Here is a 67,061-nt window from a genome sequence, read left to right on the forward strand (position 1 = left end):
GATAAGTGGACTGCTGGGACCTAAGTGATCCCCAGGCCACCAGGAGGTAGGCGTGGGCAAGAAACCCTTGACCTTGTACGGAAATCACTGTGGGACTGCTGAGCCCCATTCCTGGGAATTATACACACACTTTAATAAAATGGAAAGGACTGCCCCCTCTCAAACTTGCCCTCCTGGGCCAGGAGCTGGGGGAGGGGCGTTGCCTGGAGACCCCCTACTCCAGCAAAGCAGTTGGAGGGCACCCAGGGCACTTCTGCACCTGCCTCCCACCAGAGTGAGGCCCCGAAGCGCCATCCCTCCCCGCGAACCAGCACAGGGCCCATGCACCGGGGAAGTTAGCCGTCTGAAAGAAAGCTGTGACAGTTGGCAGAGCTGCGGGCCAAGCCTCCAGAGAGAGGGAAGGGTGGGCTCGCCCTGAGATTGGGGCGGGGGACGGGGGAGGGGACGATCTCGGAGGCCAGACGCCGCGGCTGGGCTCTGCCGTCAGGGCTCCGGACCCCTCCGGGCAGGCAGGCCGGGTGCCGGTTTCTCGCCTCCAGGTCCCAGCCGGTTCTGGCGAGGGCGGGGGTGAGGGGCGGGCATCGGACCCCTCGGACCTGCGCCCTCGGGACCTCCCTCCACCGCCCCCCACCCCCACCCCAGGCCCTCCTTCCTAGGCGCAGGCCTCAGGCCCCTGACGGAGGCGGCCCCAGTTACCGCTTCGGAAAGTGCCAGGCGCGCGGCGCCGGGACAGCTCGCCGCCAACCCCCCCCTCCCCCCCCCCCCCCCCGCCCTCCTCCGCAGCCCCTCAGTCCACGCCCGGCTCCTCCTCCTCCTCCTCCTCCTTCCCCAGGGGTGGGGGGAGCCGGCTCCGGAAGCCCCGGCGCCCCCGCCCCGGCCGCCACTGGAGCTTTGGAGAGGCGGTCCGCGCGGGAGCGCGCCACGCGGGGCCGGAGCTCCCAGCCGCCGGCAGTTCCTTGGAGGCCCCCGACCACCCCGGAGTCCCCCGCGCCCCCGGCCCCCACGCGAGCCCCGGCCATGGCGGCCGTGCGCGGGGCGCCCCTGCTCGGCTGCCTCCTGGCGCTGCTGGCGCTGTGCCCCGGGGGGCGCCCGCAGACGGTGCTGACCGACGACGAGATCGAGGAGTTCCTCGAGGGCTTCCTGTCGGAGCTGGAGGCCGAGACCCGGGAGGACGACATGGAGGCCCCACCGCCCCCGGAGCCCACCCCGCGCGTCCGCAAAGCCCAGTCGGGGGGCAAGCCGGGGGAGCCCCGGGGGGCGGCCAAAGAGGGTAAGACCCCCGGGGGCGCGCCTGGGGGAGGCCCACAGAGTGATGGGGGGCCTTGGGGCGCCCTGCACCTCAGGTGAGAATGGCAGGGCTTTGGCAGCTGTCCAGCCTGCCCGGCGTGAGCAAGGGCTCTGGAAGGCAGGAGAGAGCCCAGATGTCTGGCGGGACCCGGTGCCAGGCAGAGGTCAGTGCTGGCTTGTGGCCCTTTGCTCATGGAGGCACCTCCCGCAGCTCTGCTGCCCAGTGGTTTGGGTCGTCAGGGTCTCACACCGCCAGCCCCCAGAGGGGCGAGGATTGAGCCCCCTGGGGACATTGCTGCCCCCTCCCCAGACCTGTCCTGTGAACTGCCCTAATGCCCTAGGCAGGCCTGTTTGTGGCACACCCTGGCCATGCCCGCGCCTCCACCAGAGTCCCAGCCTCAGACTTTCCTTGGGAGGCCTCCCCTTCCGGGAACACAGAGGCAGGTGAGGGGCTGTGAAGACCCCTCCCCACAAGGCAGCCGGGAGCAGCGGGCAGAGTGGTTTCCGTGGCCGTGTGACTTAGACGAGGTGGTGTATTACCGGGGCGGCCAGCCCAGGGGCCTCTTACATAATCCACTGTCAATAAATCTCAGCTGTTTATGGTGGCTTTCTTGGGGGGGCAAGGGTCCTGTTGATCTCCCTCTCCCAGAAGACTCGAGGGTACCGTCCATCATTCCCGAGGTCAGCTGCCCCTCCCCTGGGTCTCCTTCTAGATCTTTCCTGGCTCCTTCCCCTCCCCTTGGGGGGCGGGTCCTAGGACATGGCCTCCCCCCACCTCTACTTCACATTCCAGACTCGCTGTCCTGGCCTCTGGGATGCCACTGTGGCGGCCCCGTTTCTCCTGACTCTGTGCATTTTGTAAATGTTTCTGTGTTTAGGCCTTGTGGCCACTGTCCCCCATTAAGTCCTGCACAGCATTTACTGGGGGGCTGGGGGATTCCCACAGACAGCCCCCTGCCCTGCTCCCACTTCCTCCACAGACTCTGAGATGGGTGAGCAGCTACAGTGCCTGCCAGTCCGTCCGTCCTCTGTGTGGCCCCAGGACCCCCTACCTACCCCAGACCCCTTACTTCTTGAAGGGACATGAGTGGCCCTTTTCTCTGAAGCTTTTCTTGCCCCTGCAGGGAGCTTCAGGGAGGCTCCAGACCCATGTCTTCCAGTGCATGTGACAGCTGGCGGGGATAAGACCTCCTCCCCCTTTAGGCCGGGCCACCCCCCAGGCCTGGGTGGCTGAGTCATGTCTCTGCCCCTTCCGTGCCCGGCACAGTGTAACGCTCCCTGGCCAGCTGACTGGACATGTGGGGGAGAAGAGGATGATGAGGGTCCTCTGTTGAGTTTGGCAGGTGGGAGGGTGAGGGCCTGTGTCCTGGGCCAAGATACGGTGTTGGCAGCAGAGACTTGCAGACGTTAGGCATGGGTTCCAATCCCAGCTCCTCCATGAGGCCAAGTGACTTAATCTCTCAGTTTCCCAGTCCAAGAACCAGGACCAAAGGAGGCCATGTGCGTAGGTTGTGGGCACCTTGGGGCAGCCATATGGGGCATAGAGTGAGGACTCCGTTGATTTGACCTCAATCTGCATTTACGACAGCACCTCTGGAAAAGGCCAAAGACAAAGGGAAGAAAGGGAAAAAAGCCAAAGGCCCCAAGTCGGCCAAGCAGCCCCTGGAGGGGCCCCTCAGGCCACCCAAGAAGCCCAAGGAGAAGCCACCCAAGGCCACCAAGAAGCCCAAGGAGAAGCCACCCAAGGCCACCAAGAAGCCCAAGGAGAAGCCACCCAAGGCCACCAAAAAGCCCAAGGAGAAGCCACCCAAGGCCACCAAGAAGCCCTTGGCCGGGAAGAGGCCCCCCACCCCGATCCCCTCAGAAGAAACCCCATGGTGGCCATTGCCCCTGCCTCCCAGCTCCAGCCCTGAGATGCTGCCCCAGGAGGGAGGTGTGTGCGGGCCCCTCCTGGGGTTGTGGGGCTTTGACCTCCCAGGCTACTGGAAGTGGGGGGGTTCCCTGGGCTCGGCTTCCTGCAGATCCCAAGGGCCGCTTGGACAGGGTGGGCTCTGGAGCCTCGTCATTGTCATGAACGTAGCAATTGGGTGGGAGCCCCCTCGGTGCAGCGGTCACCCCTCACCCCGGCCCAGTAGGGGGTGCTTGGCAGCCTCATGGCCGGGCTTTGCCATCTACTGTCCTGGTATATGTCCCCTGAGCCCCACCGGAGCCATCCTCCTGCATGTTGTTAGACCAGACAGCAGGGCCTGGGCTTCCTGGAAAGCCCTCCAGCTCTCTGACTGTGGGGGCGCCATCAGGGTGGCCAAATCCAGAGCGGCCCAGGCCTCCTGGGAGCCATGTCAGGCGTCGGGCACTGTCGGCAGGACCCAGGTCTGGCTCCATGCACAGCGAGGGCTCAGGGCAGGCTTCCCATCCACCTGCCTCTGGGGTTTCTGTTGCAGAAGGGGCCCTCCCAAGTCCTTGGCCAGGTCCGGGAGAAACGGATTTGGATCGCCAGTCTGGTGAGTGGGAGATACTCACTTGGCTCTGGGGAACCAATTGCCTTGGCTGGCTGGGTTTCCAGGATGGGCCCGGGCAGGGGCATCTGTGAGTGTCTTCAACAAGGCACCCATGAGCATTTCCCACAGAGCTGGAGGAGGAGACCGAGCCGCCCACATTGGACTACAATGACCAGATAGAGAGGGAGGACTATGAGGATTGTGAGTAGGCCCCCCTCTGCCCCCATCTGGACTGTGACCCCTGGCCTGGGGACCCACCACCGGTGGTCGGTTCACCTGGGGCCCTGCCCTCCCGGCCCCACTGCTGTCTGGGGCGGTGGGGGGGGAGGAGTTGGACTGGCTCAGAGCCCACCCTCCCCCTCAGTTGAGTACATCCGGCGCCAGAAGCAGCCCCGGCCACCCCCAAGCAGGAGGAGGCCCGAGCGGCTCTGGCCTGAGCGCCCTGAGGAGAAGGCTGAGCCAGCTGGGCCGGGGCTCGAGGCCCCCACGGAGAGGATCGGTAGGATGGGGGCAGCTGGGGGGGAGGGAAGGGTGCCAGGCACAGAGGGAGAGGGCTCCGGACCCACCCCTGCCTCCCACCTCCACAGAGCCTCCTCTGAAGCCTCTGCCGCCCCCGCTGCCTCCTGACTATGGGGATGGTTACGTGATCCCCCACTATGACGACAGTGAGTGCCCTGCCTGCCACACCCCTGGTTCCAGTAGCTCAGTGGGAGATGCATCCCCAATGCCCTGCCACCCCTCCCCTCCATGCCCACTTGGGCTCGCAGCCCAGTCTGCTCTCCTCCCTTGGGCTGGTGCCTCCAGGCCCCCCGGGGTTTCCCTCTCTGTCCTGTGCTCCTATCCTGTGGGCTGAGGCCAGCACCTTTCTCTCCCTCCTGCATCCCCTTCTATGGGGGCCTGAGTCTGTCCCCACCCTTGACCTGCCCCCAGGGTCCCCAACAATCTCTTGGCCCCAGCTCAGCTCTCACTCAAGTCTGCCCCCTCCTGGCCACAGGTGTCAGGTGTTACTTGAGGCCCGTCCTGCGTGTGTCCCACCCCCTGCCCAGCCTGGCCTGCCTTTCCCCAGGCCAGGCCCTTCCAGGCCAGGCTGGTGACTTCCCAGGGTCTTGCCCATTCTGTCTGTGACTAGCTGGCCTCCCCTCAGGAGCCCCTCCCTCCTTATCTCTGTCTAAAGGCCCACCCCGATCCCACTTCCTCACCTCGCCCTCCATCCTGTCCAGTCTCTGGCTCACAGTGGGGGCCCTGGGGCAGCATCTGGGCCACCTCAGCAAGGCTCTCCCTCCCCACAGTGGACTATTACTTCGGGCCTCCCAGACCCAGGAAACCCGACACTGAGCTGGACACAGATGAAGAGAAAGAGAAGCTGAGTGAGTGGAAACAAGCTGTTCCCACCGCCAGCCCAACGCCCAGTGCAGGCCTGCCCCCCACGCCTGCCCCCTGCCCCCGGTGCAGGCCTGCCCCCCACCCCAGCCCCCTGCCCCCGGTGCAGGCCTGCCCCCCACCCCAGCTCCCTGCCCCCAGTGCAGGTCTGACCCCAGCCCCCTGCCCTCACCCCCACATCCATGCCCCCTGAAGCCCGGGGCTAAGATGACAGGCTTCTTCCACCTTCCACCATTCAGAGAAACCCAAAAAGGAGGGAGGTGGCCCCAAGGAGGAGGAGACAGATGACAAATGGGCCATGGAGAAGGGCAAGGACCACAAAGGTGTGTGCCCGGGGGGCTGGACCCATACAGCTGGGATCCCTGTGGGAGAGCAAGTGGATTCCTGAGGCTCCAGGATCCTCTGCCCCACTTCCTCCCTTTGTTGCCTCCAGGACCCCGGAAGGGTGAGGAGCTGGAGGAAGAGTGGGCTCCAACAGAAAGAGTCAGTGAGTGAGGGGCCCGGAGGCTGCAGATGGATGTGGGGGGCTGGGGAATGAGTGGGGGTTGGGGGTTGGGGGCTGGGGTGTGGAGGGGGCTGCAGATGGGTGTGTGAACTGGAGGGTATGTGGGGTGGCTGGGGCTGTGTGAGGGTGCTGAGAGGTGGGTATGGGGGCTGGGGTCCCCACAGCGGCAGCAGGGTAAAGGAGGTGGGGGCAAAAGACCCAAAGCCACATGTGGGTCGCAAACCTGGATTTCCTGATGGTGCTTCAGGTCTCCAGAACTCTTTCTTGCTCTTAAATTCTTGGGGCCCAGAAGGGAGGGAGAGGTGCTGGAGTGTCTCTGCCCTGGGATGAAGCCTAGGGGACAGAACTCACACCACAAGGTCCTGATATGGATGATGCCTGTGAGTGGCTGAGCTCTGGGGTGGCTGTTGCCTGTGGTTTCATGTGAGCCCATGGCCCTTTGGAGCTGGCATCATCTGCCCACACTCCAGATGAGGAAGCCGAGTCCCAGCAGGGGAAGCACATGTTGAGGTGGAGCCGCCCTGACTGGCGTCTCCTGATGTAAGGGGGGTGGGCTCTGGGCTCCTTGTTCTGGGTTTGGTGGAGGGAGTGACCAAGCCAGTGGGCCACCATTCTTCGGGTGCTATGTCCCCAGAGTGTCCCCCCATCGGGATGGAGTCCCACCGCATTGAGGACAACCAGATCCGGGCCTCCTCCATGCTGCGCCACGGCCTGGGGGCCCAGCGCGGCCGGCTCAACATTCAGGTGGGTGTTGGGATGGGCCCATCTTGCGGCTGGGCGCAGGGCTCTTGCAACCGCTCATTCTCCCCACTGCCCCCAACAGGCCGGTGCCACCGAGGACGATTACTATGACGGGGCGTGGTGTGCTGAGGATGACGCTCAGACCCAGTGGATCGAGGTGGACACCAGAAGGACCACCAAGTTCACAGGTGTCATCACCCAGGGCCGTGACTCCAGCATCCAGTACGTGAGGGGTGGATGGGACATTCCAGGGGCCATTTAGGGGCCCTGTCCCCAATCACCCCTCCGTGGCACGTAGTGGGCAGGGGAGCCACTCCCAGGGCCAGCTCAAGCACCATACAGTCCTGCTAGCTCTTAAGTTCTCAGGTCCGGAAGAAGGGGCTTCGGCTCCTGAGTGCCCGGGACCTGGGGCAGGGAAGGCAGCCTTGCTCTGACCGCCATCTGCTCCCCAGTGACGACTTTGTGACGTCCTTCTTCGTGGGCTTCAGCAACGACAGCCAGACGTGGACGATGTACACCAACGGCTATGAAGAAATGGTGCGCACCCAAGCTGTCAGCTCTGCGCCCACCATCTGGGCTGAGGGTGGGCTCTTGGCAGGGGTGGGGGGCTACTCTGAGGTCAGCCTCTCCCCAGACCTTCCATGGGAACGTGGACAAGGACACACCTGTGCTGAGCGAGCTCCCAGAGCCAGTGGTGGCCCGCTTCATCCGCGTCTACCCACTCACCTGGAATGGCAGCCTGTGCATGCGCCTGGAGGTGCTGGGGTGTCCTATGTCCCGTGAGTGCAGGGGGCCGGCAGGGCTCAGAGGGGCGGCTGGGGCCACCTGGGGGCTGGCTGGCACAGCTCAGGACCCTGCCTGTCCCCCCCACCTCCCCCACAGCTGTCCACAGCTACTATACACAGAATGAGGTCGTGACCACTGACAACCTGGACTTCCGGCACCACAGCTACAAGGACATGCGGCAGGTGGGGTGCTTGTTCCCTGGCTCAGAGCTTGTGTCCAGTGCTCCCATCCCGGACACGCCCCCCTGAGAGGGCCGCCAGCCGGTGCTCAGCTGGGGGCCCCTCCCTCCGGCACTAGGACCAGAGAGGGGCTGGGGTTGCCTTCAGGGGCCACTCCTACCACAGAGGCTTTCCCCACCGTGCAGACCAGGATGGTGGAGAGGCCTGGCCCTCCCACAGCCTGGACCGCTTCCACGGGAGGTGGGTGGGGGGCTTCGTAACTCCGTGTTCTCTCCCGAGCCCAGCTGATGAAGGTGGTGAACGAGGAGTGCCCCACTATCACCCGCACATACAGCTTGGGGAAGAGCTCACGCGGGCTCAAGATCTATGCCATGGAGATCTCGGACAACCCTGGGGATCACGAGCTGGGTGAGGGCCCTGTGGACCCCTGGAGGCCTGGCCCTCCCTGGCAGGGATTCGAGGCGAGGCTCTGTTACTGCAGCTGGGCCTCTGCCTGTCTTTGGAGCCTCTCTGGGGTCCCAGTGTGCCTTGCCAGGGCCAACAAGCATCATCTGCCCCCATCCTACTGGGAGTGAGCCAGTCTGGGTCCTTCCTCAGATTCCCCGGGGCGTCAGGAGGCCCGGTGGTTGCTGAGGCTCCTGCCCTTGCAGGGGAGCCCGAGTTCCGATACACGGCCGGGATCCATGGCAACGAGGTGCTGGGCCGCGAGCTGCTGCTGCTCCTCATGCAGTACCTCTGCCGCGAGTACCGAGACGGGAATCCCCGCGTGCGCAGTCTGGTGCAGGACACACGCATCCACCTGGTGCCCTCACTGAACCCTGATGGCTACGAGGTGGCAGCACAGATGGTAGGTGGGTGGGGCGGGGCGGTGGGGGCCAGAAGCTGTGTGGGCGGGTGGGGCAGCGGGGCGGGGCGGGGTGGGAGAGCTGGGCGGGGCCGGATGACACCACACCCACCGGTTCCTCCAGGGCTCTGAGTTTGGGAACTGGGCGATGGGGCTGTGGACTGAGGAGGGCTTTGACATCTACGAAGACTTCCCAGATCTCAACTCTGTGCTCTGGGGAGCAGAGGAGAGGAAATGGGTCCCCTACCGGGTCCCCAACAATAACCTGCCCATTCCTGAACGCTACCTCTCCCCAGACGCCACGGTAAGGCCTGGGGGAGCAGCCCGGACCCTGGGGTCCTGAGCTGTGGACTTGAGGCGTGGGCTGGTGGGTGACCGAGCCAGCACAAGCCTGGGGGGACAGAGGGGGCATGAGTACTGGCAGGGAGGGTAATAGAGGCTACAGCTCAGATGCACGCCCTGGCCACCCCCAGGTGTCCACAGAGGTCCGGGCCATCATTGCGTGGATGGAGAAGAACCCCTTCGTGCTGGGGGCGAACTTGAACGGCGGGGAGCGGCTTGTGTCCTACCCCTACGACATGGCCCGAACACCCACTCAAGAGCAGCTGCTGGCCGCGGCCATGGCAGCCGCCCGGGGAGAAGATGAGGATGAGGTGTCTGAGGCCCAGGAGACCCCAGACCACGCCATCTTCCGCTGGCTGGCCATCTCCTATGCCTCTGCCCACCTCACCATGACCGAGCCCTACCGGGGAGGCTGTCAAGCACAGGACTACACCAGTGGCATGGGCATCGTCAACGGGGCCAAGTGGAACCCCCGGTCTGGGAGTAAGTTAGCCTGGGAGGGGCAGAGGCGGGGGACGTGGCAGGGCGCGGGGCTGACTGCGGTTCCATGTCTGCCCCTGGCGCAGCTATCAATGACTTCAGCTACCTGCACACCAACTGCCTGGAGCTCTCCATCTACCTGGGCTGTGACAAGTTCCCTCACGAGAGTGAGCTGCCCCGGGAGTGGGAGAACAACAAAGAGGCCCTGCTCACCTTCATGGAGCAGGTGGGGGCGCGGCAGCATGTGGGCTGGGTGGGGGTCGCGGGGGAGCCCTGTCCAGAGGGGCAGGGACCGGACAGGGGAGCCGCTGGAATGTGTGGGGCCTTGGCATGCATGTCCACGCTTGCCTCTTCCTGCAGGTTCACCGTGGCATTAAGGGGGTTGTGACGGACGAGCAGGGCATCCCCATCGCCAATGCCACCATCTCCGTGAGTGGCATCAACCACGGTGTGAAGACAGGTACCTTGTCTGCATGCGGGTACGGGCAAGCAGATCCATGTGGTAGTGGCGAGGCAACGCCCGGCAGAGCCCTGATCCCCCGCGTCCCCACCGGAGGGTCTACCCTGGGCACAGGGAGGGCCAGGAGTTTGGGGGGGGGGGGGGGGGGGCATCTCAGAGAGGAGGGCTGGAGGCTGGGGGTACGGGAGAGTCCAGGGCAGCAGAACCCGTCCTCCCTGTGCAGCGGGCGGTGGCGATTACTGGCGCATCCTGAATCCGGGTGAGTACCGTGTGACGGCTCACGCGGAGGGCTACACCCCGAGCGCCAAGACCTGCAACGTGGACTATGATATTGGGGCCACCCAGTGCAACTTCATCCTGGCCCGCTCCAACTGGAAGCGCATCCGGGAGATCATGGCCATGAACGGGAACCGGCCCATCCCGCACATTGATCCGTCGCGCCCCATGACACCCCAGCAGCGGCGTCTGCAGCGCCGCCGCTTGCAGTACCGGCTGCGCATGCGCGAACAGATGCGGCTCCGGCGCCTCAACGCCACCGCGGGCCCCACCACACTCGCGGCGCCGACACCAGTCACCACGCTGCCCCCCACCCCCTCCCCCACCTTCAGCCCTTCACCTGCCCCCAGCTCCAGCCCGGGGCCCTGGCACTTTCCACCCGAGACCACCACAGCGGGTTGGGAGGAGTCGGAAACGGAGACGGAGACGGAGACCTACACGGAGGTGGTGACGGAGTTTGGGACAGAGCTGGGGCCCCAGGAGGAGGAGGAGATGGAAGTGGACGAGTTGGAGGAGGAGGAGGAGACAGTCATGGGTCCAGATTTCCCATTCACCACAGCCGAGACCTACACAGTGAACTTTGGGGACTTCTGAGCACAGGTCGGCCCACATTCAAGCCCTCGCCGCCACAGGAGCCCCAGCCATCGGCGTGGGCTTGGCCAGGAGGGGGCCCAGTCGGGCGTGAGATCTCAGAGCCCGGGTCTGGGAGGTGCTCCTGCCCGGCCTGCCAGCCTCAGACACAACAGGCACGGCGGGGCGGGGGGTGGGGCACACTTGTCAGCCACCTGCCCGACCACACCAATAAAGCAAGCTCACAGCACACGTGTTGCTGGGGAGGGGAGGAGGGGGGTATGTTGGCCAGGGGCCAGGTCTGCAGGAGCTCAACGCCAGCACAAGGTCAGGCTTTTATTACAAAGCACCCCCTGCTGTGGTGCCAACACTGTGGGGAAAGGGTGGCCGGGGTCTCTGTGAGTCAGGGGTCCAGACCCAGGCCCCCCAGGTCCTCCTCCTCAGCTCCGAAGCCTGAGAAGCTGATGGGCTGGCAGGCCAGGCTGCGCAGATTCACGAGACAGGCGGTCTGCGTGCTGCTGAAGTCAGGGACAGCCACCAGCAGCACCCTCTGGTCCTCTGGGCCTGCAGAGAAGCCACACAGGCGCCCCCTCAGGTTCTGGGTGGGCCTGGCCTCCAAGGGAAGTCACCAGAAGCAAATAGGAGTTCCCCATCAGCACCATGGGAGTGCTGGCCACAGAAGCTCCTTCTGGCCAAATGCAAGGGCCCAAGACAGCAGGACGGTCAGAGGCTAAAGCCATGCTGACCGGGGTGAGCGTGAACACCACTGCACACGTGTGGGCCGTTTCAGCCCCCACTCAGCCAGCGGGCCACCGGGCAGGCTGCCTAACCCCACGGGGCCTGGGGACTCCAGTGCGGCCTTTTCTGCGAGCCCTGCCCTCTCATGACAGCCCAGGCCTGAGGCCCCCAGAAGAAAGGACTTACCTCGGAAGATTTTAGAGCCAAAGCTGGGGGTGTTCCCACAAAAGTAGACATGAGGACACTCGGGAAAGATGAATGGGTCTGTCTTGTAGAAGGGGTAGCAACCTGGGGAAGGCCCACAGTGGTTGCGGCTTCTGGGCTCGGCACCACACACGGCCAGGGTGGGGTCCTCCTCACCAAGCACCACAGCCCACCCGCTCACACACACTCAGGCTATGCTGGTAGCAGCCCTGCCTGCTAGGGTCCAGACATTGCCACATGAGCCTGGGGACAGGTGAACGTGCCTGCCACCTTTGCCCTCCTGGGCGGCCCTGTGGCAGCGTGTGAGGCTCTGACCAGCCCAAACTCCTGATATGCTCCCAGTGGCCTTCAGCCCTGAGGGAAAGCTCCAGAGTACCTTCCGGAACGAGGGCCAAGCATCTGGACTTTTCCTTAGATAGGTCAAGGCAGGATTGCTGGGTACAAATGATGCCCACCCTCCAAGCACACAGGCCCCCCCATTGGGACCCTCTTGGCCCTTGACCCCATTACCTAGCGTGTCAGGGGCCGTGGGGCTGATGTGACGGATACGCAGCGTCCACTCCAGTATCTCCAGGTGGTCCTCCATGCTGCTGTACCGGAAAATGTCGCTCACATTCTGTCCCGATGTCCCTAGGAATCTGCAAGGCAAGGCTCAGCTGATCCTCACCCTGGGGGCCAGCAGCTGTACCCCCACAGGGCCCAGAGCTCCCCCTGCATTCTCATGGCTGCTGTCCCAGGCCAACTTTGACAAAGACACTAGGTCCCGGCCCACTGCAGCCCTGGACCCAACCCTCCCCTCCCAGTGCCACCGAGGCAAGAGGCCAGTGCTCAGCCGGGGTGTGGCCGCAAGTGGCTACCTGACTCCATCAATGGTGGCCTGGTAGGGGTTGGTGACCAGCTGGAGGGTGGAGTAGGCAGTGGCCAGCGGGAACATGCAGGGGTGCAGGGGCTGCTGGGGGAGTGTGTAGTTGGTTGGGTCAAATTCTCCCGGCATCACATCCACGGGTACCGAGGCCTGAAGGCATAGGGAGGGTCAGGGGAGCTTTGTAAGGCCCGGCGCCCTCCATATGTGGCCCCTCCAGATCTCACCCACCCCTCCCCCGGCCCGCCTTCCGGTGCCCAGCTGCAGCCTCAGAGACCCCAATGTCATCACCCAGCTGGCCCCCAGCTCACTCACACTCAGTTGCAGGAGGATCTCATCCAGCATCTTGACGGCCTCCACGCTGGCTGCCTGGGTTTTCTTGGTTAAGTACTTGGCCTGGGGATACGAGTCAATAGGCTGTGAGGCCCCTGCTGCCGGGTGTGGTTAGGGTCTGCACCACGGGCTCCCATGGCCTCAGAGTGGGGCCTGAGCAGAGGTCCTGGCATCACCGCAGGGCATGTCCCACCAGACATGTGAGGCCCTGGACCCCAACTCTCCCGGGGGAAGGAGGAGCTTGAATGCAGGCAGGCAGGCACTGTACCTTGTTGATGGAGTCTCTGCTCTGGGTGTTGTGGCTCAGGAGGTTCCCAGCCAGGATGACCCGGGACACGTGCGCGGCACTGCACTGCTCCCCCTCGTCCCCCAGCTGCCCGGTCACCACATCCACCAGCAGCTGGGTGCCCAGCAGGCTCTCGCCCCCACCTCCACCCAGGCCCAGGCCAGACACCAGCAGCACAAACCTGCGGGAGAAGTTGGGGTCCTCGTGGGTGCCCAGATGGCAGGTGTCCCCACTCTGCACCCACCCTGGCCGCCATCACTGGTGAGCGGGGGACATGCAGCCCGGCACCTGTGATTTCCCGGGACCACCAGCCGGGCCCCTGTGCACCTGCTCCTCACCTGTCTGTGTCAAGGCAGGGTGCGGGCTCCTGAGGAGCAAGCTCTGCAAAGCAGTGGTCCTCCACCAGAAACTTCCCAGTGTCTCTCACGGAGCCGAGCACGGCCAGGACCGTCCCTGCAGAGCAGTGCTGTCAGCCTCCAGGAGGGAAGCCCAAGAACCGCTTCCTTCCAGTCACTCACAATGCAAAACTGGCCAGTTCTCCTGTGCCGCGCTGGCAAATGATCACCTAGGACTTGGGACCGAGTGTGCTTCCCAGGGTCACAGCCTCTGGGTGGAGGCAGGAACACTGGCGCCCCCCTCAGGCCTCACCCACTGTCTGACCCTGAACCCAGCACTCCAGGGAGGCAGGAACGCGCCAGCACCTGTGTGCACAGGCCACCCCTCCCGCCCCTACCTGTGACCAGCTTGCACACATCAATGGTGCCTTCCAGTTTGATGCGCTGCAGTTCATCTTCCAAGACCAGCTCGTCGTCCGGATGGATGTATTTGCTCCGTGGGGGCTGGGGGAGCAGGCTGTGCTGGAATTCGGAGACGGGAGGTAGTTTTGGGGCTGGAGGCCACCAAGGCTCCTGCGCCCCACAAGTGAGATGGCATGGAGACCCTGACCCCCGATTCCCTGGGACCATGGCAGGAGGTCCCACGGGCGCCCATAGGACGTGTCCCAGGGGAGGCATGCATCAGCCAGCTGGCTCACCTCTTCGCTGATCTCCCGCAGGATGGATGGCTGGAGCGGCATGGCCTTGAACAGGGTCCCCACCACACAGCACTTCTCCCCGGGCTGTAGCTCACACAGCTTCTTTATTTGGACTCCAGCACCTGAGTGTGACGGGCATGAGCTCAGACCACGCAGCCCTCCCAGCCCACCCTGGGGCACTGCAACAGGCCTCACGGAGCCGTGCAGCCCACGGGCCTGGGCTCTGGAGAAGAAAGAGACCTTCGGGGGCAAGGACCCCCAAAACTAGTAGACTCGGTCCCGGGACAGAAGGATCCGGGATATGGTTAGGTCCCTGGATCCCGTGTCCTTATAAGAAAGGCAGACATGCCAAGGAGGCACCATGAAGACGGAGGCAGAGACTGGGAGGCCCAGGCAGCCACGAAGGACTGGAAGAGGCAAGGAAGGGTCCTCCCTAAGAGCCTCTGGAGGGCGTGACCCTGCCAACACCTGATGTCACACTCCTGGCCTCCAGAACTGAGATCACATTTCTGTTGTCCTAAGCTGCTCAGTTTGTGGCTTTGTCATCTGCTGCAGCAAAATGCAATAGGGAACCAACAGTCTTACATCATTTATACCTAACTGTGACACTGGCTCTGAGGAGGAAGCATGCCAACTCTCTGCGCAGCCCTGCCCTAAAAACATCAGAGAGGCACAGTCGGCCAGACTCGCGGGCAGGAGAGAGGGAATGCAAGTCCCAGGAGGCCTGTGGGTTTGTCAGGAGAGACCCTGAGCCTGGGGAAGTGGTGTCCGGACCAGATGGGGTCCTGTGTATGCTGGACCAACCTCTTCCTGAGCCCCTTCTGCCCTGGAGTAACCAAGAACATTCCACAGATCTACATCCCAGGGAGTGGAGGTGGGTAGTTCAAAACAAGAGGAGAGCACCAGCACCAGACAGAAATGGCATGGAAACGTACCCCCAAAGCCTGTCTGAGGGGCCCTCGCTCAGCCCTGGGGGGGGCCGTGCCGAGCAGCGAGTGGAACTTCTCCACGCTGACAACACGCCGGAGTAGATGTTACTGCCCCAACACACAGCTGAGGAAACGGAGGCACAGGGAGATTGAGTGACACGTCCAAGGGTACACAGCTGGGGTCCAACGTGCGCAGCTGAGCACCTGGCAGAGCCACACAGCCCTGTGTCGAGGGCAGGACAGCTGTCCAGCTGGACAGCATGTGGGCATTGGGCCAGGCACCAGCACCAAGAGTGAACACCAAGGCCTGTCCTCACCCTCCGCAAGCTTCCAAACCAGCGGGAGCCAAGGCAAAGGGAACAAGAAAGCCCTGAGGGCTGCTGTGGCCTCTCAAAGCACAGGACAGTAAGCTGAGGTCACGAGGAAAGATGGGGAAAGAGCGTGCCAGGCAGAGGCGATGCCAACACTGAGAAGGGGTTCAGCGTGGTCAGGAAACTCAAGAGAGACAGACAAGTCCCGGGACAGGCTGAAGTCTGGTCGGAAAGCCTGGCGACACGCGGAATCCACGCGCAGGGACGCATTCTGGGAGAAGCCAGCTTCAACCCCAGCCAAGGCCCCATTCACCATGGCCGCTGTCTGAACTACTGACCCATCTGTGGGCAGAGTAGGACAGCTGTTTTCTGTCACTGGGCAGCTTTGTTAGCAGGAATGGTGACTGCAAGACAGGTGTGGTACCAGAATGATAGCAGTGACACAGAAACCGAGGAGAATGGAGGAAGCTGCAAGGGAAGCGAGGAAAAGGCCACTGGGAGCCAGAGGAAGGAGCCCCTCATCATGTGAAGAGAGGAAAGGTGACAGCACTCGTGCCTGCAACAGAGACAACAGAAAACATCCTTGGCAGGTGTGATGGTCTAGTTCTCGTGCCTATAATGAAACCAGAGGCGATGCCGTCGGCTCAGTGGGGTGGGACGGGACAGGTGCCTCTGTCCCCCACAGCCTTCCTGCTGCTTCCAGTGTGCAGCCAGAGCTGGGACCACCGAGTCCAGTGCTGGGGGCAAGGAAAATGAGTAAGACACAGTCCCACCTATGAACATTCCAGTTTAAAAACGTAACAGAGGAGTTGAAAACTATATGGAAAGCCACTCTTATAAACAGAAGAATGGAGTGAGGCAGCAAAAGTCAAAGGTGGGGGTCCTGCAGGAGAGAACACAGAAGAAGTGGGGAAAAAAGAAAAGATGTGCCTTGCCCAGGCCCTTTGATTAGGAAAGACAGGAGAGCCCCAGGGCCAGGAGACTCATGCCCAACCAACACGGAAGGTGCAGAGGAGAAGCAGACAGACAGACATCAGCGAGCACACAGGAAGCCCCCTAGAGAGGCGGTGGGTGTCTTCACGGACACCCTGGCTCCCAGTGCCTGGTGGCTGGCCTGCCACACTGAGCCCCTTGCTAGCCACAGCATGGACACACAATCTGAGCTCAAGAAAAGGAAAAACGTACGCTTACACCAGTGAAATCATCACAGCTACACCAGAGCTCAGCCCCATCTCACCCAGCCTTGGAACTAAACCTCACTCTAAACCTAGCAATTCCTAAGCTAATCCTCATGACTACCTGAAGAAGAAACTGAGGCACAAAGAGGTTTACACTCCCAAGATAACTGAGAAGTGGGATAAACTGAAGAAGGTTCCAGCTCTACCAGGTCCCTCATAAGACATTTCTGAAAACTCCAGGGACCCTCTGGGCTGGTGGGGAGGAAGCACTTCCCCGAATTCATCACTTACCCCAGTGCTGTTTGGCCCGGCTCACCAGGAAGGGCCTCATTTGGATGAGGCGGGTGGCATAAATGTGGGCATACTGCCGGCTGAAGCTGCGCTCCCCCAGCCGGAAGGGCTGCGAGGAGTTGGTGTATGTGGACACAGGCACGCGGGCGAAGGTGGCATTGCTGGCTGACGGCGGGGAGAGCAGAGTATGGGCCCTCTGGGCAGCCTGCTCAGAGAACATGGCTGCGCTGGATGCGTCCAGACCTGGTGCTCACGCCAAGGAGGAGGCAGTCACTGTGAACACACAGACGTGTCCCTGCAACCCCTGCCCACTCCATGGCTTTCCTGGTGTGTCTCCATTGCACCCATGGGCACTAGGAGAGGAGGGGAGAGCTGCGGCTCTCCCCACACATGGTTCAGGATGGCACCTGGAAGTCAGCTGTGCTGGATACCAAAGTGTGCCTTGGAATCCTCATCCAGAAAGGAGAGCTCGGAAATGCTTCTCCCACCCAGAGCTCTCCAAACCTGCCCCAGGTATCCACTGCTGGCCTCGCACCTCCACCTAGACAACTAGCGGCGTCCCAATTCTACCTGCCATCCGCCCCCATCTTGCTCCCCCGCACCTGCCCCATCTCAGGGCATGAGGGCAGTCTCATTATCATATAAGTCTACCATAAAATAATAAGCCTATTTTAAACAAAACAAAATATTAATCGGTCATTCCTTTGCTCAAAAGGCCCTCCGTTTCAGTGACTAAAACCCCAAGTCTCTACTGACATCTGCCCCAGCTCTTCTCCCTCCACTGCCTACAGGTGCAGACTCGCTGGCTCCCCATACCCTGCTCTCCCTGTCTTTGCTAACGCTCACCCTCTCCAACCGCAACCGTCCCTTGGCACTTCTATTTCTCCCATTTTACTGTTTACTGAGCCCCGACCCCGCCTCCCGGCGGCCGCCCAAACCGAACGGAGCCCCGACCCCGCCTCCCGGCAGCAGCCCGGGCTGCACCGAGCCGCGCTCTGAACCACGAGCCCGGTGCAAACCGTCGGACAGTGCACATGGGACGGCCTTCGGTCCCTCCTTTTTCGTGCATGGTTTCAGGGCAGCCGCTAGGTGCCCGTACCCTGCTTGTACCGCACAGCTCTGGGCCGGGGCGGAATCGGACTGACTTCCGGCCCAAACGAGCTGAGCGGGGCCGCAGCCCTGGAAGGAGTCCTGGCCTGCGCTCTAACCTCAGCTTGTCGAATGCAGCAGGGACCCTGAGAGAAGCCGCCCAGCCTCCGCCACGCGCGGACTCGGAACCCCTGCCCCGCCGCCGCCGCCGCCGCCACGCGGGCCGGGGGACGCGCGACCTCACTCACCAAGCCGCGCGCTGCCGGCCACCTCCCGCCAATCCGCGCGCACCACCCCGCCCCTCTCCACGTGCTGCCTCCAGCCAATCACCAAGCTGCCCGCTCCATCTATCATCTCGGGGCCCGCCCACCTCCCTGGGCTCGCGCGCCCCGCCCCTGACGCCTCTACCAATCACCAACCCGCCCGTTCCGTCCATCACCGTGGGGCCCGCCAATCCGCGAGCGCCCCGCCTCTGGTCGCGCCCCGCGTTTCCCGGACTACGCGGGCCATGGGTGCTGCCAGACCCGAGCGTTCGCGTGTCTCGAGGCCTGTGCCTGAGGTCCGCGGGCGGAGAGCAGAGCTGGGGATTGCGGTCCGGAACAGAGGAGGAGCGCTTCGGGCTAGGGTTAGTGTTAGGGAAGCGGACAGGCCGTGGCCCAGCGTACACTGAACTCTCCTTCATCCTGCACCCGCCCTCGGCTGTCCCGGCGCCGCGCACGCTGCGGGGTGCTCTCCCCTACACGGCACCGAGGCCCGGAGCCAGGGCGCCCTGGCCGCGGAGCTCGCTCCCTCCTTCGCACGCGCAGCCACGGGGCCGGTCGCACGCACTGAGCGTCATTCCCTGCGCGCCGCTTCCGGTGCCGGTCCGGTCTCCAGGACAACGGGGGTCGTGAGGGCGGGTGACACCCCAGAGCTCCGGCTGCAGGAGGTCCCTCACGCTTGCTGCTGCATCGCATGCTGTCACAGCCCGGGGAAGGCGGCGGGGGCCCAGGGCCGGTGCCGTCGGTCGTGGGGGGTGGGGCGGGCTCCCGACGGTGGGGACGTGTTTGTGCAGCATCCGTGAAACGTTTAGAGAATTGTGCTCCTTGCTGCCCCGAGCTCGGGCGCAGACCTGCGGCCCACCGATGCCACGTAGCAGCTGGACCACGGCTGGCAATTGCTAAGTTCTTACTTTGCAACAGAAAGCGAACCCCGGTTTGTTCTCTCCACTTAGGGCTCTTTGGACGTGAAACCAAAGATGTTCTTAAATGTGTAGATACATAAAAGGGCTCAGGGAGCGGAAGGCTCGACAGAAGCTGCGCCTTTGGGAGTGGGCCCCTCAGAGCCTGATAGAGTGTCCCCGGAAAGCCGGGGCTGGGTGGTTGCGCCTGCGGTGCAGGGAAGGGGTCTTCTGTGATGTGCACTCGCGTGTTTTTATGTGCAGTTTTTTATTCTGGAAAAATACCGTTTCACCCGCTGTGAAGTGTCTAGTTCAGGGGCATTAAATATATTCACAGTGTTGTGCAGCCATCACCACCACCCATCTCTGGATCCGTTTCATTATCCCAAACTGAATCTCTGTCCCCTTAACACAGTAATCCCCCACTCCCTCCCCCCCCCATCTCCATTAATTCCAATTTGCTGTCTGTCTCTATGAATGAGCCTCTTCTAGGGTACCTCATACAAGTGGAATCATAAGTATTTGTCTCTTTGTATCTGGCTTATCATGTATTTAAGGGGTACATCTTTAAGATACCTCCATATTGTAACGTGTCAGAATTTCTTTCTTTTTTATGGGCCAATAATACTTTGTGGGTACAAACCACCTTTTGTGCATCCATTCAGTTCGTCAATTGACATTTGGCTCGTTTTCATCTTGTGACTACCATGAATAATGCTGCTTATCTACAAGTGCAATTACTGGATCAAATGGTAATTCCATGTTTAATTTTCTTTTTTTTTAAGAGAGAAACAAAGCATCAGTGAGGGAGGGGCAGAGAGAGAGGGAGACAAAGAATCTTAAAGCAGGTTTCAGGCTCCAAGCTGTCAGCACAGAGCCCGACACGGGGCCCAAACTCACAAGCTGTGAGATCATGACCTGAGCTGAAGTCGGTCGCTTAACCAACTGAACCACCCAGGCGCCCCTTCCATGTTTAGTTTTTTGAGGACCTCCCCCTACACACACACACAGTTTTCCACAGCTGTTGCACCACTGTGCATTCCCACCTACAGTACACAAGGTTTTTCAGTTTCTCCACATCCTGGCCAACACTTGTTCTTTTCTGGTTTTTTAACGCGAACTCCTTTTTTTTAAAATTTTTAAATGTTTATCTTTTTTTAGAGACAGAGACAGAGCACGAGCCTTTTTTAGAGGCAGAGAGAGAGGGAGACACAGAATTGGAAGCAGGCTCCAGGCTCTGAGCTGTCAGCACAGAGCCCAATGCGGGGCTTGAAGCCATGAACTGCGAATTCATGACCTGAGCTGAAGTTGGACGCCTAACCAGCTGAGCCACACAGATGCCCCTCTGGTTTTTTGATGGTAGCCATCCTAATCGGTGTGAGGTTGCGTCTCAGTGTAGTTTTTATTTACATTTCCCTAATGATTAGTGACACTGAGTGTATGCACTCTGTTATTTTTTTCATCACCTGTGCCTTTGGTGTCATAGCCAAGAAGTCATTGCCAAATCCAGTGTCATGAAGCTTTCCCCCTATGGTTTCTTCTAAGAGTTTTATAGTTGTAGCTCTTAGGCTTACGTATTTGATCTGTGTAGGATTAATTTTTATATATGATTTTAGGTAAGGGTTCAACTTCACTTTTTGCATGTACATATCCAGTTTCCCCAATGCCATGTGTTGAAAACACTGTCCTTTTCTCATTGAATGGCCTTGGCATCCTTGTCAGAAATCATTTGACCACGCATGCAAAGGTTTATTTCTGGGCTGTTTCACTGGTCTATCCGTCTGTCTTTATGCCAGTACCACACTGTTTTGATTATTGTAGCTTTGTTGTAGGCTTTGAAATCAGAGTGTGAGTCCTCCCACTGTGTTCTTTTTCAGGATTGTTTGGCTATTTGGGGTCCCTTGAGATTCCATATGGATCTCAGAAAGGGTTTTTCCATTTCTGCAAAAAATATCATTGGGGTTTTGATAGAGATTGCATTTAATCTGTAGATCACTTTGAGTAATACACCTTAACAATACGAAATCTTCTAATACATGAACATGGAATGTCTTTCCAGTTATGTCTTTAGTTTGTCTTGTTTTTCTTCAGCTAAGACAGCAGAAGAGATGATTTGTTGTACACATGTTACATTCAGCCACAAGTGGAAACAGAGTTAGTCCTGAAAGTCACAGGTCCAGGGCAAAGGACTAAAAGGGACTGTTTTGGTATGAGCAAGGCTTGTGCTGTGTCATTGCAATCAGATGATGATGGATGTTCTAGAGCCATTGAATCAATTTCTAGAAAGTAGGCATGCAGTCCAACAATTCGTACCAGCATCCCTGGCCTCTGGCTTTCCTTGTTTCTGCTCCTGCGGCTTCTGTGGGTGCACAAACTAGTGGTTTACTTGGACCTCTGCCTCATGTTTCTTTCTTTCTTTCTTTCTTTCTTTCTTTCTTTCTTTCTTTCTTTTTCTTTCTTTCTTTCTTTCTTTCTTTCTTTCTTTCTTTCTTAATGTTTATTTTTGAGATAGAGAGCAAATGGGGGAGGAGCAGAGGGAGACACAGAATCCCAAGCAGGCTCCATGCTGTCAGTGCAGAGCCCGATGTGGGGCTCTAACCCACAAACCGTGAGGTCATGACCTGAGCTGAAGAAATCAAGAGTCAGATACCCAACTGATGGGGCTACCCAGGTGCCCCGCCTCATCTTTTACACTTAAGCCTGCGCATTCGCTTCTTCCTCCACTTGGCTTTCATGACGCAGAGGTTTCCAAGAAGATGGTGCTAAGGCTAAGAGAGTATGTCCTTGGCTGTTTTCAGCAATGTATTTTAGTGTCCAATGTACAAGTGTGTCACATTCTTGGTTATGCTAATTCCTAAGTGTTTTGTTCTTTTGATACTATGTAAATGGTTTTTATCTTTATCTTTTTTATTATTTTTTAAGTTTATTTGAGAGAGAAAGTTTGAGTGGGGGAGGGGCAGAGAGAGAGGGGGAGAGAGAATCCCAAGCAGGCTCTGCACCGGCAGCATGGAGCCCCACGTGGGGCTCAAACCCATGAACTGCGAGATCATGACCTGATCCAAAGTCGGACACTTAACCTACTGAGCCACTCAGGCACCCCTTCTTGATTTTAGAGGAAAAGCTTTAAGTCGTTTATAATTGAGTTTGATTTTAGCTGTGGGTTTTTCGTATCTGTATTTTATTACCTAAGGTACTTTCCTTCTATTCTTAGTTTGTTGAGTGGGGTTTTTTTCTTATCATGAAAGGATGTTAAATTTTGTCAAGTACTTTTTCTGCATCAGTTAAGAAAATCTCTGTTAATGCGGTCTGTTACAGTGATCCGTTGTGGTATGTCTAACCATTCTTACATTTCAGAAATAAATCCCACTTGGTGGATTTATGAACCATTTGATGGAGTTACAAAGCAATATTACCATAACACTAGCTGAGTTGGAAAGACACGCTCCTCTGTGGTTTCTCTTTCAGCACACACTCACAGTACTTCTGACATAAGATGTGTGGGTTTTCCACACGTTAAGCAATTCTCTGTGATGCCAGCTGAGTCTCCTCTAGTTCACTTCAATTCTGACATCTTCTTCCTGGAGTTACTGTCAGATCCCACAAGTAAGGGCTCACACCCACAAGACTGTCCCCACTTCAGATGCCAATCTCAAGTTCAAGGTGTAACTTACACTTCTGACCAGTGGGTTATAAATCAGGCTTCTCACAACCCTGAACTTTGGGTTGAATAATTTGCTATAATGGCTCATAGACCTCAGGGAAACACTTATATTTACCATTTTATTATATAAAAGGATATGGCAAGGGAGACTGATGAAGAGCCAAATGAAGGGATATACAGAGTGATGTCAGAAGGGATCGTGAGCATAAGAGCCCCTGCCTCTGTGAAGCCGGACTGTGTCACCTTCCCGGAACATGGATGTTCCCTGGAGCTCTGGGAACCCTGTACTGTAGGGACTTTATCATGTCGTCAAGATCAGTCATTGGCTCACTGTCCAGCCCCTCTCTGCTTCCCAGAGGATTTGCGGGGCAAGGCTGAGCACTCCAAGCTCTTAGTCGTGGCTTCATGTTTCTGGTGAGCAGCCCTCCTAAAGCCATCCAGGAGCCCACTCAGAATCACCCATTAGAGCAAAAGACATTCCTTTCACCCAGGAAATCCCATGAGATTTAAGAGCTCTGTGTCAGGAACTGGCACCAGAGACTGAATATTAAAAAAAAAGATGTGCCCAGTGCTCTCATTACTTAGGAAATTACAAGAGTTCTAGGAGCTCTGTATCAGCAGACAGAAGCAGAACCTGACATGTACATCTTGTTATTTCACACTAGCTTTTATAATTGTCCATGTATTTATCTTTACCGGAAATTTACTTCTTCATTTGGCTTTGAGTTACTGCCTAGAGTCTTTTCATCTCTGCCTGCAGGACTTCCTTGAGTGTCTCCTGTAGGACAGGTCTCGTGTGATGAACTCTCTCAGCTTTTGCTTATCTGGGAATTTCTTCATTTCCCCCTCATTTGTGAAGGACAGTTTTCCAGATATAGGATTCTCAACTGACAGGTTTTTTTTTTTTCTTTTAGTGTATGAATCTATGAACCTACTGCCTTCTGGCCTCCAAGGTTTCTGATGAGAAATCTGCTGACATTCTTTTTGAGGACACCCTTGCATGTGATGAATCACTTCTGTCTCTCTTGCTGCTTTTAAGATTTTCTCTTTGTCTTTGACTTTCAGCAGCTTGACTGTAATGTGTCTCTGTGTGGCTCTCTGAATGTTTCCTACTTGGAGTTTGTTGAGCTTCTTGGATGTTTGTATTCATGTCTTTAGTCAAATGTGGGGAGTTTGGGGGCATTATTTCTTCAAATAGTCTCTCTGCCCCTCTCTGTCTTTCTTCTGGATCTCTCACAATGTGTGCGTTGGTCAACTTGACCATTTCCCACAGGCCATCAGGCTCTGTTCACACTTCTTCATTGTTCATTCTTTGTTTCTCAGTCTTGATGATTTCAACCATCCTGTCTTCAGGTTTGCTGAAGCCTACTTTTGAACGCTTCTAGTGAATTTTTCACTTCAGTTATTGTACATTTTAAACACAGACTTTATTTTTAGGGCAGCTTTAGATTCCCAGCAAAGTTAAGTGAAAGGTACAGGGATTTCCCAAGTGCCCCCTGTCCCCACCCATGATTATCCTCTCCCATTGTCAACATCCCCACCAGATGGAACATTGGCTACAACTGATGAACCTGCACTGACACATCATCGTCACCCAGAGTCCAGAGTGGACATCCAGGCTCACTCTGAGTGTCGTATATTCCATGGGTTTGGACAAATGTATCATGACATGTACCTACCACTATAGATTTGTACAGACACTTCCCTAAAAATCCTCTGTGTCCTGCCAGTCATCCATTCCCTTCACCCTAACCAATCGCTGGTTTGTTTTTTGTTTTTTGTTTTTACTGTCTCCATAGTTGTGTGCTTTCCAGAACATCACAGGTTGGAATCAAAGTATGCAGCATCTTCAGACTGGCTTTTTTCACTTAGTGATGCATATTTCAATTTCCTCCAGGTCTTCATGGTTTGACAGTTCATTTCTTTTTAGCACTGAATGATATTCCACTGTCTGGATGGACCACAGTTCATTTATTCATCTACCTACTGGAGTACATCTTGGTGGCCTCTCCATTTGGGGAATTATGAGTAAAGCAGCTATAAACATCTGTATACAGGTTTCTGTGTGTATGTGAGTTTTCAACTTCTTTGGGTGAATACCCAGGAGCATAATTGCTGGAATGTATGATAAGAGTATTTAACGTGGTAGTAAATTGCCAAACTACATTCCACAATGGCAGCTTCATTTTGCATTCCCACCAGCAATGTTGCTCCACATCCTCACCAGCACTGGGTGTTGTCAGTGTTCCAGATTTTAGCCATTTGAATAGGGGTGTAGTGGTGTCATTGTTGTTATAATTTGCATTTCCCTGATGAAACGTTGTGGAACATCTCACATGCTTATTTGCCATCAGTATATCTTTTCTGGCGAGGTGTCAAAATCTCTGGCCCATTTTTTTTTTTAAGTGCCCATGCTAGGGGTTTAATGCTTTGTGGCCCCTTTTGTAACTCTTAATAGTTTTATTTTTTATTATTTTTATTTATTATTTTTTTCAATATATGAAGTGTATTGTCAAATTGGTTTCCATACAACACCCAGTGCTCATCCCAAAAGGTGCCCTCCTCAATACCCATCACCCACCCTCCCTTCCCTCCCACCCCCCATCAACCCGCAGTTTGTTCTCAGTTTTTAAGAGTCTCTTAGGCTTTGGCTCTCTTCCACTCTAACCTCTTGGTTTTTTTTTTTCCTTCCCCTCCCCCATGGGTTTCTGTTAAGTTTCTCAGGATCCACATAAGAGTGAAACCATATGGTATCTGTCTTTCTCTGTATGGCTTATTTCACTTAGCATAACACTCTCCAGTTCCATCCACGTTGCTACAAAGGGCCATATTTCATTCTTTCTCATTGCCACGTAGTACTCCATTGTGTATATAAACCAGAATTTCTTTATCCATTCATCAGTTGATGGACATTTAGGCTCTTTCCATAATTTGGCTATTGTTGAGAGTGCTACTATAAACATTGGGTTACAAGTGCCCCTATGCATCAGTACTCCTGTATCCCTTGGGTAAATTCCTAGCAGTGCTATTGCTGGGTCATAGGGTAGGTCTATTTTTAATTTTTTGAGGAATCTCCACACTGTTTTCCAGAGTGGCTGCACGAATTTGCTTTCCCACCAACAGTGTAAGAGGGTTCCCGTTTCTCCACATCCTCCCCAGCATCTATAGTCTCCTGATTTGTTCATTTTGGCCACTCTGACTGGCATGAGGTGATATCTGAGTGTGGTTTTGATTTGTATATCCCTGATGAGGAGCGACGTTGAGCATCTTTTCATGTGCCTGTTGGCCATCCGGATGTCTTCTTTAGAGAAGTATCTATTCATGTTTTCTGCCCATTTCTTCACTGGGCTATTTGTTTTTCGGGTATGGAGTTTGGTGAGCTCTTTATAGATTTTGGATACTAGCCCTTTGTCCGATATGTCATTTGCAAATATCTTTTCCCATTCCATTGGTTTCCTTTTAGTTTTGTTGGTTGTTTCCTTTGCTGTGCAGAAGCTTTTTATCTTCATAAGGTCCCAGTAGTTCATTTTTGCTTTTAATTCCCTTGCCTTTGGGGATGTGTCAAGTAAGAAATTGCTACGCCTCTGGTCCATTTTTAAATTGGATTGTTTTTCTTATTTTTAGTTTTAAAAATTCTTTGTATATTTTGGATAACAGCCTTTTATCAGATACCTTTTGCAAGTATTTTCTCCCATTATTGTGGCTTGTCTTTTCATTCTCTTGACAGTATCTGTCACAGAGCAGACTTTTTTTATTTTAATGGTCCCACTCAGACATGATGTATAATTCTTTTTATATGTTGCTGGATTCTGTTTGCTAGTGTTTCCTTGAAGAGTTTTGCATTCCTCTTTATAAGAGATATTTGTTGTTTTATTTTCTTGTGATGTCTTTGTATAGTTTTGGTATCAGGGTAATACTGGCCTCAAATGAGATGTGAAGTGTTCTCTTCCCTTTTATTTTTGGAAAAGTCTTTGAAGGATCAGTATTAAATTTCTTTGGATGTTTGGTAAAATTCAGTGGTGAAGCATTTGGCTTTTTGTGGATTGTTTTTTGATTACTGATTCAGTCTCTACACTAGCTAATACGTCAGTTCAGACAATCCATTTCTTAAGTCAGTTTTGGTAATTCATATCTTTCTAGAGATTTGTCCATTTCACCTAAATGACTAAAATTTTGGTGTACACTTTTTCATACTATTACTTTAAAATCCTTTTTATTTCTGTACAGTTGGTAGTAGCGTCCTTACTTTCATTTCTGATTCTAGTAATTTAAGCCTCTTCCCTTTTGTTTTAGTTTAGCTAAAAGTTTATCACTTTTGTTGATCTTTTGAAACAAACAGCATTGGTTTCATTAATTTTTCTCTATTTTTTTCTATTATTATTTCATTAATTTCTGTTCTGATCTTCATTATTGTCATTCTTCTCCTTGCTTCAGGTTTATTTTGCTCTTCTTTTTCCATTATCTTAAATTGGAAGGTTAGCTTGTTGATTTGAGATTTTCTTTTTAATGTTGACATTTACAGCAGTAAATTTCTCTCTAAGGACTGCTTTGGCTGCATTGTGTATGTTTTGATATATTGTGAATTCCTTTTCTTTTAGCTTAAAATATTTTCTGATTTACTTCTTGCTTGCTTCTTTGACCCACTGGCTACACAGAAGAGTGTTGTTTAATTTCTGTGTATTTATGAGCTTCTAAAATCTCCCCATTATTCACTTCTAATTTCATTTCATTGTGATTAGAGTACATACTTTGTATTATTTTATCCCTTTAAATCAATTGATATTTCTTTTGTGATGTAGTATGTAGTATGCCCTATTCTGAAAAACATTCCCTGTGTATCCTGCAAGAATGCATATTTTGTTGTTTGTTGGCGTGTTCTGTAGGTGTCTATTTGGTCTGGTTGGTTTATAATGTTGATTGATTCTATTCCCTTATTGATCTTCTGCTTAGTTTTTCTATCCATTCTTGAAAGTGGGTACTGAAGTCTCCAACTGTTATCATTGATTTGTCTATTTCTCTCTTTCTGTCAGTTTTTGCTTCATGCATTTTGGTGCTCTTTTATTAGATGCATGTATGTTTCCATTTGTTGTATCTTCCTGATTACCCTTTACCTCTAGTAACATTTTCTCTTTAAGGTCTGTTTTGTCTGCCCTGCATATAGTCACTGCAGGGTATTTTTTTCATCCTAATACTTTCAGTCTATTTGTGTCTTTGAACCTAAAGTATCTCCTATACAGAACATACAGTTGAATCATTTTTTTTTTTTCAAATCCAGTCCGATAATCTGTTTTAAAAAGCAGATTGGGTGACTTATTCCATTCATATTCAATGTTATTGATATAGTTGGATTTACTTCTGCCATTTTACTTTTTACTATTGTCTGCATCGTGTCTTTTTACTCTCTTCCTCCTTTACTGCTTTCTTTTGCACAGAGTGATGATTTTCTGAGATAGCACTGTAATTTCATTCATTTTTTCTAAACTGTGTTTTTGATTGTGTTTTTTTAGTGGTTGCTCTAGGGTTTACCCTATCCATCTTAACTATCAGAATCACATTCAGAGTTATACTAGCTTAATTCCAATAATATGTAGAAACATTACTGGGGCACCTGGCTGAGTGACTTTTGATCTTGGGGTTTTGAGTTAGAGCCTCACATTGGGTGTGGAGATTACTTAAAAAATAAAATCTTGGGACACCTGGGTGGCTCAGTTGGTTAAGCCTCCGACTGGATTTCAGCTTAGGTCATGATCTCATGATTCAAGATCTCATGGTTCATGAGATCAAGCCCCACATTGGGTTCTGCACTGACAGTGCAGAGCCTGCTTGGGATTCTCTCTTTCCTCTATGCTCCAGACCCTACTTGTGCTCTGTCGCGCTCTCAAAATAAATAAACTTTAAAAAGGGGGGGGGGGGGGGCACCTGGGTGGCTAGGTCTGTTGAGCAACCAGCTTCGGCTCAGGTCATGATCTTGCAGTTCGTTAGTTCCGCCCCGTGACAGCACTCTGCTGTCAGCGTGGCTCTCGCTTCGGATCTTCTGTCCCCTCTCTCTGTCTCTCTAAAATAAACCTTAACCTTTTTTTAAATGGAAATTTAAAAATGAAATTGTCAGTTATTTTACCAGAAAACGGGGGGGGGGGGCGGGGTTGGGGGGGGGGGGGAGGAATAACATTATTGGAATCCAGGACAAGCAAGCTACAGCAAAACCGTAGGCAACTCCAGAGAACAAAGCAGAGGTTCTTCCACAGAGAAAAGGGGCTGTTGTAAATTGAAAGTCCATTGGAGTAAACTGGGAGCTGGAAGTGTAGTGGCTTCCCATTGGCTGAGCGGTGGCTGTCTCTTATTGGCTGAGCTGTTGCTGGTGCAGGAGGAGCCCTTTCTTCCTCCTGCAGGGGTAGTAAAGTAGGAGCCACCACACCAGGGAGCGTGTTCCTGTTGAATCAGCACCGACAACGACAGCGAGTGGTGGTGTGAGAGCTTTCCTTCCTCGTATTCATCTCCACATTTCCCACTTTGGTCAAGATCTTTCTTTGAAAATATCCCTAATGGAGGGTCAGGGTTTCCTCAGTTCCGGGAAGAAGCTTCCCTAGTTGTCCTGGGCTGTATGGGAGGGACAGGGCGGAGACGGCTGACCACTTAGGCCCCACGTGAGCAACAAGAAAGGGTCAGGAGGGAGACCTCGCAGGTGCTTCCCATCCCAAGTCTACATTTTCTCTAGGTCTTGAGTGTTGGAGATCATCCTGAGGCACAAAGCCAACATCACTACTGGACACAGCATTTTTTAAAAAACAAAATATGAAACTTATTTATACAAAACAGAAGACGTAAGGCTACAACTCCAAAGTGTTTGATGGTTGTAAACCAGGACTCTATATCTGAAAGTAGCCAACTGAAATATTTACTGGCATTTATTCTGACTCAGGGAGGAGGGTTGTCTCCACAAAGGGAAACCGGGGGGTCACGCATGCCTCCTGTTAAGTGACCAGGGAAGCAGAATAGTGGATACCATAAGAACACAATGAGAGAAAACCCAGGTGCCTTTGGGAAGATACGGGGCAGGAATAAACGTGAAGCAACAGCTGATAAACTTTTTGGAAAACAGCAAAACTTCAAAGATATTTTAAAACAGTATTGGTATCGCAAAAGAACTGTTTAGAAACATACATTTTATCAATAATAGTCCATAAAGTTGTAAATTCAGAGACATGAATTTGGATAAGAATCCAGAGTCAGTTAACAGTTCAGATGAAAGAAAGACTTTTGTGAACTCTGAACCTTCTAATCCTTCAGAAAAAGCAAGAGAGAGATTAATTTTTCCAGGGTGATGATGAGGCTGTTTCCAAAAGACCATAATCATGGAAGAGGTATCCTCCTTTTGTTATAGTTTGGGAGTGCAGACAAGGGCATTTTCTTTCCATCAGAGAGAGAGAAGACGCAGAAGTGAGGAAAGGTACACAGGCCAGTCCAGGCATCTTGGGACAGAGTCTCGTCAGATGTCATCCGTGTGGATTCCAGACAATCTGCACTTTCAGGCCACCACACGTAGCGCAGGGCCAGTCCCGAGAATCCAAGAGTCTATTCCCGGGAGTGTGTCTACACAAAGTTGCTCAACAGATCCCGATAAGGGTCTTTCCAGGAGGGTTGAAGAGTCTGTCTGGAGGTGTCTCTTCCAACAGATGAAATCTCCAGGCTGCAAGGTGTGAGGCTTCCGGCATCGTCTCCCAGGAGCGCACCATGAGGGGGGCTCCATAAAAAGCAAGACTATTTTAATTGAAGCAGCTAGGCCTTTGCGATATGAAAGTATATCACCTTTTACGTCAACTGTGTGTCAGAGGAGGCAGAGGCCAAGTGTACTGGATGTCCTGTGACAACCTCAGAGTGTGAGAATCTGTGAGCTCCGAGGGGGTAGATCCCAGATGTAGAGGACCAACAGCAATGCTTTAGGCCACGGTATTTGGAAGGTCTTTACAAATTTTGCCAATTGAGTCTTAACAGTGCTGTTAGTGCATTTTATTAGCCCTGAGGATTGAGGATGTATGCACAACAGAAGTATTGTAAAACCAGTCAGACTGCAATGAACTCATCAAGGCGTCTGGTAAAATGGGTTTCCTGCTAACCATAAAGGGGGTTCCCTAGGTAGGGGGTTATCTTTGCTAATAAAACTTTGGCCACAGAACAGATGTTGGGCTGTCTACAAGGGAAAACTTCGGTCCAGTGAGAAGGCAAAGTAAAAATGACTAAAACATATTTATATCCATGAGAAGGGAAAGCTGTATGAAATCCATTTGTAAGAACTGGTTTCTCTGGATTTATACTTTGGGCAGGTGGGACAAATGAGGTAGACACTTGTCATGGCCTTATTCAGACATGCCCATTAGCATTGGTTCATGAGTGCTGTCATTTTGTCACTAGAACAATAATAGTTCAATGCATGTACAGTGGTAAGTAGGATTTTTAGCATTTCTGGGAGGGCTGGATTGTTATTTGGTCTAAACCAGAGTTCCCTCTCTCTCTCTTTTTAATTTTAGAAAGAGAGTGTGTGTGCACTATTGGGGGAGGGAAGGAGAGAGAGAGAGAGAGAGAGAGAGAGAGTCTTAAACAGGCTCCACGCCCAGCATGGAGCCCAACGTGGGGCTCAATCCCACAACCCTGACACCATGACCTGAGCCGAAATCAAGAGTCAGACTCTCAACTGACTGAGCCACCCAGGCGCTCCCAGAGTTCTCTTTTTATGGATCCAAAAATTATTAGATTCCCAGTATTGTTTTTCCTTTTCTGGGGCCTGTTTTTGGGCATCTCTTGTCACTTTTTCCAAGTGTAAGAGAATATCTCTCTGCACTGTGACAGAGGCTTGGCCTGAGAGCAGTGTTTTTGGCAGAAATATCAGTGGGGTGGTTCACTTTAGCCTCCGGGGAGTTGAGCCAGAATGCCCAGGAACTTTAATGACAGAGCCAGCACAGCATGGAGTCTACTAAGTTTTGCATATTGGAGCCATTCATAATTTGATCCCATTGGAGGTAAGGACACCTTGCTATTTCCATAATATTTCATATTTAATATTTAAATCATTAAAAATCTTCATTGGTTGGAGGAGTTTTCTATACATTGTCATGGGGATTCAGAAGGCAACCTGTCAGCACCAAGCAGTTGTGAAGGGCTTCATCCAGATCCAGATGTAGCCCTCACAAGATCAGATGCTGCAAGTATCAAAACTGAGTTTGAGCAAACTTACAGTTTCCTTGGGAATTTTATGCCCTTTAAGGCCAAAAATTTTTCTTTTTTAACTTTTTAAAATGTTTATTTATTTTTGAGAGAGAGAGAGCAGGATCAGGGGAGGGGCAGAGAGAGAGAGGGACACACAGAATCCCAAGCAGGCTCCAGGCTCTGAGTTGTCAGCACAGAGCCCCACACGGGGCTCAAACTCATGAACTTGAGGTCATGACCTGAGCTGAAATCAAAAGTCGGACGTGACTGAGTCCCCCAGGTCCCCACAAGACTTAACTTTAGAGGGGCAGGGAGGGACTAGGGAGGGATTCAGAGGAAAAGGGAGTCTTGGCAGAAAGAACAGAGCACAGTGGCCCCGGAGGCGGGGCTCTGGCAAAAGGTGGCCACCACTAGCCTGCAGACAGAGAAGACAGGAGGGCAAAAAAGCTCTCAGAAGCCTTTCTGACTTCTTTCCATTGCTTGCCTCAGTTACTTTATAAATAGTATTTTGCAAAGAGGCAAACATAGAATCCTGAAAATATTTAGAAGCCTCAAGGTGTCATCAATTAAAATAGGCATCCCACCAGGCTCCTGGACAGCTCCATCGGTCAAGCTCAGATCATGATCTCACAGTTTGTGGGTTCGAGCCCCACATCGGGCTCTGTGCTGACAGCTTGGAGCCTGCTTCTGATTCTGTGTCTCCATCTCTATCTGCCCCCCCCCCCACACACACAAAATAAACATTAAGAAAAATAGGCATCTCATTCAGCCTTTTTTTTTTTTTTCGTTTAGAAGCTGTGGCTTTCTAATTTAACTTGGAGGAAAACAAGTTTAGAGAGATTGCAGGTTCCCCATAACTGAAATTCTAAATACTGAGCCCTGTCCATGGCAAGGCCTCTCCTTGCTGAGGCCCATGTAGGGAGGGTCCCAGGGGCCGGGCAAGGCCAGCAGCAGGAGCCCGGGCTGTGGAGGCCTCTGTGCAGGAGGCACAGAGGAGAGGAAGGTGAGGCTTGAAGGCCCAGACCCAGGGTACACAGCAGGTATGCCCCGGGCCAGGCAGCCAAGAACATCCATTCCCCAGAGCAGGGCCTGAGGCAGGGAACTGGGTCCCAATCACAAGTCACAGGAACCAGCTAGAGGCACCCAAGCACAGTGTGGGTGTCATCACATAGGCACAGGTCTGCGGATGAAGGGCAGGCAGGACACCCCCTTCCATCTGTCACCTGGCCTGCACTCCCCCCCCCAACCCCTACCTCTCTGTCCCCCACAGACCTGCTGCCTCTGCTCTGTGTCCCTCTGGAGCAGCGGCCACCCCAGTTCAGTCGCCAGTGGCCCATGGCAGGGTCTCATCTCCCGAGAGGACCATAGCAAGGAGGGCCAGGATGGAACCTGGCGGGAACTGGAGGTGGTCCAGCCCAGTCAGCCATGGGAGGGGGCCACAGGGGCCTGCCCGAAGCCGGGGAGAGGGGTGCAGAGTAGGGGAGGAGGAAGAGGAAGCGGAGAGTCAGAAGGGGCCCTGCGAGAGGGGCAGTGGAGGTGATGCTGACGCAAAGCAGGGCAGGCTGGAGCGACAGAGTTCTATTTCGGTGCTGTGTGTGTCTGCGTGTCAGCAGCACATCCCTGTGGGGATGGACCCCAGATGGTGAGAGGTCCGGCTGCAGGCAGGAGATCAGGGGGGTTCTGGACCCCTGGGGTGGGGGAGATGGTTACCGAAGGGCTGCTGTTTGTCCTCATCAGGACGGAGCATAAGACCTTGTGTCACTCTGCTGCCATATCACAAGCCGTCCCGAGTCTTGCTGACTTAAAGCCACAATTTCTCATTTCTCATGGTGCCAGGCAGCCCGCTATCTCTTCCCGCCTGAGCTTGGACATGGCCACTGGACTGGGGCTGGGGCCCAAGAGTTCAGCCTGAGGTGGGAGGGTCCACACTTCTCCTTCCTTGAGATTTTATCTTGGGCTTTGTCTCGGCCTGGTGGCCTCTGGCTTCCCTGAAGCCACCAGGCTGCTAGAAGCCAACAAGCTGCCAGCCTGGACTCCCTTTGGAGAAACAGGCCGGGCCTTCTGATAGGAGCAGCCCCAAAGACAACTGGGCACACTGTATACCTTAACCACCATGCAGCCTCCCTGCTGCCTTGAGGCCACCAAGTTCCGTGGTCTTGCCACTGCCTCCTTTTGTGCTAGGAAATTGTCAGGTCGCCCAAATAGACAGCACAAGAGGCTGACTGGGCACCAACCAGCCCATACCCCAGGCCATCCGCACGTCCCAGTCTGCACATTTAGTCAGGAAAATGAAATCAAGTGCTAGGTGGCGCCCGGCCCTGTGGATATGTCCAGTGGTCCCCAACTGAAACTAGTGTTGCAGGGACTTAGTCTGGGACTTAGATCAGTCCTCAGAAGAGGAGGCTGGGAGGGCATGGTGGGCGCTGTCAGATGTCCTCATTTTCAACCCCCGGGTGTGTGTGGAGCCTGGAGACATCGGGGCTCACAGACCCAGCATGTGGGCAGGCTGTGCGGGGCCTCCCGTGACCCGTTTCGCTCCTGGCGAGGGAGCCCCAGACCCACAGCCTCAATGGCCATTGCTCTGCTCTGGGCTCCGTCTGCACAAAGATCAAAGCAGGTCAAACCTGGCTCAGCCGCCTCCTGGCTCTGTGTGGTCTAGATGGGTGGCTCAGCCATGCGCTGCCTCAGTTTATCTGGGAGTGGGGATAGCGGTCAGACGGTACTGGTCGGGACCAGGTTCTGCTGTAAGGGTGAGAAAGTCCAAATATCAGGGCTGTAGTCACACCGGAGCTCACTCCTCTTTGTGTTGGATATGAAGGGGGGATCTGGGTTGTGTGGTGCCTCCAGGCGTTTGGGACCCGGCTGGGTCCAGTGCAGGAGCCCTACAGCCCCAGGGGCCACATCCAGCTGTGTTCCAGGGACGGAGGTGGAGGAGGGCACACATCTGTCTCTTGAGGACAAAACTGCTCCACGATACAGGTCTGACACCCGCTGGGTCACACCTCCCAGCAAGTGGTGAGCCTGAGAAGTGTGCTCCTTGCTCTGGGGCCAGAAGCTCACCAAGGCACGTGGCACACGCCAGCAGCCTCTCCCGCACAGATGAGGAAAGCGCACCGCTGAGGAGGAGTGGGGCTGGTTCAAGGTTGCTCACATTCACAGGGAGGGAGGCTGCAGGCTGACCCCCGGGGGGCCTTCTCCAGTGCAGGGCCCCTGTGCCTCCATACCCCAGCCTTTCAGGCCTTGAGAGTCTAGAAGGCTCACGGCAGAGAAGAGGCCAGTGTACTTAGACCTATTATTTACTCGTCTCCCCACCTTACTAGACACGCCTGCTTTCAGAGCAAAGCACCAGCTCTGCAACACCCCCCAGACCCTCCCGCCCAAACTGGAGAATGGAGAGGGTCCAGGCTTGAGGAGGGGTGAGGGGGGCTGGGGCGACCGCCCAGAAACCTAAGCACCGCCCACGCCCCCGAAGCAGCTGCACACCCCGTCTTTATGGTGGTGGAAAGAACTTGTGAGCCGCCACCAGCCAGCCAGAGCGGGCCCGGGTGGGAGGACACGGGGCAGGGGACGTGGCCCAGGCTGGGGTGGGGGGTGCTGGAGGGACCCCAGGATAAAATGGGAAGCAAACAGGCCAGGCCCACACAGACGGAGCTGCGCTGGGTGGACACGGATGGAGCTGCAGGTCCCCTGGGAAGGCAGGGAACCAGCCACAGGAGTCCCGAAAGAAGGACCGGGTCTCTTACTGACTCAGCACTCACCCAGAGCTCATCACAGCAGTCCCCTAAGAGATCCCCCAAGCAGGTCTTCTCCGTTCTCCACGGAAGCGGCTGAGCTCAGGGACCTGGCTTTGCCGATCACCTTCAACTACACTCCCGTCTTCCTTCCGAAGTGGGCTTGCTGCAGTCCCCAGCACTGATGCTCCTGCCCTCCCAGGAAACTGGAGAGGGGGCTTCCTGTGTTGTGAAACTGGCAAGAGGCTTCTTAGCTTTCAAATAGATGGACGCAAAAAGAGGTCGAGGAAGAAGGTTCAAGTTTTCTTGCCTTCACAGGGTCCCTGCCTGCCACTACTCCGGCCCAGCAGGCCACACTGGCTCCAGGGCCCTCCTGAACAAGTGTTTGCCGGGGTCTCTTGAGATTCTGCGTTTCCAACCACCAACCCCCTCCCGTGAGGCCTGGGCTGCTGCAAGGATGCCAGGCTTCACATCTAGGGTCTGCAGGGTGTTGGGGGAGACGGCGCAGTATTTCTCTGTGAACCCCTGGAGAAGGAGGAGGAAGGGGCCGGAGCTGAAGGAAGTTCCCCCAGAGTGGACATAGTCCCCATGAGAACAAGAGGCTGGAAGCCTCCTTCATGGGCTCCAGCTGAGTGGGCTGTGGGTGAGGTGTGGGGGAGGGGACCGCCAGGACCAGGGAGTCCAGGACATCTGCAGATGGGGCCCTGCCCCGGGAGGGCGGGTTAGGAAAGAACTGGGGCAGGTGGCTCCCGACCCTGAGTCCCTGGGGTGTGCATGTCCCATGTCCGTGTCTGGCGAGGTGGACTGCCTGGCAGAGGCAGGCAGGACTCACAGGCCCGGCCCACCCCCGATGCACCTGTTTTGCTCCACCAGACTCGGAACACCTTAGTGTGGGCTCTGCTCTCTGCAAACAAAACCCTCTCTCCTTTCTGCCACAACACAAAGATTCAGCTCTACCCAAATGAAACGGGCTTCGTTTGGGCTCGGTTCGCAGAGAGCTCTGGCGTGACCCCTGTGTGCTAGGTCAGAACCCCAGCTCCTGAGAGACCACAGGCACATCACACAGCTGGCTCAGCAGTGTCCAGTGGAAAGGGGATGTTAGCCAAAGATGGCTAAAATCTCCTCGTTGGGGCGTCTGGGTGGCTCAGTTGGTTAAGCGTCCGACTTCAGCTCAGGTCACGAGCTCACGGTTTGTGGGTTTGAGCCCCGCGTCAGGCTCTGCGCTGACAGCTCAGAGCCTGGAGCCTGCTTCAGGTTCTGTCTTTCTCTCTCTCTGCCCCTCCCCCACTTGTGCTCTGTCTCTCTCAAAAATAAACAAATAAAACATTTTAAAAATTTATAAAATCTCCTTGTAGCCACATTAAGGAAGTAAAAAGCAAAAGGTGAGATTGATTTTAGTAACATTTGTCTCCAACCCAATATATCAAAAATATTATCATTTCAATACATAATCTATGTGCAAATCATTAATGAGATATTTTATGTTCTTTCTTGTACTCACTCTTCAGAACATGATCACATCTCAAGTCACACCATGTTTTAAGTGCCCAACAGGCACAGGTGGCCGGGGCTACCATTTCGGACAGTACCGTGTCTCTCGTGCGCCAGGTCTGTTCTCTGTCTCTGCTTCTGTGCCTTCCGCGTCTCACACACACACACTCTGCTGTCAGGTTACCCCAAGCTAGTTCGTGCAGGCCGTTTTGGTGCAGAAAGGACGAACCTTACCAGACAACGACACCGGGGGTGGGAGCAGAACCGCGGCTCGCACACAGAGATAAAACAAGCCTTGGTCAAAGGTTTTCTGTGCCCGTTCTTCCACGAGGAAGCCACAGCCAGTTCAGAGGAAGAGCCAAGGAGCGGATGCTCGTACACCTGACCCTTGAACAGCGCAGGGCTGAGGGTGTGCCCCGCAGCCGGAAATCCATGTATGACTTGTGACCCCCCCCAAAACTTAACCACTGACAGCCTACTGTTGACTGGAAGCCTGGCTGATAACGTGAATAGTCGTGTAACACGTCTTTTGTGTGTCGCATGTATTATATGCTGTGTTCTTGCAGTCAAGTAAGCCTGAGAACGTAAAATGTTCAGAAAATCATGAACAAGTGGGTATGTGGGGCGGTCCTGTATTTGTTGGGGAAACTCCATGTGTAGGTGGACCTACACAGTTCGAACCCGTGTTGTCCAGGGTTGAGGGTGCAGTTCACAGATGCTGGCAGGAACTTGCTATTTTATTTTATTTTTTATTAAATTTTTGAAAAAAGATGTTTATCTATGTATTTTAGGAGGGGAGGGTGGGACAGAGAGAGGAGAATCCCAAGCAGCCTCCACACAGACAGCACAGAGCCTGACCTGGAGCTCAAAACCATGAAACCATGAGATCAGGACCTGAACCGCTATCAAGAGTCAGATGCTTAACCAACTGAGCCACCCAGGCGCTCCCAGAACTTGCTGTTTTAATAGGTGCAACGATGGCTTCTTCCTCAGAGGAGGAGGGGGGCCCTTTGTTCTTCCCCTGGGTCACGTGTTTCTCTGTGTCTAGGGATGGGAACCTTTGGCCTTGCTGTAGGTCATCTACACCTTACAGAAGACAACAAGGTCACAGGGGCCCTGCTGACCAGCACCTTTTTGAAGGCACTGTTTTTGGTCCCTTGCGTCTTTTACAACTTTTCTCTGCAGAAGCTTGACTTCTGAAATTACCCCTTATCTTTTGATATCAGTCTGCTGAACAAGCAGGACTCGTGCGAGAATTATAACACCTGCTGGGCTGTGTCTCCCGCCATCCCTGCAGGCCTGCTCTCCTCATGAAGACGGCAGTTCCACGACTCCTGCCATCACTAATCAGCCATAGAAAGTGCTCTGCTGACTTTAAATCTCAGGTCTCAATGTCGTAATTACAAGTGCAAGTCCCAAATAAAAATAAAAACTGAACACTTCTCCAGGGGGAAATGGCTTTCCTCTTGCTTGCTGCCTGCAGGGAGGGAGTGTGATCAGCTCCTCCCTCTTCCAGCACCCCAGCTGAGGGCTGCAGCCAGGCTTGCTGGAGGGGGCGGTTCAGTGCAAGCCCTTGCTTGGCCCTTCCGGTCCCCCTGCTGCCCTCCAGTTCCCAGATGGAGGCATGACCCCCGTGCCCCCAGCCCATTTTCTGCACATGAGGTGGGGACCAGACACTAACAATCCCTTCCAGAGAAAAACTCTCCCTCTCTCCAGCCGCCTGACCCTTCCCCGCCCATCCCCTCCCCCCTCCCTGCCCTGCCAGGAGACATGAAGCCCGTTCTGGCCCCTGCTTCCTGTTATGGAACCTCTGCATTTCCAAAGTGAAGTAAGTCTATTTCCAGATGGGTTCTCAGTGCCTTCCACACAGAGCCCAGCACACCCAGCACACATGCACACACACACACACACACACATCCAGTACACTCACGCACACATGTGCACACACATACCCAGAGCACATGCATGCACGCACACACACAGCACACACATGCACACACACATGCACACACACGCCCAGCATACACGCAGCACACACAGAGCACACACATGCACAGGGAGGCCCACTTGAGCCAGCACACAGAGACAGGGTCTGCCCCACCAGCAGGACCCTCCCAGAACATGGCTGAGCAGCCTCAGGATGCTGAGTGCAGGGCCCGCCGTGTGGCTGGTTCGGGACTGGGAGGCTGTGCCAAGCCCACAGGTTCCTCTCCTAGAGGTGTGGCCTATGTGTCCCCATCTGTGAACCGGGCAGATGATGGCTCATAGTCACAGAACTGCATGGGGTACCTGGAGGTGAGCTGGCAAAGTGCCTGCCTCATCTCACAGACCCCTCCTGCCTGCCCCCACCCCATCTGTCACAGAGAGGCCACCACAGCAGGTCTGATTGAAAACAGCATTTATTGTGGTGACCCTGGGGGCTGCTCTGCTCACTCCTCTTTCTCATCCCCATGGGTGATGATGTAGCACAGAGACTTGTAGTCGACGTCCCCCGCCAGGTCCATGGGCGTCAGGGCGAACATCTGCTCCACCTGGGGTGGCAGGGACTGGTGAGAGGCAGTCCATCCAGCGAAGCCTGGTGGGGGCCGACCCTTCACCCCCCTCCCCACTCCCAGGGCTGCACTTTGGCCCTACGTCTCTTCAGCTGGGAGCCCCAAACTCTGAGTTAATGTTTTCTGCTACCTGACCGTGGGCAGACTAGAGACACAGGGGTGGAGGGTGGGGGCCCGAGGGGGCCATGGGGATGCCTCCCCTCCCTTCCCCGTGCTGCTTGACACTGCACGGACAGAGGCTCTTCCAGATGCCAGTGCTGCTCTCTCGTGCCCGGGCCTTTGCATGCACAGCTTCTCCAGCCCAGGACACTCCCATCTAACTCCATGCCTGTCACCCTTGGTAGAGACAGTCCCTCCTGCACGGAGCCCTGCTCTAGGCCCATGAGGGTGGGGGGTCCGCAAGGCCTCCCCCGTGCCCTGCGGGGCGAGGACCCTGTGAAAGGGTCGGCAAGGGAGGGGTGTCCGAGGAACCAGGAATCCTCACCTCAGCCGGAGAGAACTTGTCTGCCTGGGTCAGGAGAAGCTGTTTGAACCTGGTGGGGGAGAGCCGACAGGTGGCCTGATGAGGGGGACGAGGTTCCTGTGGCCCAGGTGGCCACCCCCAAGGCAGAGAGAGCCCCACAGTACAGGCGGGGGGTCACCCTCACCTGGGCCTCACCCCCTGTCATCCCATTGCTCACACTTACTCATCCTTGTTCACCACGCCCTTGCCACTGGGGTCAAACATGCGGAAGGCGTTCAGGATGGCTTCCTCAGGGTCTGTCCCTGGGAGCCGGAGGGAACAGGTGAGCACCCACACCCCCAGCCTCTCTGGCCCCACCAAGGAGGAACCAGGGAGGGGGGCGTCATGTCCCAGAAGAGGTAGGAGCATCCTCCCTGATACACAACATCCCTTGGGGCTCAGGGATGCTGGGCGGGCCTTGCGGGCAGGCCTGGCCGGGAGACTAGGATCTGGGACTTAGGAGTGGAGGCTGAAGGCACATTTCCCAATTCCAAGTCGGGAGCTGGGGTGAGCAGTGCCCATGGGTCTGGGGTGCAAAGGAGGACTCCATATCTTCTGGGTGGGCAAGGGCCAGCGGGGGGGTGGTCCAGCTGAGGTCTGGGTGGGGTTCAGGCAGACTCCAGGCCTGGCTCACCGTTGAGCTTCTCCCCGAAGAGCGTGAGGAAGACCGTGAAGTTGATGGGACCCTTCCCTTCCTGCAGCATGGCATCCAGTTCCTCTTCCGGGATGCTCACCTTCCCTGGGGGGGTGATAGCCACAGGGGTGGAGAGGGCCAGGGAGGGAGGTGCCCTGGAAGGAAGCTGGGCCCAGTGGGGGTGGGGCAGGGGAGGAGACAGAGGGGAGCAGAGGCGAGAGCAGTGGAGAGTGAGGGGCCTGTCCTTTCTCAGTGGGCAGGGGGCTCCCGCTGACCCAGCAGCCCTGGTGAGAGCAGGCCCAGGGTGGGGAGAAGGGGGAGGTGCTCACCGAGCTGGGAGTAGGTCTCCCGAAGGTCTGACTTGCAGATGATGCCATCACGGTTCTGGTCAATGCAGCTGAAGGCCTGAGAGGTGCGGGGCAGAGTGTCTAGGCGGGAACAGCCCCCACCCAGGGAGGGCCGGAGGCAGGAGGGTCCTGGATGGCGGGCATAGTAAGGACAGGGGCCAGGACAGGTTCCAGGCCACTGGGGGTACAGCACTTACCTCCTTGAATTCCTGGATCTGGGCTTGTTCAAACATGGAAAAGACATTGGAAGAGCCTCGCTGGGCCTGCTTGGCAGCTGCGGCCTTGCCCCGGGTCCCCGCCTTCCTGCTGGCCTGCAACACGTGTGTGGGGAGAGGCCCCCGTTTCCAGGTGCACCCCCAGAGCTCCCAGGAGAGCCCAGGCCAGGGCCCTCTTCCTGTCCCCAGACACCACCTCTCCAGGCCCAATGTGGGCTCCGTGACACCACCACCCCCAAACCCCTCCTGTAGCCCAAGGACAGCACCTGGGAGTCTGCTGGCCTCTGGCGACCCTACCTGACACTCACCATCCTCTCTCTGTGGCCGCCTGGTTGCTGCAAGGGGCCCACAGCCCGTTTTATGCCTCAGCCTTATCACCTGGAGCACCAAATAAGGACAGGAGGAGAGGACAGGCCCAAATTTGGTAGCCCTGCCTGGGCTGGGGGAGGACAGGGCCCCAGGCAGATTCCAGCCACGTTCCTGGTGACCTTCAGGCCCCCTGATGTGTAACATCCGGGCATGTACCCATCAGCAGCAACGTCTCCCAAGGGCAGAGCTCACAGGCTCCTGGCTGTCACCACTCTGGATGCTGAATGAGGTGTCCCTGCTGAAGGAGAAGTCTCCCCTGTTACCCTACTGCAGGTCCAGCCCAGAACCTGCCCAGGCCAGGAAGACAGGAGCGCTGGCCTGGGGCCTCTATTGGCTTGGGAAGAACAGTGTGTGGCTCTGAGGATGGTCTCTGGCCTGAGCCCAGGGACTCCCAGAGGTCTGGGTGAGGATGGCTGGTCCTGGCCTCTGGCTCGCTGACAAAGGGGCAGAAGGCAGCCCTGAGCTGGCTGTGGCCCCAAACAGCACTTGCATGTGATGCTCTTGGAGCATGGTGCCCTACCCGGACCCCAAGTACCCCCTTGGACCCCCATGACAGCGGTCACGAACCCTTCATGTGAGGCTCCACTGTGGAGCCGGAGGCCTGTCACCCTCTTCTCTGCCAGAGTTGCAGCCTCACCGGCTGCTTCCAGGCCCAGGGCAGAGAGGGGCTGGGGGCTGGGGCCTGTCTAGAACACAAGTTGGGGGCGCACTGTCTGCCCGCCACCTCTACCCCAGAACCTGGCTCTGCCCCTGGGGCGAGGGATGCAAAGAGGGCAGCTGCTGTGGCAGGGATCCGTGTCAGTCCGCCAGACCCAACGCCCCTTTCGTGTAACAGTAACTATTTTATAATTCCTCCCTGACGATAATGAAATTCATAAAATATATAACCTACTTGCAAAGAAAACTTAAAAAATCAACAGGACGCCCTGAACTGCACTGTGAAGAACAATTAGGAGGTAGTTTACACTGACACGGGTCCAACATGCGACTGCGGGGAGAGGAGCAAGTGGTAGTGATGACAAAGTGACTGGGTGACGCTCCTGCAAATTCTCGTGCGTGACTCCAATTCAAGAGAACTGAAAGGGCCTGGGGCTTCTGGGGGGCTCAGTTGGTTATGCATCCAACTGTTGACTTTGGCTCAGGTCATGATCCCACATTTCCTCAGATCCAGCCGTGCTTCAGGCTCTGTGCTGACAGTGTGGAGCCTGCTTGGGATTCTCTCTCTCCCTCTCTCTCTCTCTCTGCCCCCCACTCACGTGGGTGTGTGCGCGCTCTCTCTCTCTCACACAATAACTAAACTTTTAAAAAGCTTAAAAAAATAAGAGAACTCAAAGGCTCTGACCAGTCCCACATGAGACATCTGGGAACACAAGAGAACATCTGGACGGGGATGTGACAGCTCCCAACCACAGCTGCAGGCTGAGTTCAGAGTGAAATAATAGTCTTTCCAGATTTGCTGGTAGCTCCTGTCACTGAAAAGCGAGCATATGTTCTAATCCTGTAAATGCGTTTGTAGGTAACCGGGCTAAGGTGAGAGTCGGCAGTGTCAGGCCCTGGGCTCAGCTAACTCAAAACAGGCCTCACCCAGGAGCACTGCAGGCACCTCAGCAACTCCTTCCCCCCTCACCCCATCCCTGTCACAACCCAAGTGGATCCAAGGGGATCCCTGCAGAGACCAGCCGGAAGCAGGAGCAGCCCAGCCCACTTCCCAGAGCAGTGCCCTGGCCCCTAACTCCTCGAAGCCCCTCCCTGGGGCTCTCAGACACCGCAGAGCTGCTGAGTGACCAGAGACAGTGGGTCCACACCCACGTCCCCACAGGCAGCCAGCCGGGGCAATGCAGAACCTACCCCCACCACCCGCCAATGCCACCTCATTTCTAACCCTTAGGTCTGTGTGTCACTGCACACTCCCCATCACGGCCGGGGGTGGGGGGTGAATTCCAAGACATACCTAGGCTTGCAAGTGTCTGTGTGCATGTGATCAGGTCTCCCTACTGTCCCACAGCCAGTATGCACAGACATCAGAGAACACTGGTCAAGGCCATGTTCTAAATTTTTACAACTTTTATTTAAAAAACCACACAGTCCCAGGTTGGGCATGAGAGGTTGGTGTGGCACATGGAGGTCTGGTGGGAAGAGGGAGGCCTGGGGTCCCTGGGTGCTGAGTGCTGCCTGAGGTTTCTCTCCAGGCCAGCCCCATGGGAGCTGAAGACTCCATCACAGGGGTGCTCCCAGGCCTGCCGGTGGGTGGGAGTGTGGGGGGCTCCTCTTCCTCCTGGGTCCCTCTGGGCAGGGGCTGTAGGGGCTCTGTGTCTTGCACTGTGAGGGTGCATCCCAAAACCACAAACCACTGGTGGATAGCAGTAAGACAGCACAAAAGCCACCATCTCCAGGCCTCAGGGACAAGCTGCCTCCACTGTGGAACCAGTCCTGGAGCCCGTCCTCTCCCACTTCCCAACCCCCACCAGGCAGGAAAACAGCCAGGCCCGGGTGGCTGGCAGCCTGGGACCCCTGTGGAACCCGGGTCTAGGTCCATCCAGGTCAGCAGGGCTGCATTCCCAGTGGGCTGAGTCCCCATGCCACCGCAGGGTCCAGAGCAGGGCCCACGGGAGGCTGACATGGCCAAAGGCGCCAAGAGGCAGGCAGTGCAGAAATGCAGCAAAGTCCTGAGTGAGCAGCTCCCCTCTGTGTGGGTCCTTGATTCCAGCAGGATAGGTGGGGGGTTTGGGGGTGGGGGTGGTCTCCATTCCTGCTCATCTCAGCTCCCAACCCAGTCAGGGTTGGTGGCTGTCCCACCAACTGCCTCTGAGGCAAGAGGCCTGCCCTGGGCACTGCAATTCCCCGCCCCCTCCTCCCCGCGGGCCTTTCCGCATCTTCCAGGGTCACCACGGGGATAGGAGGCGAGGCGTCCAGGTCCTTACAACGAAGAGACCTCCTCACTGGGCCAGGCTGGGGGGCTCCTGTGGGGAGCGAGTCCCCAGGAGCCCAGGTCCAGCGAGCCCTGCCTCCTCCTTGCCTCGTGGCCTCTGTCGTCACTGGCCCAGCATGCAGGCCTTCTTACAGGCCACCGCGGACACCAGGGCGGCGCCTCGGCCGCTGCCTTCCTCCGACTCGATGAAGGTGATCTCGCAGCTGGGCGTCAGCCTGCGCACGATGGCGTGGAACCTCTCCTTGAAGCTGAGCAGGGGAAGCAGGGCTGGCGCCCCCTGTCTTTGCACTCCCGAAACGCCGCCCCCCCCACCCCGCCTCTTCAGAGCAGCTCAGCTTCAGGGTGCGCGCAGCACGCGGAGGGGGTAAGCCTAGGGGACCCTCCCTCCTCCTCGTCTGGGAGACGAGGAGATAACCCTTGAGTCCCGGGATAGCTCGTTTCCGCTTGCATCGCGCCCTCAGGACGCGCACCCAGGAGGGCCGCTGGGGCCCGACGGGAAGGGCGGACGTGCGCGCGCTCACCTGGGGTGCAGTTTGTACACAGAGCCGTCCACGCCCACGGTGATGCGCATCACGTCCTCGCTGCGGCTCTCGCGCATGCGGTTGATGACGCCCGCCAGCCCCGCGGCGCACATGTGCGCGGCGCGTGTGGACACGCTCTCGCAGGCGCGGCGCACGATGTCGCAGTCGGTGGCTGAGGGCCTCAGCCCCAGAGTGCTCAGGATGTTGTAGATCTGCTTGCGGTCGCCCGAGTCGCTGCGGGGCAGGGGCGGCCGGAGGGGAGGGCGTCGCAGGAGGGTCGCTCGGCCCCGGGCCGGCCCGACCCCGACCCCGGCGGCGGCGGCCTCTACCCCTCCCCTGCCCACCTCACCCAGGCAAAGCGCTTGGGGCTCGGGCTCCGGAGAGGAGCGGGTCCGATTCCATCAGGGACCAGCAGTAAGCTGGTCACTGCGCCTCTCTCTAAGCCCAGGGTCTCCGCTCTAACCTTGGATACACAGGCGCGCCTCGGGGCTGTTGCGTGGATCAAGTGAGACGACGTCCACGGCGGTGCGGAGCCACAGAGGGGGCGCGTGGGTCGCATCAGCTGCCCAGGAGTGGGCTCCACTGCGCTCCCGCTCCCAGACCTCGCCCCCTGCGCCCCGCCCCGAGCCCCCTGCGCTCCTTGCGCCCCGCCCCTGGAATCCTGCCCCTAGCCCCCTGCTCCCCGCCCCCTGGAGCCCCGAGCCCCCTGCGCCCCGCTCCCTGGATGCCGCCCCGAGCCCTTCGCGCCCCGCGCACCTCTCCACCTGCGACACGAAGCGCGTCTCGAAGGCGCCGCGCGTGCGCAGCTGCTCCGAGGCCTCCCCGCGGAAGAGCAGGTTCTCGTCCACGAGCTTCAGCAGCACGAGCCGCACCAGCTCGCCCATGTACTTGCCGCCGATGAGCTTCTCGTATCTGCACGAAGGGCGGCCGGGTCATCTCCCGCAGCCGGGGGCGGGGGGGGGGGGGGGGGGGAGAGGGTGCGGTGCTCAGCTGCCCCAGGGAGGTCCCCACGCGCAGCCACGAGGAGGGCCAGGTGGGGCACTTGACACTGCGTGCAAGTCCGGGTTCCTACCTGTTCCCTCATTTATCAACCTGGGTTTGGAGCCTCTGCACCCTGCCCCTCGGTCCAGTCCCTCTGAGGCCCAGGCATCGTCCCACGCTCACCGCCCAGTACCGGTGTGGTTACAGAAACTCGGGCGCGGAGGGACTGGTGACCCGCCTGGGGCCTCGGCCACCGCTGGCGGCCCTGGGCCCTGCGCCCTGGTGTGCGCAGAGCTGGCGCCTACGTGCTCCGCATTTGTGAGCCCGCGTATTTTCATCGGTAAGTACACTGGGTACGACTGACAGAGCGGAGGTCATGAGGGCCAGAGACGAAGCTCAAGAATTAGGAGAGCAACGACTCAGGCTCTGTGCGGCCGGTTTAGAGCTGTCCAGGCTACACCGCAGCCTTCTGCGAAACCCTACTGTGCATCCTCTGAACGTGAACAGAGGTCTACTCTGGGGAACTCTGGGCTGAACCTGTTGCTTGGGGGTCTCAGAGCCGCCCTATGCCGGTGGTCACCTGCCGGCCGGGGGAGAGCCTCGCTCATCCGCTCACAGCCGCTCTTTCTGCGGACTAACCCTTCACATCTCTACTGTTCCGGGTTCACAGGGTGCGTGTGAGCCGAAGGAGAGAGGAGCCAGCTGGCGAAGGGATGGTCGGTTTGATTCCCCCCACCGCCCCCCGAGTTGTTTAAAAACAAGCCCGTCATCTGCCTGCAGGGGCAGGACGAGGGGGAGGGGTAGTCCTTACAGCTGCTGCCCAGGGTTCAGGGAGTTCTCGTCCACCACGCGGTCATACTCCAGCAGGAACTCGTCCAGCTCTCCGGAGTCCCCGAAGGCGCCCCACTCGGTGTTGACGCACATGCGGCCCTCGTCCCCTTCCACCAGCTCCACGTTGTGCATCTCCTCCATGTAGCAGGCATTGCAGCCTGTTCCTGTGGGGGGCGCGGGGTCAGGCCCCCCCCCCCGGAACCCGCCTCTCCACCCCCACCCTGCAGGAAGCCCCCTGTGGCCGGGTGTTCCGGGAGCCCTCCGCACCCGCCACTGCATTGCACGCCTTAATGGAAAGGCGGCTCTCCCAGGCACTAGAAGACCTGGGTTTGCTGTGTGACATGGCACAAATGAGGCCACTTCTCTGGGCTTGTTCCCCTTCTTCAGGAAGGGATGGTGACATCTTCTCCTCCTATTACCCCAGGGACTTGGGAGGACTCCATGAAATGTGTCCAAGGACTCTGCCACCTAGAGGTGTGTGGGGTTATGGTTTTATTCTGTTTGTGCACCAGCCTTGCTTTTTGGTATTTTCCCTGCATGTGCTTGAGCTTCTCTGGGCCCTGTTTTCAGGGGCACTCAGAGGTGAGTAAGGCACAGCCTGGGCCCCAGGGAGCAGCACGTGGGTTACTGCACATGGCGCTGGTTCTGGGATTTGTAATTTGCAGAGTCCCTTGCAGAGTGAAAAGGTGGTGTCCTTTGGTGATAAATTATCAAGTTGCAAAATGGTTTCTGAGGGTGACTGTATGGGCGGCACGCCCCTAAAGCCATCAGGGACATCATCTTAAATGCTAGTTGGTGGAGCTGCCCAGGAGGAATGGGGGCCCAGTGATGCAGGCCCTTCCAGTTTTTTGTAGGAAAAAACCCAGAAACCCAGACTTTGATGTGCATTATCCCGATTTTTGGACTCTGGTTATTATCATAAACATATTTGTTTTGGTTTGGTTTTTAGAGAGAGAGCATATGAGTAGGGGAGGGGCAGAGGGGGAGAGAGAGAAAGAGAAAGAGAATATGTCCCAAGCAGGCCCCATGCTTAGTTCAGAGCCTGACGCCTCTGGGATCAGAGTTGAGGTTCAAGCAACTGAGCCCCCCAGGCACCCCACAAACATGCGTTTAAGCCCTGAGCAGAGTGTTTGCAGGGTGGTTGTGAGCACAGGCCCCCCTCTGCCGTCTGTGCTGGGCAGCAGCTGCAGGGCTCAGGCACCAAGCCGGGTGTCCTGGGGAACTATGCCCCCACTCAGCTGCCCTGGGCAGCTCCGAAGGGGAGAGCCAGGACAGTGGGTTCCTGCAGCCTCTGTTCTGTTGGTGAACTCAGAGGCAGCTTGCCATCTGAAAGTCAAGAACGGAAGCAGAAGATGTGAGAAATAAAAAGAGGGACGAAGCGGTCAGGCTGCAGGTGAGGACGTGTGTATGGCTGGAAGTGGGTTCCTGGGGGCATAGACAAGCTGCAGGTCTGGCTCTGAAGGGCCCAGTGAAGCAAACAACTTTGCCACTGACTTTCTGGGGACCCAGAGCCTGGAGGCTGCAGGACACTCGAGTAGCCTGTGTGCCCAGTAGATAAGTAATCAAATGGGATTGATCCTCAGCAAACACTCCTGAGGCCTCAGGAACTTCTGGAAAGTCCTGAGGCCGGTGTGGAAGGCCCACTGGTCCAGAGCTGCCTCCACTCCCGGCACCAGCATTCACTTCGGGGGGGGACAGGCCGGCTGCTCTGGGCCACAGGAAGACCGTCCAGGAAGGGATGACATCACTTGTGCTAACCCTCGTCCACTTGGACAAATGTGTCCCGTTTGGTCGATTTGCCAGACAAGGTGGTGTGATTAAACCCTGATGAGCCCTGCAGATGTATAGCTGCTGTGCCGTGCAGTGCTGTGCATCAGCAGTGAGCACTGGCTGCACCCAGGACACCCCTGCATCTCCCCGAGACCACCCCAGACCCTGTCACCTCTGGGGTTTCTGCCTGGCACAGGGGCCCTGCTCTGACCATCACTGACTGCTCAGTCCTCAGGCCTGGAGACCAAGGCCAGCAGGGGTGCACAGCCTTGCTCTGTCTCTCGTGGAGGCCAAGGCCCCCAGACAGGGCAGGGCAGGGCATGGATCCTTACCCACAATCATGCCAACCTCACACCGGCGGTCTTCATAGTAGCAGGAGATCATCGTGGCCACAGTGTCATTCACCATCGCCACCACGTCCATTTCAAAGTCCTGCCAGGAGGCACAGAGGCAGCAGTGATGGGGCTGGTGTCCAGCCAGGTGAAGGATGCCCAGAAGGCCCTCCCTGGCATCCTGGCCTGAGGGGAGGGGGGTCCCAGGTCAGTCACGGGGAGCCACCTCACCCCTCTCCGTTTGATGGCATCACGTAGGAGCCCAACGATGTTGTTCCCTTCTGCTCCTGAGGCCTTGAAGCCCTTGGTCCAATTGAGGAGGATGCCCTGAGGGAAGACGTGAGGTCTTGTGGCTCCTGATGGACACTGGGGGCAGGGTGAGGATCTCCCGCTGCACAGTGCAGGAAACAGGCTCCAAGCGGACCCATAAGTTTGAGAAGCGTTCTCTATGAGTATTTCCTATTTCTGCAAGGCTGGGTTCCAGCCACTGTGACAGTGTTTATACTGTCAAGCCCAGAGGCATCCTCCCAGAGTAGGGATAAGGTCCTGAGGAGAGCAGCCCCATATGGAGCTGGGGTTCATGTCCCCCAGGACGCCCCCTCAGGCATGAGAAGGTACCATCTGGCCCTTGGTGTGCTGTGGGGAGGGGGCTTGGGAGACCAGCATGGGATGCCGTTCCTGCCGGAGGTACTGAGCTGGCTTGTCTCTGAGAGGCTGTATGTGTGTGCAACATGTTTACACTTGATGTGTGCAACTTACATGTGTACACATGTAGTTGGTGTGTGTGCACCTGTTCAGGGCACACAGTTGATGGGTGTACGTATGTATGATGTACACACGTGTGTATGCACGTGTATAACCAACATGTGTTGGTGTGTACGTGTAATTGACCTGCGTGTATATGTGCGTGTATGGTTGATACGTACATGCGTACAAAGCGTCTATAATGCACGTGTGTGTATACTTCACGTGTGTGCACGTAGGGGAAGCCTCAGCCCATTGTGGTGCTACACAGCTGTGCTGGTGTCTGGCGGTCTGTGTTTGAGCCCCAGCACCGCCTCCTGAGCCTGTCTCCTGATCTCTGATGGGTGATGGTGCTGCCGGCCTGTAGGGCGCTGGGGGACTAAGGCAGACAGCATCAGCCGTGTAACCAGTTCCCAGTCTCCCGAAAGGTAAGTGATGGAGCCACGGGTTGGACCAAGGCTTTTCCCCAAAGGGGGGCTACACGTGAAGGCACGGTGGGGTTCATGGGGGCCCTCCGCCCCTGGCCCTGCACCTGCCCCACCTTGTCGATGTCCTCATGCCTCACGGGGAAGGAGAAGGTGAAGCCCAAGGGCAGCTTCTTGTGCTTCATCTGGTGCTTGTCCAGGAAGTCGGAGATGCACTCAGAGATGTAGTCAAAGAGCTGGAGGACACACAGCAAACTGGCCGTTGACCATGGGAGAGCTGGCCGCGGGACCCCTGCTGCGGGACTCCTGCCCAAGGCCGTGCACTGTCAGCCTGTCCCTCCTGGCGGACCCAGTGACATCCAGCCGCAGACTCTGGACAGAGGCACAGCCCTGGCCGTAATGCTGATTTCTGTCTCCACCACCCACTGGCCTCCAGCCTGCCTGTGTGGGCCTGTCTGCAGCACTGGGTATTGCCCCCTGCTGGCAGCTGGGGCTGCAGGAGGCATCCACACCATCCCTGCTGCCTTGTTTCACGTCCAGTCCCACAGCATGCAGGGGTGTGGTGAGGCCCAGGCTGCCACGGGACTCCTGCCTTGAAACCCTCTGCCTCTGCCCACCTCCCCGAAGGGCTCATTGTACTTCTGCACCTTCTCCTGAGTCCCCCCACCATGGGCAGACGTGATGACTGCAATCACCCCACTTGATGTCCATGCTGGTGGAAGGTGATGGGGTGACACATAGGGAGACGGCAGAATGGGCTGTGTGCCCATTGGAGGGGCGTGTTCCCGCAGCTGCTGTCACATGTCTGGCCTTTCTGGAAAACTGGGCAGGAATGTGACCTGCTGGGGCCATGCCTGGTGGCCACTCAGCCCCCTCCCTGGGCCCTCTGAGGCCAAGTGGCTCTCCTGCCAATAGGTGCCCCTGCCCCTGGTGGACAGGCAGGCCGTCCTGCCAGGTCGAGGGAGTGCTGAGATCCCAGGCAGACTTGATCCCAGCCCCTGGCCCCCAGCTCCCCAGGCCCCTGACCCCCAGTCCCCTGGTCCCCATCCCCAGTCCTCTGGCCTCCCAGCCCCAGCGCCTTGGCCCCCAGCCCCACGGGCCCCTGGCCCCTGATGCCCAGCCCCCACCCTGGCCCCCCAGCCCCAGCCCCCCAGCCCCTGCCCCTCACTGCTCACCATCTCAGCAGTACCCGTCATGGCGTCCTCAGGGATGGAATACATCTGGTGCTTGGTCTTCACGCTCCACTGCCCCTCTTCGCCCTCCCCCACCTTCACCAGCATCACCCTGAAGTTGGTGCCGCCCAGGTCCAGGGAGAGGAAGTCACCAACTTCTGCAGCCACAGGGAGAAGCACATCAGCCTCTGGGTGCCAGCCGGCAGGACCCCAAGACCAGGGAGGGAAGGAGAGGAGGGCAGGGTGGGGCTCAGAGGAGCTGGACAAGGGGCTGCTGGCACCAGGCATCTGGGGATCCCTAGAGTCAAAGGTGAGCTAGGGAAGTCAGTGGGAGTCCCCTGCCTCGGACCAAAGTCATGCCAAGCCCAGGGCCCAAGTGAAGGCCTAGTGAAGGGCCCAGACTCAGGATTGGGCTTGGGGTTCCCCCCACTGACCACAGAGAACCGGTTTCTCGTTATGAGATGACAAAAACAGTTTTCCTGAGGTGGGGGCAGGGGGCAGTTATCCTGAAGATGCAGGGCTGGGCTAGTGGAGCCGTCCTGGGCCTCTGGGGACAGTCCGAGCTCTCAGCACGTACTCTGGCTGCCTCTGCCCCCTGGGACCAGGGACAGCCGCCTCCAGGTGAGGAGCTACCAGCTCCCCAGTGGGTCCCGCCCCTGCCTGTCCCGGGCCTCGGTACCGGAGCCTTCCGGGGTGGAGCGCACGTAGGTGGGCAGCATCTTCACACTGGCCTCCTCGTGGGTCTCCAGCCGCAGGCCTCGCGCCATCTCCTTCTGCATCCGCCACATCACCTTCTTCAAGTCGGCCTCCTGCAGCTGGAAGTCGGCCAGGATCTGCTCTGCCTGCGGGGGTGGGGGTGAGAGCAGCTGGGGGGGGTGAGAGCAGCTGGGGGGGGGTGAGAGCAGCTGGGGGCGTGAGGGCAGCTGGAGGGGGTGAGGGCAGCTGGAGGGGGTGAGAGCAGCTGGGGGGTGAGGGCAGCTGGGAGGTGAGAACAGCTGGTGGGGGTGAGAGCAGCTAGGGGGGTGAGAGCAGCTGGGGGGTGAGGGCAGCTGGGGGGTGAGGGCAGCTGGAGGGGTGAGGGCAGCTGGGGGGCAGTGAGAGCAGCTGGGAGGGGTGAAAGCAGCTAGTGGGGAGAGGCAGTTGGGTGGTTAGAGCAACTGGGGTGGTGAGAGCAGCTGGGGGGTGAGGGCAGCTGTGGGGGTGAGGGCAGCTGGGGGGTGAGGGCAGCTGGGGGGGTTGAGGGCAGCTGGGGGAGGTGAGAGCAGCTGGGGGAGGTGAGAGCAGCTGGAAGGTGAGAACAGCTTGGGAGGTGAGGGCAGCTGGAGGGAGAGAGCAGCTGCGGGGGAGAGGGCAGCTGGGGGGCAGTGAGAGCAGCTGGGAGGGGTGAGAGCAGCTGGGGGAGAGAGCAGCTGGGGGGGAGAGGGCAGCTGGGGGGCAGTGAGAGCAGCTGGGAGGGGTGAGAGCAGCTGGGGGGAGAAAGCAGCTGGGGGGGAAAGGCAGTTGGGGTGTGAGAGCAGCTGGGGGTGTGAGGGCAGCTGGAGGGGTGAGGGCAGCTGGGGGGAGAGAGCAGCTAGGGGGGAGAGGCAGTTGGGGGGGGTGAGAGCAGCTGGGGGTGAGGGTAGCTGGAGGGGTGAGGGCAGTTGGGGGGGTGAGGACAGCTGGAGGGGTGAGGGCAGCTGGGGGGAGAGAGCAGCTGTGGGGGGAGGGGTAGCTGGGGGGAGAGAGCAGCTGGGGGGAGTGAGGGCAGCTGGGCGAGTGAGGGCAGCTGGGGGTGCAGGGGTCCCACACGCACCAAGGGCCTCCCTCACCCTCCAGCCCTGGGTCCCAGATGAAAACAGCAGAGTTCCAAGAGCAGTCCCTCAACACATGTGGCCTGAGGGATGCTGAAGGGTGGGGTGCAGACAGGGCAGCCCCCCTCGGTACTGCAGATGCCTGCCGTGGGGGGAGGAAAGTGCCGCCCAGGACAGTGAGTGGGACATGGCTGCAAGAGCCTGTTGGGAGCCTGTCTGGCGGCCAGCAGGCAGCTGGCATTACCGCCAGAAAGCTCTGGTCATCCTGCCTCTACGAATCCATGCCCAGGGACTGAGGGGAGCAGTGTGCACGGAGGCACAGGTGTAGCACATTCGAGGAAGGCAGTGCCTCCCCAGGCCCCAGGGACAGCCTGTGACTGGGCTAAGCCAAGCACAGCTATCCTACGCCCTTTTGCTGGGGATCTGGTTAAGCGTCAAGCAGGTGGCCCAGTTCCAGCCAATGACAGGGAGAGAAGCCTGGCTTTAGCAGGACCGTCCCTTCCTGGAAGTCAGTGCCCCTCCATTCTGTGAATGCAGGTTTGTAAGGGTGTGATGACCGGCACCAGAGCAGCTGCCCTGTAGCAAGGCGGAGGCGAGGCTGAGGGAAGAGCTGTTGGCAGACCACCCACGGTGGGAAGAGAGGCAGGGCGGCCCCGCCTGAGGGGATCGCGGATCTTGGCTGGCTCTGCACCCACCCACCTCCAGGCAGTGATGGGGGAGCGAACACTGATCACCGAAAGCCGCAGTTAAGGCAGGGCTTTCATTCCCTGTACCCGACAGCATTTCTGATGGACACAGACCCTTGCTTAGGGACCGTGTCTCCTTTCGAGTGACATTCCCTTAGGACCTTAGAGTCTCCATACTTAGAGTTTGAGCCCAGGGAATGTCACAAAGGGATGGGGCTGAATAAATTTTGTGACTAGACACAGAACCACACACCAGTGTTTGCAGGGCCATTTGCAGCTCCAGGCTGTCCCTGCCCGAGGCTGTCCCTCCAGGGCACAGCGCTAGACGCCCTCACCGCCCTCACTGCCCTCACCGTTTGGGAAGCGATCCAGGCGCGTTCACAGAGGCCTGGGGCTACAGTCTCGCAAACATAAAGTGCCAGGAAGGTGTAGAAGCATTAACATTCGCAGAATTCTGCCAACACGCCGTGCCTGGAGCTGAGTGCACCACATAAGCTGCCTCCCATCCCATCACAGTGTCACAGCATCAGTGTCACAGCATCACAGAGCACGGGGAGCAGCCGCCAGCAGTTGCTCATCTTCCAGATGGAGCAAAGGCTCAAAGAACCTCAAGTGCAGGTGCGTCAGCCAGCTCGCTTCCTGGCCAGCGCCCGAGGCCGCACATGCAAGAGCTGCTGTCTGAGGCCCTCAAGAGGCTGTTGGATGGCTCCCCGACACAGAATTGTCCCAGGGACCCACTGTAAGACATCGCAGACTCCGTGAAACAGAGGCAGACCCTGCGCAGGTCCAGCCTCAGGCCCTGCTGGGCCGCGTCCCGGCCCATTTGCTGTGACACCCCCCCATACACACACTCGGCATGGCTGGAGCCCGGTACAGGAGGGGCTTTTCACCCTCTGTGTCCAGGCCCACCTGGCTCCCTGCCACTGACATCGGGTGAAACCCCAGCTTGGCCGGCCGGCTTCTAGGTCCTCTAGAAAGACCCTTCTGTGGAACCCCGGAGATCACAGGAAGTCACACACCTGGTCAGAGAGCAACCTGGACTTACTAATGTTTCATTCCACCCAGCAACTTCTGTCCAAGATCCCGTTCTGCAACAGCATGGTGCTTGGCCGGCTGGGACTCTAGAAGACCCCATGTCACCCGGACCTTCCTGTCCCTGCCGTCCCTTCCCAGACACCACACAGCAAGGAGGGGGACAGTGCACAGCAGGGAGGGGAGGGGACAGTGCACAGTAGAGGGGACAGTGCACAGCAGGGAGGGGAGGGGACAGTGCACAGCAGAGAGGGGAAGGGACACCACACAGCAGGGAGGGGACAGCCCACAGCAGGGAGTGGACAGCCCATAGTAGGGAGTGGACACTGCACAGCAGGGAGGGGAGGGGACACTGCACAGCAGGGAGGGGACAGCACACAATAGAGGGGGATACTGCACAGCAGGGAGAGGACAGAACACAGCAGGGGAGGGATGGGGACAGTGCAAGGTAAGGAAGCCCCTTGTCTGAGGGGGAGTCAACCCGTGAGGTGATGTTTGTTCACTACAGATTCCATTCTGTAAATAAAGTTGCATCAATGTGGGTTTCATTTTCCAGTGCAATATTCTCAAAAACTTAAATTTGCTGCCAACGTTTAAATACAGGCACTTTCCCAGGCAAATCTGGATTTCTGATGGCATTTCTGTAACTGTAGGTCTTGGGGAGGCCACTGCTTGGTCAGGGTGTGTGGTGTGGAGGCCCATGTCTGGCAATGTGGGGCATGTAGGGAACATGGGGTCACCTGCCCTTGCAGCATGCCCTGCCCAAGCTGGGCACTGCAGGGTCCAGCACTGTCCATACCGCAGGACCGTGGACATTCATTCCCCTGCCCACCCTGCTGTTTTCATTCCCTGTTCCTGGGGGTACAGGCTGGGGAGGGATGCTGGGAGGGTCTGTGGCAGTGGTCCAATACTCTGGCTGGCCGCAAGGTGACACTGGCCTCCAGCTGACCTTGCCTCTCACTGTGGGAGGTGCACACCCTTCAGACGTATCAGGGCCCGCAGATGCCACATGTTGTCAGCACCCAACCCTGACAGGAGGGGCTCTGACCTGCGCAGCCCCCTCCACCCTCAAGGCTGAGTGTCTGGGGGACATGGGTGGGGCTCAAGTCATGGGGTGGGAGTCTGCCTCACAGACCCCTTGGAAACATCCCAGACCAGGCCCTGCTCAGAGCTTCTGCAGTTCTCCCTTATCCTGCAAAATCACCCCAGGACCCAGGTACCATAGGGGTCCCTGTTCTTACAAATGAGGAAACTTTCCCCAGCCCACGGTGCCAGCCGGGGGCCCACCTCCCCACCCCACTGGGCTGCTTCCTGCCCAATTTCAGGGCCCAGACCCCACTACAAAAGTCTCCTACGGGTGTCATGCTGCTGTCAGTCACACTGGCTTAAAAGACTTGCCTGGGAAAGTCATGGTTCTGCCTGAGAAGCTCCAGGAAGCTGCCTGCCCCTCCAGACCCAGCCTTGGGAGAACAAAGCTCACACAGAGCCTGTCCCCCTTTTCCCCACAACTACCACCCACCCCCTGCTTGCGAGGAGGCCACAGGACACATCACTAGGGCTCATGTCTATACCCAAACATGGAGGAGGGGGGGGTCTCTTGCTGATTGTCTCCCCCACGTTCCAGGCAGTGTTTCTGGTGCCCTGGCCTGGGCTCTGCAGGAAGACAGACTGCCCAGTGCTCTCCGACTCGGGGGCATGTCCAACTGGTTCTTCTGGTCCTCATGGTAGGCCTGGGACTGGCACTGGGGATCCTTTTCCTCAGGAATATGTGGGCAACTGGCCCAGGGTTGCCCACTGTGTGTACAGCCGCCGAGGCCCCACGAACACAGGGGCCAGGCTGCAGCTGGACACGTGGCAGGGCTCCCACTGCCCTCCAGAGAGCTGGGACGGGCTCAGGGACCTCAGTCTCTGACTCTCAGGGGCCTACAGTGGTCTCAGCCTGCTGGCACAGGAGCAAGTACTCTAGAGACCCCTCCTGGCGAGTCTGCACCATGGGTGTCAGGATAGGCAGTGACAGGGCCAGTGACAGGCACAGCTGCCTCTTGGCCCAGATGCCTCCTTCCAGGGGCACAGCACCACTTGACGTCTGCTCTGCTGAACCCATTGCCCTGTGTGCCCCAAGGAACCACCCTCGTGGCTCTGGGATGACCCTCACCAGATTCAAGGGCATCTGGGTCTGGCTCCTCGTGGCATCCATTGCCATCTCTCCGAGGGGCCAAGAGGTAGGATTTTGGGGAGGTGGGGACACTCTTACCTGCTGAGGGGCAGGGAGGGCAGCAGCCCTGGAGATTGAGGTCCACCTGGGCAGGTGTGGGCCACCTTGCCAGAGAGCTGCCCTCAGCAGACTGCCCGGGGCTTCTGCACCTACTGAGCCCAGCAGGCAGCTGCTGAAATATTCTGCCCACTGCCACCAGGTCGGTCAGGGCAGAGGGCAAAGGGGGCCTGCTTAGGGTCAAGGCTGACAACAGGCGTGGGGACAAGGCCGTGGGGCGGTGTCCACGCCCTCTGCACAGTGGTGTGGGGATTAGCTGCCCAGTGATTCTGGGGAGGGGACAGGACTAGTCCATGTGGCCTCCAGTCCTCAGATGTGCCAGGGCTGGTGGTCAGCACGCTGGGGGGCAGGAAACCGCAGTGGAGAGCCCCACACACATGGAGGGGTAGGGAAGAGCCTGGCCCACACAGGCCAGAGCCGGGATAGGGGATCCCTGGCGGACTTTCATCTGAAGAGGGGTCAGACTTGCGTTTCCTACGCTCCGGGGGTAGGGGTGGGGTGGGGGTAAGGCGGTGCTGCGCCCCGGTAGGCAGGAGAGAAGGTGGGGACCAGACCCTCGCCTGGCCTAGGCAGACCCCCCAGGGAGCTGGATGCTCAGGGCTCCCCTCCCCTCCTCTGGGGGTGGGGTGTGGGTGTGTCCCTTCGGCCAATCAGCCGCAAGATTGGTCCGTGGGCGTGCGCAAGACCTCATTCGGGCCAATGAGAGCCGAGCCCAGGGGACGGGGGCGGGGCGGGAGAAGAAGTGAGGTGAGCTGTGGAGGAGCCGGGTGGTAGGTGGCAGGTAGAGGGCCGGGAGGTAGGTGGGAGGTAGGGGGCGGGGAGGTGGGGGGACCGTCTGCCGGGTGGAGGGCCCAGGGCCATCCCCCCCAAGTGACAAATACTTGTTTCCTTCCGGGCTTGTAAACCGTAAATTGCCTCCAAACTGTCAAAACTTGCCTCTAAAAGTCAGGAGGTCATTCTTGGGTTTTGGGCCTGCAAGGTCCAGGATGGAACTCGTTCTGGATGCTGGACGGTGCGCAGCGCCCCCCGCCCGCGGAGTGAACTTGTCAAGCCCCGTGGCACCTGCCAGGCCGTGCTAAAATTAGCAGGGGCTCCTGAGTGATTAGGGTTAGGGATGGTGGGGGACAGAATGCCAGGCTCTCCCGCCAATGGCCAGTGCGGTCACCCCGAAGAAAACCTTGACAAGATCGATCCCTTTCCTAAAATAGAGCGAAAGCACCTTCACTACACCCAAGTGTGACGGGTCACTGACCCACCAGTCCCTGGCTCTGAGCCACTGTTTTTTCTGTGTGTGCGAGGCAGTGGCACTCGTTCGGGGTTTGGATGGGGCAGGGCTTCTGGACCAGCTGCCCTTCTCCTGTGCACAGCACCTGGGAAGAGGCTCCGGGTCCTCTGGCTCTCTCCTCCTGGAGGCAGGGGTGGACAAGGCCCCCACCTTTCTAGTCTGTCGGACTTGCACTGACTGCCCTCTCTAGCTTGCACTCTGACCAGCGTGCATCCTTCCCCAGAGCCCATTCCTGGGGCCACCTCCTTGCATTCTGGGTGTCCAGTGTGGCAGGAAGAGGGTCCCAACGTCCCCACACCAGTCAGTCCTGCGGAGCCAGACTCCCAGCCCTCCTGTGCACCACCAGTTGCCCTATGTCACTGCTTCCTCTTTAGATGCGGAGGTGACACCAAATGGCTCAGTACTGGACTCCACATGAGGGTCTGACCTGTCCAGAGAAGAAGGTCCTGGAAAGGCTGGACCTCAGAGACAATGGCTTATGAGGGGCATACTTAGAGCCTTTGGTGTCTCGAGGGTGGTCCTAAAGAGGAGTGGATAAACATAGTTTCTGCTTAAGGGTTCTTAAAAACAACAACAGTGCAGAGCTGGCTGACAATGGGCTCCCCCCCTTAATGGGGAGAGACAGCAGGATATGTGACAGAGCAGGGTCACAGGAAACCCTTCTCATCCCTTGATCACTCAGAAAGCGGAGGCAACAGCACTATTTCATTTTCTTCTTAATTTATCTCTAGGAAATAATCTGACATGTTTAGTGATAGAGGTTCTAGGATCAAAAGTGGCACACACAAACAAAAAGTGGCACGTGACCCACATATCCAAGTACAGGGAACCAGTTCAATCAGTTATGCTACATTCAGGAGTCACGGAAGATGGTAGGACTGATCTGCCTTTGCTGGCGTGGAAAGATGCCTGTGACACGCTCTCTAAAAAGAATGTGCTGGCTCTGAGAGGGCCTCCAACCAGCCCTCCTCTGTCATTTGCCCCCTGTGCAGTCCCCACTGATGCTGAGTAGGCCTAGCCTGTGTAAGTACAAGGATATTGCAGAAATGGCAGTGTGACTTTTGAGGCGAGACCGTCAGAGACACGGTGGCTTCCCCCTCACTCTCTCTCTTGGATTCTTCACCCTTCACAGGCTTGGCCAGTGCCAGCCTGGGAGGACAGGCAGGTCCTAAGGGGAGGTCTCCTGAGAAGAACTGAGTCCAGGCTCTGAAGGTTCACAGTCAAATTGTTCAACTTGGCTGACCCCGTATCCCCATGGGATAGAAAACAGGGCCAGAGCACCCAGCATGAGGGGCACCTGTGCGGGGTCTCTCTGCACTGATGCAATGAGGCCTGGAGGTCAGCACAGTGTTGCAAGTGTTTGCTTACCGCGGGGTAGACTGGCTGTGCCCTCGTGTGAAGGCCGGCCCGGGCCCAGGGGAGGGAGGGTGTCAGGCACAGAGCAAGGTGGAGTTGAGCCTAGATGCCGCAGAACATAAGGGGTCATGACACCGAGCCCCCAGCGGCCTCCACACACCGCCTGCTGTCCCACATGCTTTATGTGGACCACAAATGACCTGTGAACTCAGGGCTGGCACTTTTTACATGGAGAAACCGAGGCCCATGGGAAAGGTCCCCAGGTCAGCCTGACCCCAGGTGTGCTGGAAGGTCAGTCAAGGCCAAGCACACACCAGGGGTCAGAAAATAGCCTCTGGAGCTGCTTCCAGGCTGGAAATGTTCAGAGACCTCAGCTTCAGCTGGCAGGTGAAGCGTCACAGCCTCCGAGGTCTGCAGTGCCCAGGGCTTGCTTCTGACAGCAGGTGGGGCTGGGGCAGGAGGCCTGGGCAGAAAGGGGCAGAGTGAGAGTGAGGGAGAGGAAGGGTTCTGCACATTGGTAGGCAGAGTGATGGATCCTCTAGGACCCCTTGTGGGGGAGGCAGGGTAGTGCTGGGGTAGAACAGGACTGTGAGGACTGACTGCCTGAAGACTGACTGCCATTCTCTGCCTGTAGGACTTGGGCAAGTCACTTAATTTCCTGAGCTTCAGTTTCCCTATCAGTAAAGTGGAGATAACAATTTCCTTCCCTCACAGGGCTGTTGACAGGACAGGACAGTGCAGATAAGATTCTTGGCTATCCACGCTATTCGATAACTTGTAGCTATTTTTGCTACCAGAGGTTGCTTTAGCCCCCGGGTCAGAGTTTAGAACACAGGCCATCCCATACTCTAGGTCTATGTGGGTTTAAAGCCAATCTTCTGTCCCTGTGCCTGCCGATTATTTTGTAGTGTTCTAAGGAGACAGGCAGGGAGCACAGTCTTTTTGATACCTGCCTTGCCCTAAATCAACGAGGCTTATCATCTGAAAAGAGAATGATTGGGGGACACCACAAATAATGGTGGAGAGAAAGAGAGAGAGAGAGAGAGGAACCATTGGCTCAGGTGTGATCATGTGCCATTTGGCGTCACATACAACTTGTATTGCAAGACATCACTCATTTTTCTTTTTTTAAAAAAAATTTTTTAACGTTTATTTATTTTTGAGACGGAGAGAGACAGAGCATGAGTGGGGGGAGGGTCAGAGAGAGAGGGAGACACAGAATCGGAAGCAGGCTCCAGGCTCCGAGCTGTCAGCACAGAGCCCGACGCAGGGCTCGAACTTGTGAACCACGAGATCATGACCCGAGCGGAAGCCGGACACTCAACTGACTGAGCCACCCAGGCGCCCCTCATTTTCAAATTAAAATTGTTAGAAATGTTTGCTCGTCTTGCAGAACCCTCACAGAATAAGTTACTCGCAATCCAAGATTCTGCTGTATTTTGGAACTGGGGAGCCTGATCAGACAGTTACAGCAGCCAAGGGAGTGCTAGAGAAGGGAGAGGTTGCTGATGGCTTGTGAGTGAGCAGTGTGCACAAACCAGCCGCCACACCTGATCCCTGTCATGGCATGGGGACAGAGCCCGTGTCCCGAGAGCAGCTGGCTGACTGAGGCTGTGTGTACACTTTGCTTGCTCTGGGTTTCCTGAGGGCCTAGTGCACACCTTGTCTTTGTTTCACCTCCAGCCCCAGCAGCTTCCCTGGCCACATGTAGCAGAGGACTTAGAGAGATACACAACGCCAGTTCAATGTTTTTGTTTTTTGTGTGTTTGTTTTTAAATCCAGATATTTAAGGAATTCTCTGTCAGGTCAGGTTTCTCTGATGCAGAAACATCAGAACAGAAACTTCTCCAGTGACCACACACAAATGCAGACTTTGAAAAACATTAAAAAATAAATACAGACTTTGCAGAAAATAGTTTGGAAAAGTCACTATACAAATGGACAACTGCAGTCCTCAACAAGCAAGAAAACCAATCCTTATGGGGGAGAATCTAGTGTCCAGAGCTGCCACACTATACTACTCAAATGCCAAGGTCTCGGGGCACCCGGGGGGCTCATTTGGTTAAGCTTCCGACTTCAGCTCAGGTCATGATCTCGTGGTTGGTGGGTTGGAGCCCCGCATCGGGCTCTGTGCTGACAGCTCGGAACCTGGAGACTGTTAGGATCCTGTGTCTCCCTCTTTCTCTGTCCCTCCCCTGCTTTCTCTCTCTCTCTCTCTCTCTCTCTCTCTCTCTCAAAAATAAGTAAACATTTAAAAAAACTGAATGCCAAGTTCTCAACAACAACAAAATTACAAAGAATACAAAGAAACAGGAAAATACGGCGCATTCATAGGAGAAAAAGAATTTAATAGACATTATCCCTGAGGAAACACTGAAATTACCAAAGACATTCAATTAAATATATTCAATGAGCTGAAGGAAACCACAGACAAAGAGCTAATGGGAATTAGGAAAATGATGTATGAATAGATAGAGAATGACAATAATAAGTAGAAGTTATATAAAGGAACCACACAGAAATTCTGGAGCTGAAAAGTACAATAGCTGAAATGAAAAACATAAAATGCTAGAGGGGTTCAACAGCAGATGTGAGCAGGCAGAAGACAGAGTCAGTGACCCCGAAGGGAAGACAGAGGCTATCCAGTGTGCTCGACAGAAAGGGAAAAGAGTGACAGAAAATGAACAGAACCTGAGGAAACTTCAGGGTGCCATGAAACACATCAGCATGAGTATTGCAGGAGTCCCAGAAGGTGATGAGAGACGGAAAGGGGCAGAAAAAGTATTTGGAAAAAACACAGGGAAACAACTTCCCAGACATAATGAAATACATGAATATACACATTCAAGAAGCCTCAAACCATAAAATTCTTTTTTTTTATTTTTTTTAATGTTTATTTATTTTTGAGACAGAGAGAGACAGAGCATGAACAGGGGAGGGGCAGAGAGAGAGGGAGACACAGAATCGGAAGCAGGCTCCAGGCTCTGAGCCATCAGCCCAGAGCCCGACGCGGGGCTCGAACTCACAGACTGCAAGATCGTGACCTGAGCTGAAGTCAGATGCTTAACCGACTAAGCCACCCAGGCGCCCCTCAAACCATAAAATTCTTAGAGGAAAACGTATGTGCAAATCATGACCTTGTGTTTGGCAATGATTTTTCTTAAATATGACCCCCAAAATAGGTAAATTTGACTTTATCAGAGTTAAAATCTTGTACATGAAAGCCCGCTGTCAGGACAGTGAGATGACACCCACGGGCTCTGTCTGATGAGGGTCTGATATGCAGGGTTTAGTACAAAGAACTCTCACAACTCAGCGACAAAGAGACAAACGACCCAGTTGAAAAACGGGCAAAGGATGTGAACAGACACTTCTCCAGAGAAGACAGACCAGTGGACAGAAAGCACATGAGAAAATGCTCAACGTCAGTAACATTTAGGAAACGCAGACCAAACCACAGTGAGATGCCACGTGAAGCCTTCGCGGGCGGCTAGATTACACATCAAAAGGACGTGTGGCTGGGGTTGTGGAGAGAGTGAGACCACACACACTGCTGGCGGCCCTGTGAACTGGTTCAGCTGCTGTGGAAAACACGGGCCGCCCAGCGATCGCAGGCCTGGGTACACTCCCCACAGAACCCAAACGAGGGACTCAGACACCTATGCGCCAGTATCTGTCACCATGCTATTACCACGGCTGGAAGGCAAACGAGCAAACAGAACACGCGGGCACACACACTGTTCAGTCATGAGACACGACCCGGTCCTGACATGCGCCCAATGGGTGGCGCCCAATGGCTGTGCTCAGTGACCTAAGCCAGACCCAAGGACACATGGTAGGTGACCCCGCTGACGTTAGATACGGCACATTCATAGTGACAGTAAGCAGATCGTGGCTCCCAGGGGAATGTGGGAGGAGGGATGAGGTCTTCCTGACTTTCTCGCTGGGACAACGGAAGGGTTTTGGAAGAAATGGTGACAGTTCCACAATATCAGGAATGTAATCAGTGCCACGGAGTTGTACATGTAAAAAGTGGTTCAAGTAGTGAATTTTATGTTTTACCACAATAAACAAGGAGAGAATTGGGGGTGCCTGGCTGGCTCAGTCGGTAGAGCACGTGACTCTTGATCTCAGGGTGGAGAGCTCAAGCCCCATGTTGGACGTGGAACCTACTTGGAAAGAGAGAGAGACTGACAGCCACGCTGCTTATTTTACAGTAAAATAAGCACTTCCTTCCCAGACGGGTCAGCACTCAAGCATGCACTCCGCAGGTGCCTCGCACTGGGGGTGTGAGCAGGGCAGGGAAGTCAGCGTCTTCTGGACCCCCTGGACTGGACATAAGCCTGAAGTGTGTTTTGAGAGGGCCCCTTCAGTTTGTCTGTCTTAACAAAGAGCCTCGGCCCTACGGCAAAGACTCATTTGATGGTAAGGCCCTGTCACCATGACCTTAGATGCTACTAAGCCACCAGGGGGAGGTTAGGGTTAGGGGTTAGGGGCTAGGGTTAGAGTTAGGGTTAGAGGTTAGGGTTACAGCTGAGGTTAGGGTTAGGGTTAGGGGTTAGGGTTAGGGTTATGGAAGAAGGAAGAAAGTAGATGTGAAAACCATACCTGAGCGAGAGCCCGGTTACTGTTACTGTCTGTGAGCCTGCAGGTGGTACGTCTACCTAGGTTTTGAGGAACTTTTTTGTGAAAGCCTGATGAGTGTGACCTGAAAATTCCGTTGCTCTCTCAAGCCACAGAATTACCCGTGGGCCTTAAACTTTGTCGTAGAGAAGTAGGGTGTGAAGGGGTTTTTTTCTTGGAATGTTGGCTCACAGACGGATCCCCCCAAGTGTGAGGCTTCTGCCACTGCTTTTTCTCCACAGGGAGCAACCTGAGTCCCTGGAGACACGTGTCCCCACCCGCCCATCTTCTGTGTTCTCTATCTTTCCCTCTTTCAATGTGGATGTTTGCTGAAGACACCTGCCTGTGCTCCCCTCACCCACAAGTGTGGAAGAACACAAGCTTCCATGGCTCCCAGACCACCAGTTCACCCTCACTGGTGCGTGTACGCAGTGGAGATGCCCACACTGGCCCCTGCTATGGGGACTGCGCATGATTTGGTGTCATTGCCTTTGTAGGCGATGAGTGTGCATTCCATGGTGAAGAACATAGGCATTCGTGGACATGCTGTGGCCGGGTGTCTGGACCGTGGAAGAGACTGCCAGGTATGGGCCACAATGCACCATGGTAACAGCAACAGGTACGTGGCTGGCCTGTGTTCTATATTCCCAGCCTCCCTGGCAGTGACTCTTATCTGTGAAATTTGAGCAGAAATGATCTGTCCATTTGTGGGTCAGGCATTTCAGAAGTGAATGGTGCTTCCAGGGTCTTTCTAAACTTTATGTGGGCTACTCGGGCAGGGAGATGAGGAAGAGGCCCCAGTGGCTGGCTAACACCTGCACCTGGTTATTAGGGGAGTGAAAGATACAAGTCCACGGAGTTGACATATTTCCTGTTTTGGCGAATCGGCTACAGCAATTAAGCGTGGCCTAATTAATACCCAGAATGATAGCATCAGTGAACAAAAACAGAGATCAGAAAGGGCCTTGGATCACTTTGTAGTTACCATTACCGAGTACCTAATTTGTGCTCTGTCTGAGGTTACGGAAGTGACTCATGTTCAGTTCTGTAACTGCGAACAATCTGGCAGAAGAAATAAGCAAATAACCAGCTCAAGCTGACGCTGGCAGAGCACGGCGTCTTTCGGGGGTGTGGAGGGGACTGACAGAGCTCTGGACGGGGCCTCTCATGTCTCCTTCCTACAGCCCTTGTGTGTGCGTGGAAAATGGCAGGTAGAGAGTGACATTCCCTGCACAGGGGCCAGCAGACAATGCCAGAAGCATTTGGAGAAACACAGACACTCACAGCGGCTTGAACTTAACACACACCCAGCAAGTGGGGCTGTTGTAAATGGCACTTGGGCTGAACAGGAAGTTTGAGTTTGGTTACTGACCCTTTATAAATGAATAACCATGAGCGTTCTGAACACAAAACGTATGGCTAAGAGCCAAAGCAGTGCTCAAAGGGACATTTCATATCCTTACAAGAGTCAGTGAGCTAAGCATGCGCCTCAGGATGCTAAAAACCTTAACATGCAGAAAACAAAGTAAGCCTAAAGAAAATTAGAATTAAAAATTCAATAATGGTAAAAGCAGAAATGACTGATACAGAAAACACAAAAACAAAACCAACAGTAAAGTTGAGCTGCAAACCCCAAACCCTTGGAAAAGGACAATAAAATAGCAAAGTCTTGGTAATCTGATCAAGGATAAAATAAAGGCATCCACAGGCAACTTTAGACATGAGAAAGGGAACTTGAAAAGTTTTCTGACTTATAGGTAAGGCTTCCTTCAGGGGCGCCTGGGGGGCTCGGTCAGTTAAGCATCTGGCTCTTGATTTTGGCTCAAGTCACAATCCCAAGGTCATGGGATTGAGCCCCACATCAGGCTGTGTGCTGATAGCACGGAGCCTACTTGGGATTTTCTCTGTCTCTCTCTCTCTGCTCCTTCCCTGCTTGCACACACTATCTCAAAATAAATAAATAAACTTAAAAAAAAAAAGAAACAAAAGGCAAAAACAAAGACCAATGATGTCCAGGGCCTGGGAGAGGGAGGGGGTGCTGACAGCCAGGAGCAGGGGCCAAGGGAACTATTTGGGAGACAGAATCTCTGGACGGTATCCTCATGGTGATGCCGGTTACCTGTGTTCATTTGACAAAAGTCATCAGACTGCACACTTAAAAAGGTAAATTTTACAGCCTGCATATCATCTCCAAGAGCAGCAGATGAGGCCAGGGGAGCAGGGGTGCAGCCAGAGGAGGGGAGATACAGGGCCCTAGAGACAGCCTGCCTGCCTGCCTGCACGGCAGGGCTCTCCCCGGGAGGGCCTGGGACCTGCGCCTCATGGTCCCAGCTTCCCCAGGCCTCAGGCAAGCACACGTCCTCATGGGTTTGTCTGTGTGCCTGTGAAGCCGGCGATGCTCCCCGCCCAGACCTGTGCAGAGGCAGCCCAGCGTTCCGCAGGACTGTCGTCGCCTGGACGACAGCTGAGTCGCCCTGCCCTGGCCAGCTCTGCCCGAGTCAGAGCCGTCCTCATCCCCGGGGGCGAGGAGGCCCTGGGTCACTAGGCACGGCTCCTGCCACGTCCCGCTCCTCTTTCTCTAGCTCACAACCACACGTCACTTGGACAGCATCGCTATGAGAAGCCGCTGAAAGGACAGGGAGACCCCATCCATCCTGGGCCCCAGCACCAGGGGACACCCCAGCCTTTCGCAGGTTCGCACGGCTCAGCAGCTACCCCACAGTCAGAGGCCAGAGTGGCCTGGGAGCCATCTCTGCAACCGGGTCATGGGCCCTGGCTCTGGCCAGAAGGGTGGGCCTCTCCTGGGCCATGAGTGGGGCTGCCCATGCTCCCAGGGGTGGGGGCTCAC

The 67,061-nt window shown here is 56.3% G+C and overlaps 4 protein-coding genes across 10 annotated transcripts; 1 reads left to right on the top strand and 3 right to left on the bottom strand.

The window, feature by feature from the left end:
- Positions 1-801: 801 nt before the first annotated feature.
- On the top strand, positions 802-10,598 carry AEBP1 (AE binding protein 1). Of its 2 annotated transcripts, XM_060631991.3 has the most exons (21): positions 803-1,270; positions 2,876-3,220; positions 3,729-3,788; positions 3,915-3,986; positions 4,150-4,284; positions 4,373-4,450; positions 5,075-5,152; positions 5,405-5,488; positions 5,599-5,652; positions 6,305-6,414; positions 6,494-6,633; positions 6,864-6,948; positions 7,046-7,190; positions 7,294-7,379; positions 7,661-7,784; positions 8,027-8,223; positions 8,345-8,524; positions 8,694-9,045; positions 9,129-9,268; positions 9,403-9,502; positions 9,726-10,598. In XM_060631991.3, exons 1-21 carry the CDS (start codon positions 1,018-1,020, stop codon positions 10,370-10,372), a joined length of 3,465 nt encoding a protein of 1,154 aa, XP_060487974.3. In that variant the 5' UTR covers positions 803-1,017; the 3' UTR covers positions 10,373-10,598. The 2 variants fall into 2 exon arrangements, with proteins under 2 accessions (XP_060487973.3, XP_060487974.3); XM_060631990.3 differs by lacking the exon at positions 5,405-5,488 and having other exon boundaries at positions 802-1,270.
- Positions 10,599-10,669: 71 nt separating this feature from the next.
- POLD2 (DNA polymerase delta 2, accessory subunit) lies at positions 10,670-18,416 on the bottom strand. Of its 4 annotated transcripts, none has more exons than XM_060632005.3 (11): positions 18,268-18,416; positions 16,514-16,786; positions 13,805-13,926; positions 13,505-13,628; positions 13,110-13,224; positions 12,754-12,952; positions 12,468-12,548; positions 12,148-12,305; positions 11,801-11,928; positions 11,273-11,374; positions 10,670-10,912 (listed from the first exon to the last, which is right to left on the bottom strand). In XM_060632005.3, the coding sequence occupies exons 2-11, from the start codon at positions 16,731-16,733 to the stop codon at positions 10,752-10,754; spliced, it is 1,410 nt and encodes a 469-aa protein (XP_060487988.1). In that variant the 5' UTR covers positions 16,734-16,786; positions 18,268-18,416; the 3' UTR covers positions 10,670-10,751. The 4 variants fall into 4 exon arrangements, with proteins under 4 accessions (XP_060487988.1, XP_060487986.1, XP_060487987.1 ...); XM_060632003.2 differs by lacking the exon at positions 18,268-18,416 and adding an exon at positions 17,851-17,919; XM_060632004.3 differs by lacking the exon at positions 18,268-18,416 and adding an exon at positions 17,613-17,844.
- Positions 18,417-39,226: 20,810 nt separating this feature from the next.
- Positions 39,227-41,623, bottom strand: MYL7 (myosin light chain 7). 3 transcript variants are annotated; one of them, XR_009609903.3, is made up of 7 exons: positions 41,393-41,623; positions 41,078-41,191; positions 40,863-40,938; positions 40,534-40,638; positions 40,078-40,162; positions 39,882-39,930; positions 39,227-39,376 (listed from the first exon to the last, which is right to left on the bottom strand). XR_009609903.3 is itself a non-coding variant. In XM_060632018.3 (7 exons), the coding sequence occupies exons 1-7, from the start codon at positions 41,606-41,608 to the stop codon at positions 39,275-39,277; spliced, it is 741 nt and encodes a 246-aa protein (XP_060488001.3). In that variant the 5' UTR covers positions 41,609-41,623; the 3' UTR covers positions 39,227-39,274. The 3 variants fall into 3 exon arrangements, 2 of the variants coding, with proteins under 2 accessions (XP_060488001.3, XP_060488002.1); XM_060632018.3 differs by having other exon boundaries at positions 40,084-40,162; XM_060632019.3 differs by having other exon boundaries at positions 40,084-40,162; positions 41,404-41,516.
- Positions 41,624-43,506: 1,883 nt separating this feature from the next.
- Positions 43,507-56,880, bottom strand: GCK (glucokinase). Its single transcript, XM_060632017.2, has 10 exons — positions 56,833-56,880; positions 51,849-52,011; positions 51,173-51,327; positions 50,114-50,233; positions 49,060-49,155; positions 48,829-48,928; positions 46,707-46,890; positions 45,671-45,826; positions 44,915-45,148; positions 43,507-44,641 (listed from the first exon to the last, which is right to left on the bottom strand). The coding sequence occupies exons 1-10, from the start codon at positions 56,878-56,880 to the stop codon at positions 44,497-44,499; spliced, it is 1,401 nt and encodes a 466-aa protein (XP_060488000.1). The 3' UTR covers positions 43,507-44,496.
- Between the last annotated feature and the right edge of the window lie 10,181 nt (positions 56,881-67,061).

Source organism: Panthera onca, chromosome A2, assembly GCF_046562875.1.
Source record: "Panthera onca isolate mPanOnc1 chromosome A2, mPanOnc1 haplotype 2, whole genome shotgun sequence".
Taxonomy (NCBI): domain Eukaryota; kingdom Metazoa; phylum Chordata; class Mammalia; order Carnivora; family Felidae; genus Panthera; species Panthera onca.

What these genes read in the sequence shown, in the direction of transcription:
- AEBP1 (XM_060631991.3), top strand. Translation starts at nt 1,018, where the DNA reads ATGGCGGCCGTGCGCGGGGCGCCCCTGCTCGGCTGCCTCCTGGCGCTG. An exon ending in GTGGAACCCCCGGTCTGGGA is followed by an intron (nt 9,046 to 9,128) that starts GTAAGTTAGCCT and finishes CCCCTGGCGCAG; the next exon opens with CTATCAATGACTTCAGCTAC. An exon ending in TGCTCACCTTCATGGAGCAG is followed by an intron (nt 9,269 to 9,402) that starts GTGGGGGCGCGG and finishes CTCTTCCTGCAG; the next exon opens with GTTCACCGTGGCATTAAGGG.
- POLD2 (XM_060632005.3), bottom strand. Translation starts at nt 16,733, where the DNA reads ATGTTCTCTGAGCAGGCTGCCCAGAGGGCCCATACTCTGCTCTCCCCG. An exon ending in CCCTGCCTTGACACAGACAG is followed by an intron (nt 12,953 to 13,109) that starts GTGAGGAGCAGG and finishes CTTCTCCCGCAG; the next exon opens with GTTTGTGCTGCTGGTGTCTG. An exon ending in GCAGAGACTCCATCAACAAG is followed by an intron (nt 12,549 to 12,753) that starts GTACAGTGCCTG and finishes TCGTATCCCCAG; the next exon opens with GCCAAGTACTTAACCAAGAA.
- MYL7 (XM_060632018.3), bottom strand. Translation starts at nt 41,608, where the DNA reads ATGTTACACATCAGGGGGCCTGAAGGTCACCAGGAACGTGGCTGGAAT. An exon ending in GGAGACCTACTCCCAGCTCG is followed by an intron (nt 40,639 to 40,862) that starts GTGAGCACCTCC and finishes TCACCCCCCCAG; the next exon opens with GGAAGGTGAGCATCCCGGAA. An exon ending in ACAAGTTCTCTCCGGCTGAG is followed by an intron (nt 39,377 to 39,881) that starts GTGAGGATTCCT and finishes CTGCCACCCCAG; the next exon opens with GTGGAGCAGATGTTCGCCCT.
- GCK (XM_060632017.2), bottom strand. Translation starts at nt 56,880, where the DNA reads ATGGCAATGGATGCCACGAGGAGCCAGACCCAGATGCCCTTGAATCTG. An exon ending in CCCAGATGCCCTTGAATCTG is followed by an intron (nt 52,012 to 56,832) that starts GTGAGGGTCATC and finishes CCACCCCCGCAG; the next exon opens with GCAGAGCAGATCCTGGCCGA. An exon ending in TGACGGGTACTGCTGAGATG is followed by an intron (nt 50,234 to 51,172) that starts GTGAGCAGTGAG and finishes TGTGTCCTCCAG; the next exon opens with CTCTTTGACTACATCTCTGA.